This window comes from Phascolarctos cinereus, unplaced genomic scaffold, assembly GCF_003287225.1.
Source record: "Phascolarctos cinereus isolate Bilbo 61053 unplaced genomic scaffold, phaCin_HiC Scaffold_726;HRSCAF=1367, whole genome shotgun sequence".
Lineage (NCBI taxonomy): Eukaryota > Metazoa > Chordata > Mammalia > Diprotodontia > Phascolarctidae > Phascolarctos > Phascolarctos cinereus.
In genome coordinates, this window is record NW_027556098.1 from 278,356,788 (window position 1) to 278,428,876 (window position 72,089).

The window sequence follows — 72,089 nt, forward strand, 5'->3', positions numbered from 1 at the left end:
CAAAGACTACAAGTCAAGGCTTGAATTATTGTTTTGTTGATCATCTAGCTTAATAAAGTAATGGAGAAAACATTAGCAATGCAGATAAAACTTAAAAGTGAGTCCTGTGTACTTTTTTTTCCTTCTTAGAACCAGTTGCTAAACATTTACAAGCACTCTCCTGGGCTTATAGATAGATTGGAGGGTAGTTCAAGAACTTGAATGGGAAAAAAAATCACATCTTTATTTTCATTAACCACTAACAAAAATTTACCATTTTTTTCTGCTTAGTTATCCTGTCCAAAAATATAAATAAATGCACAACTCTGGTTAGCAATTGGGCTTAGATTAGTACCCATATATCTGAATCAAAAATGAAATGATCTTCTGCTCCCTCATAACTGCCTAAGTATTATTCCTTAGCTATCAACAACAACAATAACAAAAGAAAGTTATTTTAGATTCTGAAATCTCCAGATTTCTCCTGGGAGCAATTTGAAACACTGTAAATCTAGGACTAAAATGTCCTCCTCCTCATCTAAGACAGTAAAAAGCTCTTCCTTAGAGAAGCTACTCTGCTATTCGTCACAGTAGGGCTCCAGAAGTGAGTCTTTTCTTGGGGCTTTGATTACTCATGAAGTAGAAGACTGAACTAGCCCATCCCTGAGGTCTCTTCTACTGCTATACTCTATGCTTCCCTTATTCTAAGGTACAAGCTTAGTTCTCTTGTTTAATGGTTCATGAGGTGATCTTCATTAGCATTAATGAAAATCGTGTGACCTATCAATCAATCAATTTTAATCTACTAAACAAAAAAGGATCCTCCTAGGAAGGAGAAGCAATGAATTTTAAAGGTCATTTTGGGGATTGTTTGAAGGGTCTTATGATAAAAAAAGCTCTGTGGTCTACATCTAGTTACCAAATAGAGTATGAAAAGAATGGGAACAGGAGATATTTTGTGGTGTTTAATGGTATAAAGATCACTGGACCATGAGTTGAAGGAAATGGGGAGGACTAAAGGGAGGGAGATTGATGACAGATGATAATCAAGTCAGAAAGCATCAGAATTGCTTCAAATGTGTCTTTGATGCCCCTAGTCAGCCATGACCATGCTCAGATCATTATACTAGAAAAATTAGCCCTCTGCCCTCCTTTTCAGCATAAGTTCTGTTCCCTGCTTACAGTGAAAGATGAATTTTAATTTGAACAAAATTACCTGAGATGTTATTGGAAGTATCATTGTCCTGGGTGCTTTTCCCCTTGGGACTCAAATCTGAAGTGATATGATCCTGGAGGGATTCCTTCTTTAATAATATTCTTGGGATCAAAAGATCTCAAAACAGATAAAACTTCCTCTCACCTAAGCAGCTCAGGATTTATATAGTTGCAATTCTTTCACCTGTCTGGTGTCTTTGGGAAGAATGAAAGGTCCCTTTTTTGGGTTTCTTCTCCTCACAATGTATTATATTTTCATTTAAAAGCACCAGCAATTCCACTCACTAAGCATGATTTGTTAGGATACTGAGCAATGACAATTTGCTGTGGAAACAGCAACATATATTATTCTTATATTACACAGAGACCAAATAATAACTAATATTTACATAGCATTTTAAGGTTTTCAAAGAGCTTTCCAAATATTATCTCATTTTTGTCCTTACAAATTCTTGGGACATAGGTGTTATAATTATTTCCCTTTTTTAGATGAAGAAACTGAGGTAGGCAGAGTTTAAGTGAATTTCTCAAGAGCAGAGGGCTGTTAAGTGCCTATGACTGGATATTAACTCAGGTCTTCCTGACTCCAGGTTCAGAGTTCTATCCATTGTACCACCTAGTTGCTGCCTCATAGTTATGGCAGAAGAGTGATTCCTCTGATCCCAAAAGGACTAAGGTGAGTAACCTAGTTCCCTGTGTCTTTGGGAAATGTTTGGAATAAATGGATTGTGGAGTCTAAGATAGAAAGTCAGCTTCCAGCAGAGCCACCCCTAATGTACAGAGTGTGGTCATAGGCAATTTATCAAGATGAGACTAGAGATACTGCCTATCTATTCTGTTCCCATAAGAAGGTGCTCTAAGGATGAGGAGATAGAATGGGATCTTTTCTACCTTCTGTTCATGGGTTCCATTACTTACAGATTCTCTTCTTACTTTTCTATTCCTGATCTATTTTTTGAGGAAAGATAAAAACTTCATTCAACAATCAATATCTCCTTCACATTCATCACTTCTTACTGACAAGATTTCTGGTATTCCTGCCAAATCCTATTTAACTCAAGCAACAGTCATTGTTAGGCACAAAAGTTTCAGATTTCATTTAATGTCAATTTTTACAAAACTAATTTTACTGCTATAAGCAATTACTGTAACTAAAAGTTCTGCAGAATAGTTTTCACCTATTAAGACAAGTCATCCTTAACTTAAATAAAATGTTAGAAACATTTTTGGTTTTAATATAAATTTCCACATGAGAATAAATGGTCAGGCACTGTATATGTTGAAGTAATGTCACTGAAAGTATATTGGCACAATTATTGCAAAAAATAAGGAGGTTTACTTGAATATCAATGTAGGATTCTACATTATTAGATTTCTTTGGTACAGTATATGTACTGTAGTTGCAATCACATCATTTCTCATTAGCAGTAGCTAAGTGCAGCTTTGTTTTACCCACTCTAATTGCCAAGATTTAAAATTTCAGCAGTTGTTAATTTTGCATACAATAAACTATGGCACAATAATCATTATAACAGACCAATGATGACCAATGCAGATTTTCACTAGAAAATGATATAAAAATAAACTTACATAAAGATTTTTCCATTTTCATAAATCAGTATTAGTAGTACCTAATTTTAAAACTTTTAATTTTTTAAAAGTTAAAAGAGATAAATTGTACAGGTAAAGGGAAACAACTGTAGAAAATGAGTTAAATCCAATATTTGAATTCATAACAGTCTATATATTATATTAACAATGAAGCAGCTTCAAAAAAAGGGAATAAACAGCTTAAAATGAATGAGAAGGAAAATCTATAGCATTTTAAGGGACTAAGAACTGATTTTCAATCAATAATCTATTACAAATATTTATATAAGAAAAAGTTACAATATAAACTAAAAGCAACCCTTATTTTTATATCCAAAAGGCTAGCAAAACCTTGACTTTATAAATAAAACAAAATTCTTAAGACAAGTTATAAAAACGTCTGTACTTCTTTAGTCTAAGAAGCAATAACCATTCAGTCAATTTTGTAAAAAGGCAAATTTTTCATCAAATACAAACAGCTACTCATTAAATATACAGGTACAACACAATCTTAGAATACCTTTAATAAATAGAAAAAATTTATTGTTCCTTGGAAGTAGTCTCTTTTTCAAAGTGAAATATACTAACTATTTTACCCAGTCAAGTTTTAAAGATCCCAAATGAGCTGGCAGTTTAAGAAACTGTAAACAATCTGGCTACTTTTTAATAATCTGACCCCTTAAATAGAGAATGGGGAGAGAGAGAAGAAGTGTAGAAAAAGACCTCAAAATCAGGAATCTATACTGGAGCTCTTGTACCCTTGATCTCTTTTAAATAAGTCACTGTTACTAGCAGAACTCAAACCTAGCTTTTATTTCGAGTCCAGTGTCTAGATGCCATCTTACACTACTGAAAACAGTATATAGGTGAAATATGAAGGAAGGCACATATGGAATTGTCAAAGGCTGTATACAATGCTGCTCTAGATGAATTAAGATCGATGAAAGAATGCAAGTAAGTGGGAATGGGTTAGGAAAAGGTCACAGCAAGAAGATGTTCTTAATTTTTTCTTTAAAGTTATAGCAGTAGAAAGATGCAGTGTAAAGGAAAAAGAACAATCAGCAACTTGACAAATGGTAACGTTGTTTGACGGGGAGCACATGGACTAACATCAGCCCACAGCAAATTTTAATTATTTTGCAAATCTTTTACTACCAAAGTTCCTTGTTCCTTAAAATATATGAATTTTCTTTAAAATGACTGTGTTTCTCCTTTCCACTTTAAACTTACAAGATGGAGCAATCCCTCTTGTTCATAACACCAGAATTCCAGACTCTGAGTCAGTGAGAATCACCATATTGAAGTTTTAGGTAGTGAAACTGATTCTGAGAAAGAAATTATATATTATATATGAACTATATATCCATATATAATATATTTAATATAATATATAATATATGAACTATATATTATTATGTATAATATAAGATATATTAAATATAATACATATTATTATATATTATATATTTTATTGATCCATAACATAGTAGGACAAGACTAACCTACTAGGTGAGGAAAGAAAATTATCAACTACTCCAGAAAATAATGAAGAGAGAGTGATATGATAGAAGGGAGGGGAATAGAAAGATAACAGAGTCCAGTGAGGTTTGTGGAAATACGTGGTTTTCTCAACACAGTTGTCCTCTTTCCAAGGAGTTCTACTATGGTTTTCAATTTATTTTCAGAGTCACACATACTCAGACTATTTTCTGAGTTTAGACAATTTATTTTAATTGAATTCTTAATATTTGTTGTGGTAGAGCTATGTGAAAGGCACTGTGAAATTATACTAAGATTTATAAGACACACTGCCTGACCTCATGAACTTTAAAATCTAGGATTGCAGATATGACATATATAATCATTTAAAATAAATGGTAGAATGTCAAAGTATGATTTAATGATCAAACTTGGTCCTAGAGAAGAGATGAGATACACACACACACACACACACACACACACACACACACACACACATATATGTATATCCCTTTTGTCTTTGCAAAAGGGACTATATGTGTGAAACATTTCACATTTGGTTGCAGTTTTACTGAACTGATTTTTTTTCTTTATTTTTAAATCTTTCGCTATTAGGGTAGCTTAATATGTAAAGGAGGGGTACACGCTATTCTTGGAGATGAAGATGTTATAGAGACAAAATGTATGAATAAAATATTGTAAATATATTTTTAAAAGGAATAATTAATAACTGAGCTTAGAGACATAAAAATGCTTTTCTGATGAAGGATAATCGAAGCCTTCGCGAAGGAGGTGGCTTTTAAGCTGGGCCATAATGTGGTAGGAATTACATATGTACAACTGAGAATGAAAAGCACTCCAGGCACGGCATAGCGTGGGCAAAAACATATATTTTTTTAAATGGAGGAATGCTTGGAGGAACAAAACAATGATTTGTCTAGACAATAGATTATGTGAATACGTAAAGTAGCAGATAAAACTATAAAGGTATATTGAGTGAAATAATGGAGGGTTCTGTATGCCTGATTATTCACTAGCCTCTGGGAAGTCGCTGAAAGTTAGATACAGAATCATTGAATGTCACATCTAGAAAGAATTACTTAGTTTAACTACTTCATTTTGAAATAAAAATGGGAATTTGAGGGAACAAATTGTTTTGCCCCAAGATCACAAATCAATCAATCAATAAAATTCCTTCTATTTGACTGGGTGAAAACAATATGCACATACACAAATTTAACAAAAATATATATATATATATAAATAAATACAAGGTAGTGTTGTTGAAGAGGGACTAGCAGCTAGAGATTTTGCAAAACTTTATGTTGAAGGTGGTGCTCCAGCTGAGATTTGAAGGACACATTGAGTTTAAGGTGTCTACTGGGTATCCAATTCAAGATGTCTACTAGGCAGTTGGAGATGTGAGATAGGAAGTTAGGTGAGAGATAGGGGAAGCATAGGTATATCTGAGAATCATTAGCATACAGAGTATAATTAAACCAGGAGAGCAGATGAGATCACCAAGTGAAGCAGTATAGAGGGAGAAGAGAAAAGGGTCCAGGAAAAAAACCCCGAAGGATACCTATGGATAGAGGGCTTGATCTGAAAGAGGATCCAGGAAAGGAAACAAAGAAGAAGCAGTCAGATACTTAAGAGAGGAAACAGTAGAAAGTGGTGTCATGAAAACCTAGAGAAAGAGAGTATCAAGGAGGAAACAACAATCAAAAGTCTCAAAGGACTCAGTGAGGTCAAAGAGTATAGGGACTGAGAAAAAGTCATTGGATTTGGCAAGTAAGAGATTTGTAACTTTGGAGAGAGCAGTTTCGGTGGAATGATAAGGTCAGAACGCAGGTTATAAGGGCTCAAGAAGAGAGTGAGAGAAGAGAATGTGGAGGTATCTACCTACTGCAGAGAGCCTTTTTGAGTTTATCTATGAAGAACAAAAGATATACAGGATGATAGAGGAGATGGGAGGATCAAGTGAGGGCTTTTTTTCAGGATGAGAGAGACATGGAAATGTATGTAGGCAATAGGAAATGAACCAGTTGGGAGGAAGAGATTGAAAATAAATGAAAGAGTGGTGATAACAGAGGGGGGCAATCTGTTGGAGGAGACAAGGTGGAATAGGATGGCTTGAATAAGTAGAGAGGTTAGCCTTGGTAAAAAGTAAGGCCACTTCATTATAGAAATAGGTGAAGGAGAAAGCACCTGAAAGTCATAGGAAGCACCTGAGTTATAGCAGATGAGGAAATAGGGAACACAGAATTCACAGTGAATGGCTTCATTTTTTTTTCTGAAATATATGAGTTAAGATTCTCAGCTGAGAGAGTGGGTGGGGGGATAAACATAGGAAGTCTGAGAAGGAATGAAATGGTTTGGAAGAGCCAATGGAAGAATGGGATAATGAAGTGATAAGTAGGATTGACTGGCAGCTGTCAGGGCCCAGTTAAGGTTATATATAATATAAATTTGTACTGAACTCAGTCAAAATGATTGTGATATTCTCCACCTTTATTCATCACTATGTGTGTAGAACCAAAGGTAACTAAGCAGCATTGAGGGCCCAAATGAGGTTATATAAAATAAATTTGTAGTGGACTTAGTTAGAATGGTTGTGTGATTTCCTCCACCATTATTCAGCAGTATGTGTGTAAAAGCAAAGGTGACAAATTGGGGGGTGGTGATCTAACGCTGTGGCTTGGCTGGCTGTAATGATTATTTGACCATGTGGTTATATGATAAAGGGTGGGTAAGGATTCAAGAAAGAAAAGTATAAAGTTGAATTGGTTTACCAAGAAGTGGGGAGAAGAATAGAAAGTAAGGGAGATGGACTGGGAGAAAATTGAGAGGTCAAGGGATTGGAGGTCACAGTACAGATGAAAAGTAGGATTTTGTAAGAGAAGGCAGAGTGTGAGGTGAAAACCTAATAGACTATGGTCAGATAAGAGGATTTCCAAATTTTTTATCATAGAGGTGGCACATTTGTGAGTGATGGCAAGATCAAAGGAATGACTATCTTTTGTGTGGTTGAGATGAATTGGAGGAGTAGGTCAAGTGAAGTGAGTACATTGAAGAATTGAGTGGTTAGGGTATTTGAGGGAAAATTAATATGTATGTTGAAGACTGATAGTATGAGGGCAGGAATTTGGGAGGAGAGAAAAATTGTGAGTAAAGTATTGAGTGAATTGAGGAAGGAAGGGTGGTGACCAGGGGTCTGTAGACAACAGGTACCAATATTTTGATTGGATGAAAGATATTAATAGCATGAGCCTTGGAGGAAAAGAGTTTACTGAATGATGGAGGAAGAAGAAAATCTTGAATTTAGCAATGGGAAGCATTGTACACTACTCTTTGCACAGCATAAGACAAAATTATGAGTAGAGAGAATATTTCAGTAATACAGAAGAGCGGCCTTGAACAATGTGGTGACAATAGAGAAAAAGACAATAGGTTAATTGTAAGAAATATTGTAGGGAAAGTTTAATAGAAGTAAATGCTGGACTCTAATTGGGGAAGGAGAGTGAGAAGTCAATGACGTGTCTGAGGTTTCCAGTCTGGGGGGAACATAGGAGCCTTAACAGAAATTAAAAAAAAAATCAAGAGGAGCACATCTTTAAGGAAGAGTGAGTTGAGTTAGAGACTTTGCGTTTGCAGTGTTCGACAACTATAAATATTCTTTAAAACTGTGAGAGAGGCTAGGTAGGAGATACTGTTTGGGAATAAATCTAAATAGAAATTATAATTGAACTCTTCAGATTGATGATGGGGCAGACAGGTTACATAGTGGGAAAAATGCTGGTCTTGGAGTTGAGAGTAAAGGAGTTCAAATCTTGCCTCAAACCTTTCCTGGTTTTATGACCCTGGCTGTAATGTAACAACTCAGCCTCAATTTCCTCATTTTTAAATTGGGGATAAGAGCACACACTTCACAGGGCTCCTATGATGACCAAATGAGATGAACTATGTAGAGTGCCTTACAATGTTAGTTATTATTAGTATTTTAATTGAATTTTTATTTCTTTTATTAAATATTTCCAAATTACATTTAAAAAATTTTAACATCAGTTTTTTTTAAATTGTGAGTTCTAAATTCTCTCCCTGCTTTCCTAAGCCTCCCCTACCCATGGAGAAGGCAAGCAATATTATATCAATTATAGATGTGAAATCATGTAAAACATATTTCCATATTAGCCATATTGAAAAAAATCCCATAAAACAAAAGAAGGTGGGAAAAAGTATGTTTCAATCTGTACTGAGTTCATCATTTCTCTCTCTCTCTCTGGAGGTGGATAAGTACTTTTCATCTTAGGTTCTTTGGAATTGTCTTGGATCATTGTCTTGATCAGAGTAGCTAAATCTTTCACAGTTGATCATAGTACAATATTGTTGTTACTTTCTACAATGTCCCCCTTGTTCTGTTCACTTCACTTTGCATGTGTTCATATAAGTCTTCCCAGTTTTCCTGAAACCATCCTGCTTGTCATTTCTTATAGCACAATAGTATTCCATTACAATCATGTACCACAACTTGTTTAGCCATTCGCCAATTGATGGGTATCCCCTCGATTTCCAATTCTTCGCCACCACAAAAAGAGCTGCTATGTGTATTTTTTTTTTACAAATACTTCATTTTTCCCCTTTCTTTGATCTCCTTTGGTTGACAGACATAGTGGTATTATTGCTGAGTCAAAGGCCATGCACACTTTTATAGACCTTTTGACTTAGTTTCAAGTTGTTCTCCAGCGTGGTTGGACCAATTCATGATTCAACCATTAATGTACTTATTGTTCCATATATCCTCCAGCATTTATCGTTTTAGTCACAATTTGTGTTGGGGAAACTACAAAGAAGAAAATTTTAGAGGATGAAACAAAGGATTTAGATCAGAAATCCTGGGAAACATTTTGTCCGTTGTTCAGTTACTTTAGTATGTCCAACTGTTTGTGATCTTATTTGGGGTTTTCTTGGCAAAGATACTGGAGCAATTTGCCATTTCCTTCCCCAACTCATTTTACAGGTGAGGAACTGTGGCAAACACGGTTAAATGACTTAATCAGAGTCACACTGCTCGTTAAGTGTCAGAAGCCAGATTTGAATTCCAGAAGATTGAGTCTTCCTGCTTCAGTCTTGGCATTCTATCCACTGCACCACCTAGCTCCCCAAGAGTTTCACCTGCTTTTTGACTTGCAAAGAAATTACCACAGTCATGTTGTCCTTCCAGTAAAATGGACCTCACAGTAACTGAATTTGTCTTGGAAAGATTAACAAATAAGTGAGATGACTAGGTCTCTCTCTCTTTTTCCTATTATTAAGCATCTGTGTTTGTCTTTCAATATATTTGAAACATTAACATTTCAAGAAGAGTTAAAGAGGGAAGTAAAAGTTATAAAGAAGTCTCTCGTTGATATAGCACGAGAATACGGGTAATGATTCACTTTGTATGTAAGCCCTCTGGCTAAAGATACAAAGAAAATCAAAAGATATTACCTGCTCTTGAGTTGCTCGCAGTATAACGATGCCTAAAATACTGGACTCCCAGGTTTTATTGTGAAGCTCATATGAGATGATGTATATAAAGTGTGCTGTAAATTTTAGACAACTATCTACCATTTCCAAGTAACTATTTCTTTCCTCTACAACCACAAACACAAGAATGTCAAAGAACAGTAAATGATATTTTGTCTTTGATGTGTCTTCTTTTCTCCACAGTGTTACTTCTCTGGTACCCTACAAAGCAATGGCTCCATTAAATCAATCTACAGTAATCACGTTTATCTTTCACGTTTATCTTAGAGGGATTAACAGACCGGTCAGAGCTCCAACCGCTCCTCTTTATCCTCTTCCTGGGCATCTACATTGTCACTGTGGTGGGAAATTTGGGCATGATCCTACTAATTGCTATCAGCCCTCAGCTGCAATCTCCAATGTACTATTTCCTCAGCAACTTGTCCTTTGTGGATCTCTGCTACTCCTCTGCCATTACTCCCAAACTTCTGATGAATTTCATAGGGGACAAAAATATCATATCCTACAATGGGTGTATGACACAGCTTTTTTTCTTCTTTTTTTTATTGTTTCTGAACGTTACATGCTGACAGCCATGGCCTATGACCGTTATGTTGCCATCTGCAGTCCCCTGCTCTATAATGTCATCATGTCTCCAAGGGTCTTCTCCTTTTTGGTGACAGGGGTGTATACTATGGGTACCTTTGCCACTCTGGTTAACATAAGTTGCATGGCCAGATTGTCTTTTTGTGGTCCTAATGTTATTAAACATTACTTCTGTGACATTAACCCCCGTCTGAAGCTCTCCTGCTCTAGCACCTACCTCAATGAGCTTCTGTTGACGGTTATTGGTACATTCCATGTATTTTCAACCACTGCTGCCATCTTCATCTCTTATGCTTCCATCCTCACTAGCATCCTTCGCATCCAGTCTGCTGAAGGGAGGTCTAAAGCCTTCAGTACCTGCAGCTCCCACTTGGCAGCTGTTGCTATCTTTTATGCACCATTATTTTCATGTATCTTAAGCCACCATCAAGCAGTAGCATGACTCAGGAGAAGGCGGCCTCGGTATTTTATACTACAGCTATCTCCATGCTGAATCCCCTAATCTACAGCCTGAGGAATAAGGATGCCAAGGATGTACTAAAGAAAATCATGAGGGGTACAATATTTTCCAAGTCCATGTAGCACCAAACAAAATTAAAGACAGCAATGATCTTGATTTTTCTTTCTACTTTGTCTAAAAAAGGAACCAATTTCCCATGAAATGAGGATTAACTTTGGAAAACATTGTGAAGCAAATGAAATTGTAACTTTAGAGACTGTAGTTTTTATTCATCCATTTATTAATTCATTCAACAAGTATTAATTAAGCAGCAACTTCAAGAAACACACCTTGTTAGGTACCAGAGATATAAGGAAAAAATACAACAATTCCTGAACTTAGTTTGCTTTCTCCAATGGAGTTACAACACATACACCCTCTCATTGTCCACTCCTTTTCATTCCTTCTTCTCACCAAAGCATCCAAAAATCAGTTCAGTATCCGCAAATTAGCCTTGGTTCCTAAAAGCCTCCTCACCTATCCCATTCATTTACACCTGGCCTTCTATAATCCTTTTCCTTCAGCAAAACTTCCCTTTTTAATATCCCACTGCCCTATGGCTTTACTACCAGGTAGGCTGGCCATCCCCCTCAAATTCCAATTTAAGGAGGCAATTCTGAGAGAACTTCGAGGGGTGCTATTTTCTTTTTTTTTCTTTTTTTTTAATTTTTTATTTATTTTTTTTCATATGCTTTTGAGTTGAAAATTTTTTCTCCCTTTTTCTCCCCCCCCCCCAGGACAGCGCACAATCTGACATAGGCTTTACATTTACATACCCATTAAACATATTTTCACATTAGTGAAGTTGTAAGTAAAAATTAAAACCAATAGGAGGAACCATCAGAAAGATGAAACAAAATCAACAAGGTAAAAATAAGTGAGCAATTCGACTTCCATAGTTCTTTCTTTGGATGTGGACAGCATTTTCCATCCTGAGGCCTCTGGAGATGTCTTAGATCCTGTAATGCTGAGAAGGTTCAGTTTAACATTCTTAGTCATTGCATAACTGGCTGTTGTATACAAAGTCCTCTTGGTTCTGCTCACTTCACTCAGCATCAGACCATATAAGTCTTCCAGGTTTTTCTGAAGTCAGCCTGTTCATCATTTCTTATAGAAATAGTATTCCATTACATTCATATACCACAACTTGCTCAGCCATTCCCCAATTGATGGGCATCTCTCAATTTCCAATTCTTTGCCACCACAAAAGAGCTGCTATGAATATTTTTGTACATGTGGGTCCTTTTCCCATTTGTTTGATCTCTTTCAGATATAGCTCTAGAAGTGCTATTTCTGGATCAAAGGCTATGCACATTTTTGTAGCCCTTTGGGCATAGTTCCAAATTGTTCTCCAAAATGGTTGGATCATTTCACAACTCCACCAACAATGTATTAGTTCCAATTTTCCCACATCCTTCCAACATTTATCATTTTCCTGTTTTGTCATGTTGGCCAATCTGATAGGTGTGATGTGGTACCTCAGAGTTGTTTTGATTTGCATTTCTCTAATCAATAATGATTTAGAGCATTTTTTCATATGACTATAGATGGCTTTAATTTCTTCATCTGAGAACTGTCTGTTCATATCCTTTGACCATTTATCAATTGGGGAATGGCTTGTGTTCTTATAAATTTGTCTTAATTCTCTATATATTTTAGAAATGAGGCCTTTATCAGAGAGACTGGTTGTAAAAATTCTTTCCAATTTTCTACCTTCCTTCTAATCTTAGTTGCATTGGCTTTGTTTGTGCAAAAACTTTTCAATTTAATGTAATCAAAATTATCCATTTTGCTTTTCATAATGTTCTCTATCTCCTGTTTGGTCATGAATTCTGTTCTCCATAGATCTGATAGGTAAACTATTCCTTGTTCTCCCAGTTTACTTATGGTATCAGCCTTTATATCTAAGTCATGAACCCATTTTGACTTTATTTTGGTATATGGTGTGAGATTTGGGTCTATGCCTAGTTTCTGCCATACTCTTTTCCAGTTTTCCCAGCAGTTTTTTTCAAAGAGTGGGTTCTTATCCCAGAAGCTGGGGTCTTTGGGTTTATCAAATAATAGATTACTATAGTCATTGACTACTGTGTCTTGCATATTTAACCTATTCCACTGATCCACCTCCCTATTTCTTAGCCAGTACCAAGCAGTTTTGATGATTGCTGCTTATAATACAATTTAAGATCTGGAATTGCTAGGCCACCTTCCCCTGCATTTCTTTTCATGAGTTCCTTTGATATTCTGGGCCTTTTGTTTTTCCAAATGAATCTTGTTATTATTTTTTCTAACTCTATAAAATAATTTTTTTGGTAATTTGATTGGTATGGCACTGAATAAGTAAATTAGCTTAGGTAAGATTGTCATTTTTATTATATTAGCTCGGCCTACCCATGAGCAACTGATGTTTTTCCAAGTATTTAGATCTGATTTTATTTGTGTGAAAAGTGTTTTGTAATTGTGTTCATAGAGTTCCTGGGTTTGTTTCAGGAGGTAGACTCCTAAATATTTTATAATGTCTACAGTAAGTTTAAATGGGATTTCTCTTTCTATCTCTTGCTGTTGGGCTTTGTTGGTAATATATAGAAATGCTGATTATTTATGTGGGTTTATTTTATAGCTTGCAACTCTGCTAAAGTTGTTTATTATTTCAAGTAGTTTTTTATTTGATTCTCTAGCATTCTCTAAGTATATCATCATGTCATCTGCAAAAAGTGATAGCTTTATTTCTTCTTTGCCTATTCTAACGCCTTCAATTTCTTTTTCTTCTCTTATTGCTAAAGCTAACGTTTCCAGTACAATATTGAATAACAGTGGTGATAATGGACATCCTTGTTTCAAAGGGGTGCTATTTTCTATGAAATTACAGCATATCTACCATTCTTTTTCAAGTTACTCATCACTACTATTTGTGATTTTTGATATTGAATTCTACAAATTGCACATAGTGTTGCTTGGGGAAAAGAGGACCAAGCTACCCCCTAGAATGCATGTATTACATCCATGAAAACATCTCCTTCCCACTATAATAAATTACTTTTCTTTTTAAAATCAGAACTGAAGGCTGACTTGAGTAACACTACACATCTTCAAACTGAGAGTATAATCATTTACTTAACTTGGCTGATCCAACGTTCAGATTGGCATTGAACACACTCCTCAACCTTTGCTTTTCTTGTAATGACCCACCTGGTTGTTTAATTCAATGGAGAACATGTATCTCTGATGGGTGATAACATGCCCCAAAAACAGTTAGATGCAGTGGAAGACCTTGAAAAAATTGTTCCACTGGTTCAGAACACAAAGGAGAAGATTTTTGATTATTTGGTCCTATGTTCTCCCGGGTAGAGCCCACTAAGGCAGCCACAATAGGGTCAATATAACCAATTAGAACTTATTGTGAAATTCAATTCTATGCTTCTTAGTGTTTATTATATAAATGATAGTGAATAGAGACCTGGTCTTGGAATAAGGAATATTTGATTCAGATCTTTTCTTTAGGGCTATACTAAGAGATTTGGGGGAATTTCCCTTTTAGGTGAGATCTGGAAGTCTCTCTTGATTAAGCTGCATTACCTTTCTCCCAATGGAAGAGCTCCTTCAATTTATATTAGCTGGTATACATTCTCATATGTATATTCCTCTAATATCTGTTTTGCTAATGACTTCCATAAATGGATTTCTTTGCTATTTGATATGTGTGTTCATTATGAAACTGGTATGTGGAGGGAAGGGAGTCAAGCACAGATGTAAGACTTCAGAGGGGAGCTGTCTTCTTTTCCTCATTAAGAAATAGCAATCAGTTTAACTTAAATTGAAAACTACAACTCCTAGACTAATAGTATTTAAGGGAGTAGATAGATATAATTCAAGCCTTGTACCCTCTCATTCTGAGGTAAGACTGAGCAGTCAACCCCAGCCCTGACCTCCTACTTTCTTTCTTTGCAGAAACCCAGGAGTCTCTCTTCAACATCTCCCAACTGCACCTGTCCTTTGAGGGTATAGGAGTGTTGCCCTCCACTCAATCATGAGCATTCTGCCACCTGGTCATACCCTTAACATCCCAGTGACTCTGAACTCCTACAGATTGACATACAAAACCCATTGTATACCACCTAACACTGAATTTCTTGCTCCCAATTTTTTCAAAGTCTTTTCCTACGTACACCCAGACTTTCAACTGTGACCTCTGGAATGCCTTTTCCATAGACAACAAACTAACCTTCATCTTAAATCATTCCTCTCTTACTCCTTCCATCTTCTAGCTCTTACTGAAACCTGGCTTCCTCTGGTTGACCCGGCCTACTTGTACACCCTTTCTCATACTGCCTGTACTTTCACACATTTTCCTCAGCTCACTAGTTGAGAATGTGGGTATTGGAATATTCCTTGTTCCCCACTGCAACTTTCAGGTTCCCCACCTTCCTCTATCACTCAATGACTTCTCTTCCTTTGAGGTTCATACCAATCATATCTACCACTCAATGAAAATCCAGATAGTTGTTATCTATAAACCCCCAGGTCACTCCCCTTCCTTCTTCAATGAATTTGATAGCTGGTTCAAATTTTTTTCTCCTCTCCAACTTCTGCCCTCATACTAAGAGACTGACATACATATTGATTATCCCTCAAAAACCCTTTCTCAGACTTAATCCATTTATTTCCCATGAACTACTACTCCATCCCACCTCAGTCACACACAAAGACAGTTATACCTATGATCTTTCCATCACCCACAAATGTGTCACCTCTATAATCAAAAATTCTAAAATTTCCTTATCTGACCAAAATCTATTAGCTTTTCACTTCTCCCTCTGCCTTCCCTTACAAAATCCTACTCTTCATTTGCACTGTGATCTCCAATCCCCTGACCCCTCATTTCTCTCCAAGGCCATCTCCCATGTATTGGCCACTCTTTAGTCTTCTCTCCATCTTTATCTCTTGGTAAACCAATTCAACTCTATGCTTTTCTTTCTTGAATCCCTATCCAACCCTTATCATATCACCAGTTACACCCAGCCATACCTCAGCTTTGGATCATTCCCCACATTTGTTACCTTTGCTTTTACACACATACCGCTGAGCAAGAATAGAGAAAATCACACAACCATGCTGATTAAATCCACCACAAATTCATTTTATATAACCTCAACTGGGTCCTTACTGCTGCTTGGCAATCCGACTATATCACCCTTATCAACTCACTATCCCAATCTCCACTTTGACTCTTCCAGACCTTTTCATCCCTCCTCAGACTACCTGTGACTCCCCCTCCATCCACTCTTTCAGCTGAGAACCTTACCTCATATATTTCAAAAAACAGTGATGTCATTCACTGTGAATTCTCTTTTCCCCACTTTCTCATCTACTATGACTCAGGTGCTTTCTATGACTTTCAGGTACTTCTTTTACCCTTGTCTCACATGATGAAGTGGCCTTACTCCTTAACAAGGCTAATCTGTCTACTTATTCAAGGGATCATATTCCATCCTGTCTCCTCCAACAGATTGCCCCTTCTGTCATCCCTAATCTTTCACTTATTTTCAATTTCTCCCTCTCAACTGGCTCATTTCCTATTTCCTCCATGAATGCCTATGTCTTACCCATTTAAAAAAAAATGCCCTCACTTGATCCTTCTATCCTCCTAACATCCTTTCTGCCCTTCATAGCTAAACTTCTCAAAAAGTCCATTGTAGAATAAGTGCTCCAACTTTCTCTTCTCTCACTCTTTCTTAAGCCCTTATAAAATGATTGGATGTAGTTTATTGTCTAGGTCTAATTTGTTAATCAGGCCATTTTACAGTTTTGTAGATTTCACCCATTTCATTTAAGTTTCCAATTTTTGTTGGGAAAATACTGACAATTTTCTTTCTTCTTTCATTATCTATCACGATTTCTCCTTTTTGATTTTCACGTAAAAATTTTTCATCCTCTTTGATCAAATTAGCTAGTAGTTTGTTGATTTTGTTATTTCTTTTAAAAAGCCACTTCCTGGTTTTATTTTTCAACTCAAAGATTTTTGCTTTGTTTCTAATTTTATCTCTTCTTTGATTGTCAAAATTTCTATTTTGGAGTTCTTTTTTCCAATTAGCTACTTTTCTAATTTTTTTTAGTTGTATACCCTGTTAATGCATCTGAATTTTCTGTCTTTGTTATGTGGGTGAAAATGCTTAGAAATGTAAAATTTCTTTTGAAGACTGTTTTGACTATATCACAAAAATGTTGATGTTTTTTAATTATTGTCATTTTCTTTGATAAAATTTTTTGTTGTTCCTTCTTTGACATATTCATTCATTAGGATTATTTTATTGAGTCCACTTATATTTGAATAGTTTCTTCTAATTCTCCTTATTGATTACAATTTTAATTATTATCTGGTCAGAAAGAAATGTATTTAATATTTTTGTTTAACAGTATTTTGTGACCTACTGCCTATTTTTTTGTGACTATGTTATGCAAATTTCAAAACACATGTAATCCTTATCATTCCTACTTAATAATTGCCAGAGGGCTATCATAGCTAACTTTTCTAAAATTCCAGTTAGGTGTGTAATTTCTTTCTTTTTTAGCTTTTTGTTTAATTTGTCTACATTTAAAAGCAACAAATTAAAGTTCCCACTAATTTTTTTTTAATATCTACTCTTCCTTATATTTGATTTTAGTGTTAGTGCTTTCTGGGTTTTTATTATTATTATTATTATCTGCAGGTCCTTTAAGCACTCTGTAATTTCTTTGCTTGCCTCTTTTAACTATGTCCATGATTACTACTTCCTGCTCTGAGATCATGATTGCCATACCTGCTTTTTTTTTTTTTTGGATTCACCTGAGACAAAATATGTCTTACTTTAGCCTCTGATTTTAATTCTGTGAATATTTATATTGTTAATGTGTTTTTGTGAACAAAATATTATTGGATTCTATTTTCTCATGCATTCTGTTACCTCTATCTTTGTTGGTGACATCAATCCATTGTCATTCAGTTATATTTTTAGATATATTTGTCCCTCCATCATATCCTGTCATACTTTTTCCTCTCCTTGTGATTTATCTTCTTCTTTACAAAGACAAAGAGGTTGAGGGGAAAAAAAAGGAATGAGATCAACACTAGTAATGTGTTTTTAGAATCATCTGATCCTACTTTTTTCTCTCCTTTTCTTCACTCAACCCACACCCAGGTTAGTAGATATTATCATTTTCCTCTCTCCCTTCAATTTCTCCTTTTTTCTCAGCCCTCCATGGTCTAATCAAGTCAGCAAGTATAAATTAAACATTTTCTCTGTCTCAAGAACTGTGTTACTCCCTGGGGACAAAAATATAAGCAAAAAGAAAGATAGTTTCTGGCCTACTCATTTCTGGTTTTCTCATACTCAGGTCCTCTAAGTCAAAATCAAGTGCTCTTCCTACTACACTATATTCTGTAGAAGCTCCAAATGGAAAGACAGAAGTCATCAAGTTCATCACTGAGGTCAGGAGTGAAAGGAGCAGTGGCAGCTGGCTGAGAACTGCTAAGATGTTCTTTAAGCTTGGCTTCAGTCATCAATCAACCAAAATCTATCAAGATGCCTCTATCAAGAAGTTCCTCTGTGCCAAGCACTATGATGAGTACTGGGAATACAAAGACAAAAGTAAAAGAATTTTCTCTGAAAGAGCTTCCATTTTACTGAGAGAGAAAATAAGGATGATATAGGGTGATTGGATTAGATATAGGATGATTGGATTAGATACAGGGTATTGGGGAAGCAGTCTAGTAGTCTGGGGAATCAGGAAAGGCTTCATGTACAAAGTGGCACTTGAGTTGAGTCTTGAAGAAAATTAGAGGAGAGTGCATTCTAAAGAAGGGAAGAGCCAGTCCAAAGTCTTGCATTTGGGGAATGGACTTCCATATGTGACAAATAGTAAGAGGGCCAGGTTGACTGGACCATACATTATATTAAGGAGAATGTCTGTAAACAAGAGGCAACTAGGTCATGCTGTGAATAGAGTGCTGGGGCAGGAATCAGGAAGACTCATCTTCATGAATTCAAATCTAGCCTCTGACACTTACTAGCTATGTGACTCTGGGCAAGTCACCTAACCCTGTTTGCCTTAGTTCCTCTTCTGTAAAATGAGCTGGAGAAGGAAATAGCAAATCACTCTCATATCTTTGCCAAGAAAACCCCAAATGAGATCCTGAAGTGTCAGACATGCCTGAAAAACAACAGAACAACAACTCTGTATATGTAGGTTGAGGCAGTGTCATGGAGAGCTTTAAAAGTCAAACAAAAAAGGCATAGCTCAAAGAATCCAACAAATATTGAGACCATTCGAGCATTTAACATATGTCAACCACTATGTTAAGTGCTAGAAATAAAAAAATTTATAATATAGATATTAAAAAATGAATAAGTACCTGCCCTCAAAAACCTTACATTTTAATTGAAGAGATAACATGTACATACAAAATACATACAATATAGTTCTGTCTTTGAAATCTAAATCTTTCCATTTTAGAAACTGTTATCACCAATTATATCTTTTTTCTTCCCTAATGTAACTGTAAACTACGTAAGTTTTATGAAAACTTTATCTAGGGCTCAGTGGTTATTTAGAACACTGAGTTTATGGTCTGGTGCTATATAATAAGGACCAATTCTTTTAAAAGTCTCTGTCACTTGATAAGATGATTGACAACAGTACTTATCAATGAAGCCTTGGATATTTCCATATGAAACCAACATGATATCACTCAGAAGATATAAAGGGTGTTCTAGAGCTAGCTCCAACCTTCACCCACAGCCAATTTTAAAATTTTCAATATTAGTCTTTATGTCTCAGATATCAACAAACACTACAAGTCAAGGCTAGATTTATTGTTTTGTTGATTATCTAGACTTAAGAAAGTAGTTGAGCTGATTCATATGCTGTGACTTTTCTAAAATTATTGTTTTAACTAACTTTTTAGTTAAGTCTTTGGGATTTCCAAGTATATCATCATATGTTCTGCAAAAAGAGATAGTTTTATTATGCTATTTCCTCTTCTGAATCCTTCTATTTCTTTTTCTTCTCTTATTGTTATTTCTAGGACTTCCAATATAATATTGAATAATACTGGTGACAGTGGACAGCCTTGTTTCACACATAATCTTACTCGGAAGGCTTCTAGCTTAGCTCCATTATAAATAATGCTTCCTGATGGCTTTTAGATAAATGTTTTTTTTAAAAAATCAATTTAAAAATGCATTTCTACCAATACTTTAAAGTGTTTTTAATAGAAATGAGTGATTGTACTTTGTCAAATGCTTTTTTCTGCCTCTATTAATAGAATAATTTTTTAAACTTTCATTATTGATATAATCAATCATGTTAATAGTTTCCTCTTATGTTAAATCATCCCTGCATTCTTGGTAAAAGTCTCATTTGATCATAATGTATAATCTTTGTAATATGTTGTCGTAATATTTACCTAGTATTTTACTTAGGATTTTTTCATCCATATTCATTAATGAAATTGGTCTATAATTTTCTATCTCTGTTTTTACTCTTTCTGGTTCATGGATAGTATCATATTTGTTACATAAAAGGAGTTTGGAGTATCCTTCCATTGCCTATTATTCCAAATAATTTATTTAATATCCAGATTATTTGATCTTTAAATGTTTCATAGAATTCACTTGTAAATCCATCTGGTCCTGGTGCTTTTCTCTTAGTAAGCTCATTTATAGCCTGTTCAATTTCATTTTCTAAAATACTTCCATTTAGATATTGTATTTCCTCTTCTATTAACCTAGGCAATTTATATATTTTAAAAATATTCTTCCATTTCCTTTAAACTGTTACATTTATTGGCAAAGAACAGGGCAAAATGATTCTTTACAATTGTTTTGATTTCATCTCTGTTATAGGTTTATTTACCTTTTTTATTTTGATACTAGTGATATGGTTACATTCCTTTTTAATTGAATTAACCAATTGTTTATTTTTGTTTTTCATAAAACCAACTTCTAGTTTTATTGATTGATTTAATGGGTGTTTAAACTCAATTTTATTAATCTCATCTTTAAGTTTTAGGATTTCCAGTTTAATGTTTAATTGGATATTTTTTGTTTGTTCTTTTTCAAGTTTTTTTAATTGCATACTCAATTCATTAGACTTCTCTTTCTCTATTTTATTGATATAAGCATTTAGAGATGCAAATTTTCCTCTGATTACTGCTTTTGCTGTATCCCATAAGTGTTGATATTCTCATTATTTTGATATTCTCATTATTCTTATTCTCTTTAATGAAACTACTGATTGTTTCAATGATTTGTTCTTTAACCCACTCATTCTTTAAGATTAGGTTGTTTAATTTCCAATTAGTTTTTAATCTATATTTCTGTTGTCCTTTATTAAATATAATTTTATTACATTGTGATGTGAAAAGGATACTTCAAATATTTCTGCTCTTCTGCTTTTTACTATAAACATTTTTTTGTACTAATATGGGGTCACGCTTTGTAAAGATACCATGTGCTGCTGAGAAAATGTGTATTCCTTTCTATTTCCATTCAGTTCTCTCTGGATATCTCTCATATCTAGCTTATCTAAAACTCTATTCACTTCCTTCACTTCTTTCTTATTTATTTGTTGGTCAGATTTATCTAGTTCTTTTCTTACTTAGCATTAATCACTGAATGGGTGTTGCCTCAGAAAAACTGAAACTTCAAGAAGACCTTGGCTTATAAAAGACCAAAATCTCCCACTACATCTAGGGGCATCTCTGTTTATCCTGATCTATGTCTTAACACTGAATCAGATGGCTCTGGAGCAGAGAGTGAGGCATAGACTTGCCTCACTTAAGTCCAATTCACTTGCAAGTCAAGATATCGCCTTCCTGATGTTGTTGATCCTCTTTTAGAATGAAGTATGAAACAACTTACTTACTTCAAAAAATAGAAGCAACTCTAGTTAGTAATTGGACTGAGATTAGACCCACACAACCAAACTCAAAAATAAAATGATCTTTCTTTTACAACACAACTGCCTAAACATTATTCCTTACCTAACAGCAACAATAACAAAAGAAAGTTACTTTGGATTTTGAAAGCTCCAGATTTGTCCTGGTAGCAACTTGAAACACTTTACACATCTAGAAGCAAAATGTCCCACTACTCATCTGAGACATGGGCTCATGATTTAGATATAAAGGCTGATACCATAAGTAAACTTGGAGAACAAGGAATAGTTTACCTATCAGATCTATGGAGAACAGAAGAATTCAGGACCAAACAGGAGATAGAGAACATTATGAAAATCAAATGGATAATTTTGATTACATTACATTGAAAAGTTTTCGCACAAACAAAGCCAATGCAACTAAGATTAGAAGGAAGGTAGAAAATTGGGAAAGATTTTTTTACAACTAGTCTGTCTGATAAGGGCCTCATTTCTAAAATATGTAGAGAATTAAGGCAAATTTATAACACTGCAAGCCATTCCCCAACTGATAAATGGTCAAAAGATATGAACAGACAGTTCTCAGATGAAGAAATTAAAGCCATCTATAGTCACATGAAAAAATGTTCTAAATCATTACTTGTTAAAGAAATGCAAATCAAAACAACTCTGAGGTGCCACATCACACCTATCAGATTGGCCAACATGACAAAACAGGAAAATGATAAATGTTGGAGAAGATGTGGGAAAATTGGAACACTAATGCATTCTTAGTGAAGTTGTGAAATGATCCAAGCATTTTGGAGAACAATTTGGAACTATGCCCAAAGGGCTACAAAAATGTGCATACCCTTTGACCCAGCAATAGCACTTCTAGGGCTATATCTGAAAGAGATCAAACAAATGGGAAAAGGACCCACATGTACAAAAATATTCATAGCAGCTCTTTTTGTGGTGGCAAAGAATTGGAAATTGAGAGGATGCCCCTCAATTGGGAATGGTTGAGCAAGTTTTAGTATATGAATATAATGGAATACTATTGTGCTATATGAAATGATGAGCAGGCAGACTTCAGAAAAACCTAGAAAGGGTTGTATGGACTGATGCTGAGTAAAGTGAGCAGAAACAGGAATAGGTTGTTAACAGTAACAGCAATGTTGTGCGATGACTAACTTTGATAGACTTAGCCCTTCTCAGCAATGCACAGATCTAAGACACCTCCAAAGGCCTAGTGATAGAAAATGCTATCCACATCCATAGCAAGAATTATGGAGTTTGAATGCAGACCAAAGCATATTATTTGCTTTTTTTCCCTTCTATTATGTTTTATTTTCTCTTTCTTGTGGTTTTTCCTATTGGTTGTAATTCTTCCTTCCAACATGACTAATGTGAAAATATGTTTAATAGGAATGTATATGTAGAACCTATATCAGATTGCACACCATCTTGGAGAGAGAGGTGGCCAAAGAAGGGGAGAAATTTGAAAAATTACAATGGAAGAGAATGAAGCTGTTCCCAATCCCTGAAATCACACCCTATTCATAAGACCAGGAAGATTTTTCAGACATTCAAGAAGGGGTGGTCTAGAAAATGATTACAAGAAAATAATGAAATCTTAAGAGTCATAGATTTAGACCTGGCAGGAACTTTAAAGATGATGTCATACAATCCCTTCAGTTTTAGAGTTAAAATAATTGGGTCTCAAAAAAGTGGGAGTGACTTGCTTATGTGCACACATCTAAATTAGTAGAAAACACAGGATTTGAACCAATGCCCTCTGAATCTAAACCTGTTTCTTTCTATAGTATCATATTCCCTACTGATTTAAATGCTTTTAAAGATCCCTTCATTATTTCTTTCTCTAATATATTTGTCCCTGAGGTCGAGAGATTCTGGAGGGATTCGTACATTACTGCTTTTCTAATCAGGTCCCTGAGCTCTAAGATTGTAAAATGAAAACACCTATGTCATAGTACCTCCCCATTCCCAGGGAACATTAAAGGTAAATTACCTGATTCTATCTTCTAACCCTAGGAGCTTATAAGACCATATCCACATGGATTTTTCTTAAGGACAGCAAACAGCTCACACCAATGATTTTGGAGAATTAGAAAGTGATAGGGCAGACCCTCCTTATGTGTGAAGTATAGGCAGAGACTTCACCAATCACCTCTTTAGAGGAAGCAGGGTAGGTGTCTAGATTCCTCTTTTACTATATTATCATAAAGGATTCAGTCTTGGGCTTTAGACTTTGTAGATTTTGATCAACTTTCAGCGGTGTCAGTTCCTTCTCAGGACAGAGCAAGAAGATTTTTCCTTGGGCATTTGGGCTTTAATATTTCACCCTGACTATTAATGACTATATGAGGCACCACACTTCCTGACTTTCCTTGTTTACAGAGTTTGCTTGACACTTTAAAATCCAAGATTGACTAGGCTAGATGCCTAATTAGCTCCCTTTTCCTTCTGTCACTTCCATTGTTATTCTATGCTTATTTTACTCCTCTGAACCATGCTCTAGGAGTGGGTGTTTTGATATTTACTTACTAAAAAGAGTAATTCTCTATTTTGTATATCATGTACTTTGACATATTTTAACATAACTACAGATTTAGAAACTATACGTCAGAAGAAGACAATTAAAAACACAAATAATGGAAAATTATCTAATCCCAAACTAGAATACTTGCTAATCTAGTCTACCTAGGTGCCATTTCCTGGATCTTGTTTAGATCATTATCTCTTGAGCAAAGGAACCCCATGGCATAGTGACTATTCAACCAAAGGCCTTGAAATAGCATTATGCTAATTTTGGCGTTGATATGCCTCAACCTTCTAGACTGAGTTGACTAGTTCAATCGAAAATTCAAGATTTACTCTGAACCAACCAGGAAAATCCCTTTTTTAATATTTGCTTTCTAACTTCTACTTCCTTCCATACTCCTCACCATAAAGAAAACAACAACAACAACATAAAACTGGTGGAAATTGTTTTGTTATTGTTTGTGGTTCAATCATTTCAACCATGTCTGACTGTTTGTGGCCCAATTTGAAGTTTTCTTGGCAAAGATACAGAAGTGGTTAGCCATTTACTTCTCCAGCTCATTTTACAGATAAGGAACTGGGGCAAACAGGGTTGTGTGACTTGTTCAGAGTCACACAGATAGTAAGTGTCTGAGGTCAGAATTGAAGTCAGGAAGACTCATCTTCCTGACTTTAGTCCTGCTACTCTATCCACTGTGCCACCTATCCAGAAAATGCTTTGCCAATACATAAAAAAAAAAATAATTCAACCAGACATACATTGTGCTTGCGCTCTCTCTCTCTCTCTCTCTCTCTCTCTCTCTCTCTCTCTCTCTCTCTCTCTCTCCCTCTCTCTCTCTCTCCCCCCCATAGTCTCTTTATCTTGATATATTAAGTATCAAGTTATTTTTTCAGAGAAAAGTGAGAAAGATCATTATTAAGCAAATTAATTTTCTCTTTGATATTCTTACCCAATGATAGAGTTCTTGCCTTTGTGTGACCTATTGGCTTATGCTGTCCCCTAATTATCCAGGGTCAACCCAGCTTTATTCTCCCCTGGAAGCAAACCCCAAGATTAAAAAAAAATAGGATCTTAGTTTTAACTGTGGAAGGTAACTCAGAATCCATATAATCCAACCATTCATTTTGTTCTTCTCCTTTACTCTTACCTTTACTCTAGCATTGTATCCAAGAATTAAAATAATGGAAAACCATCACTGTAAAGGAACTTAAAAATAATTTATACTAAACCACTAATTTCAAAGATAATGAAAATGAATCCCAAAGAATATAAGTGGCCTACCCAAGGCTACATGGTCTGTTAGTGGTAGGCCAAGAACTGAAAACCATTTTTCCTAACTTTTAGTCTATGGATTCTATCATAAGATCATACTTATCTTATGATCTTTGACCTCAAGAGCTTCTCTTATGTGAAATGAAAGTTTAATCACATAAAATAATCTATGTTAATATTGGCTTATGAATTGTTCCCACAGTCTCACCCTAGGTAACTTAATGCCTTAACCTATACGATATGTATAAGATCACCAAGGATAAATTTTAATAACTGAAATTTCAGGATTTATATTAAGACAATGGGGGAGATATTATTGAGATGTTTGGCCTTTGATTCCTTTCAGATCACAGACTCCCCATGGTACCTAAGACAGTAGTTTGCACAGAGTAGATGTTCAAAACATGTTTTGGATTGACTTTCTGTTAATTCAATGACTATCATGTCACAAGGCCAACGACCCTTATGACCTTCTAACAGTGTGTCATCTAGCCTAGATGCCACTTCTAGTTATTTCCTTCCCTTTATGTTAAAACGTTCTCTCACTTTTATTTCTTTTTCCTTGAGTGAATGGAAGGGCCTGTTGAAGAAATAATTCATCTATTTTCTAATTAGCTACTTGGTCCAGGCATATTTCTTTATTGTCTCCTAAGACAACTACAAGGAAGAGATTCATTATAGCCTTAAGAAGTACAGATACTGTTATGATAGAAATTCTGAGAGACAAAGTTCCAATCATGGGCCATTTATCAGAATGGCTAGCAATTGTCAATAAATGGTATCAATGTACTCTCAGTGACCAAAGACCCCCTGAGTTAGGAATGATAGGCTCTTTTATATGATTAATAAGATGACCCAAGCAAAACTTTGAGAAACATAGGTGTGTTTTCTTCTGATTGGCTAGATGTTTCAATGAGGATGTGGGATAAGTGTAATCTCACCTTCTTCCTATTATATCATTGGGAGATGAGATCAGTTCTCAGGTAATAGGAGTAGTTCTTAGGTTATGGGATTAGTCTGTAGGCATGGAAGCTGCTATAACAAGTTTTAAAATTGATTAGATTGACCTTTGTGTTAATCAAGTTCTTCTGGAAAGTGGGTGATGGGTGAAGTTATGGGAGGGGTGGGGGTACAAGTCACAATGTAAGGGAGGAGTTACAAGTCACAGCAGTAGAATTGTGACCCAAGTGACCTGAGGTTACTTGAGTAAACTTTCAAGAGTGAGGAATTTAGGCACATACAGCAAAGGAAAATATTAAAGCTATGCTATCTTGATTAAATCTTAATAAAATAGAATTAAAAATCAATTTTCAATCATAATACTATGCACAAACTTTCTCTGATTTGGCTGATCAAGGCAAAATATTTTTACAGTCTTGGGGAAGCAAAATCCTCCAAAGGGAAATAGTGCAAGATAGACATAGATGAATCTACAAAAGAAATTAAAATATTAATTAATGTAGATAATATCAATGTAAATATTCCAGCTGAACTACAGGGGCTTAGAAGCCCTGTAAGGTTCATTGGGATATTCAGAGAAAAAGTAAATTATTAATGTTAATTACAGCAAGTTGCACAAGCAAGCCACAGAATCCTGCCTCAAGGCTGCAAGCTATTCCATAGTCCTTTAAGACCAGATGTCAAATTTTTCTATAGTCCTTTTTTTAATGATACCAAGTTTTCTAGACACATAACAAAATATGGCAGACCTAGAGCCTAGTGCCACAAGCCCTTACTTTATGCCTCATCATACTGTTTATCTTTGTCAGGTTCTTATTCATCATCAGTGATGCCAACATTTCCAATTCAATTAAATTTAGTTCAACAAGTTTCTCTCAAGTGACTGCTCTATGCAAGACCATGGTAGGCACTAGGAGTAATATAGTGAAAAAAATGAGAACAACTTTCTCAAGGACTTCATAGACTACTTGGGGAAAAAAACCAGTATGTCAGTAAGTCAAAAGAAGCAAAACAAAAACAAACCAGTTACTTTTGTGGAGGAAATACAAACAACAGGGAGAATAAAGATGTCTTACAGAGGGGATGGCATTTGATTGAAACCTTAAAGGGAGAGGGAGAAAGGGAGTTAAAGACACACAGACACATAGACAGACATAGAGAGACAGAGGGAAAATAAAAGGGAAAACTTCTAGAGACAGGAGAGGATGGGAACAAGGATGCAAATAGAAAGATTGGCCTTGGCAGCGATAAGGATCACCTCTCTCTCAAAATGATGAGAGAACGGTAGGTAATGGCAGATAATTTGAAGCATAAAATTAGAGGGAGAAAGGACCTTACGACGGATGGCCACTATTTTCTCACTAAGTTACATGGTAAAGTTCTCAGTTGAGATGTGGGGAAGAGGAGGTAACAAAAGTGGCCAGGAGAAAACTGAAATTTTGAAATAAGCCATCTGAAAAATGTAATAGAAGCTCAATCAGAGAAGAATGGGAGGAAGGATTAGTACGAAGCAGTGAGGGCCTCCCAAAAATTAGATTACATAAATTTATAGTGGACTTGGCTATCAGTTACAATGACATCCTCTAATGACATTCAGCAGCAAGCAAATAAAATTAGAACAGGTAAGTTTAGGGGTAAACCAGGTTCTATGTTTCCAAAATGATGGGTGGTTTTAAGAAAAGGTGAAATTGGATCTGAGGATAATGTACAGCATAAAGTTGAACTAGTAAACTTTTGGGGCAATATTGGGAAAGGAGTAAGTAAAGCCAGAGCAGGAATAATGAATTGAAAAAACAGAAAGTGATGAACTGTAGGTAAAAATGAAAACAATACTATTGAGGCAAGGGAGAGATGAAAGGACAAAAGATTATGATTTGGGATAAGAATTTCATAGTTTTAGACCATGGAAGTGGAACTTATATAGCTAATAATGAAGTCAAGTGTGTCACCATTTGTGACACACTTGTGTGAAGGTACAATCATGGGAGCTGAGAAGGCTGATGAAATAGAAGACCATAGTGTTTGAAGAGATGTGAATATACATGGTGAAGCTCCAAAGTCTGAATATCAAGGTAGGGGCAGAAGTAAAGATTGTAAATCTTCCTTGAATTCCTTAAAAAAGAAAAATTATCTTGGGGTAAGCAGATAGTGGTAAAAAGGATCTTGATCTGGGTGATATCAGTGACAATACGGTGTCAAAGGAGGAGAGATACCTAAGTTTCAGTGAAAGAAAAAAGATTTGGAAGAGCAAGGAGTTTGCCTTCTCCATTTTTTGTCCAGATGTGTTGACAGAGCACAATAAATTTTATTCAATACTAAAGAAGGTAGTCAGTTTGCAGCAATATCCTCTTGTCCAAAACAGATTTCTGTTAAGTTCAGATACATCTTTTGAAGTGGCTATGCTGAGTAGTGCCTCATAGTAGTGACTGGATAGTGAAATTCTGCCAGCTGATACTAAAAATTACCTTAGGCTTTTCTGTAATTACTCCACCACTACTTTTCCTGAACCCCAACCTTATCATAAATAAGAACAAGGAAGTAATACTCCCTTTCCTTTCTTTCCACATACCCTGACACTCTTCTTATAGGAACATATTCCAAACTTTTGTATTCATTATCTTCCATTGTCTGCCCTTGCTTCTTTTTTGTACATGTTTTAAAAATCTATATTGGTTGCAGAGGCTCCTGTATAATCACATCAGTCTCTCTACAGAATTCAGTTTTCTCCCTTTCTTCATCACAACTCTTTCTTAGTAGCCTTAGAATTTAAATATAGAGAACTTACCATTATCGCTGAATTATTGTTAACCTTAGAATTTTAGGTCATTCTATGTGTCCTTTTTGTGAAACTTTTAAAAAATCTATTCTCTCAAATCTAGGATACTTGTTTAACTGTAGGACTTTTCTCTCTTCTACTATCATTATGAAGGAATAGTCATTTCCTTAGAGAATTCCTGTAATTTCCACACCTCCAACCAGTTTCTACCTGTTAAAAAGAATTGTATCAGAATAGAATTTCCCCTTGCTGATTCCATCACTAAGATTCTGTGATTCTATGAACTCTGAACTTGTTAAGCATTTTATTTTCATAGGTGTCAGAGTAAAATAGGGGGCCATGATTCATAAACACATAAAGAATTAAATAATTTAACTGAACCAGGGAAGTGAGACAGCACTTTGAATAACTAAGTTTTTTCTTTCAGTATTGCATCCTTTATCTCAAGTCTTCCATGGTATCTTAGACATACAGAGACACTCCTTGACCTGGGGAAAAACAACATCAAGAGAATCCTACATCGTATTTTGCCTGTATACTTTTCCTGTGGGCAAGGTGAGATCAGATCATTTCTAATGTGACTCTTCTCTCTCATCCCTACAGATCTCTCTAGAGGAGAATGACTACAGGAAATTACTCCACTGAGATTGAGTTTGTTCTTGTGGGGTTAACAAATCAGCCAATGCTCCAGTTTCCTTTCTTCTTCCTATTCCTGTGTACCTATGTCATCACTGTTGTGGGGAATGTGGGCATGATGCTATTAATTGTTGCCAGTCCTCCACTTCATACACCCATGTACTATTTCCTCGGCACTTTGTCCTTTGTAGATTTCTGCTATTCATCTACCATTACCCCTAAAATGTTGGTGAATTTCTTAGGGAAGAAGAATACTATCCCATATTTTAAATGTATGGCCCAGCTCTTTTTCTTTGTGGTCTTTGTTGTTGCAGAAGGATACCTTCTTACAGTGATGGCTTATGATCGCTATGTTGCTATTTGTAACCCACTGCTTTATAATGTGATCATGTCCTCTCAGGTCTGCTCATTGATGGTGGCAGCTGCCTTCACATTGGGCTTTATCTCAGCCCTGACCCACACAAGCTTCATGATGAAACTCTCTTTCTGCAAATCCCACATCATCAGCCATTACTTTTGTGATGTACTTCCCCTACTCAATCTCTCCTGCTCAAGCACCCAAATCAATGAGTTACTGCTTCATGTCATTGCTGGATTGAATACCTTAGTGCCCACCTTGGCAGTTCTCATTTCTTATGTTTTCATCCTTGCCAGCATTCTCCGCATCCGCTCTACAGAAGGCAGATCTAAAGCCTTTGGCACTTGTAGCTCCCACCTCATGGCTGTGATTCTCTTTTTTGGGTCAATCACATTCATGTATTTCAAACCACCTTCTAGTAAGTCTATGGAACAAGAAAAGGTATCTTCAGTATTCTATACAACTGTGATTCCTCTGCTGAATCCCTTGATCTACAGTCTGAGGAATAAGGATGTAAAGAAAGCATTGAGGAAAGCTCTTAGAGGAAGGGAGTTTTGAGAAGTGGTATTTACTATTAGAGAGAATAAGTGAATGGAAAAGTGGACTCTCTGACTTCGTATTTCCTTCTTGTCCTATAATAATGATGTCTCTTGATAATACTTGTGTTTTCTCAAATGCTTTCCAATCCATTATCTCATTTTAGCTTTACAGCATACTTAACTGCAAGAATTATTATTCCTATTTCTTAAAATAAGTAAAGTGAGGCTCTCAAAGTTATGTAACTGTTGAAGGTCACATAGTAAAATAATAAGAGTTAAGCTAGAATTCACTTTTCCATGACATCATCATCATCATCATTACCATCATCAACACCAATTTTATCATCAACAACATGTTGTTATCAAGCCAATACAATATATAAAGTACCTAGGTGTTGATGGGAAGAGAAAATCCAAAGAAAAATAAAACAGAATCCTACCTATAATTTATTCAGGGAGTCAAGGTGTAACTAAGAAAAAAATTAAATACATTGTTAAATAAGATTTTATATGGGTATCTTAAACATTAGGAAAGCAAATTTCAAAAGGCTCCTTGAGAATCACAGGATCTCTAAGTTGGAAGGGACCACAGAGCCCACATATCCAATACAGAATTGAAAAAAAAAATCCCCCTTTATACCATATTCAGCAAGCTGGTCATCTAACCTTTCCTTAAATACATCCAGTGAGGAGTAACTCACAAAATATTTAGGGAACCTCTTCCTCTTCTGTATTGCTGTAATTATTAGAAATATTTTTCCTGTATCAAGCCTAAATTTGCCACTTCATAACTTTTACCTATGTCTCCTAGTTCCTCTCTATGGACAAATAGAGCAACACATGAGAGCCCTTTACATTTGAAGATTGCTATGGTCTCCTTTGAATTCTTTTCTTCTCCAGGCTAGACGTTCTGAGTTTCTTAAATGTGTCCTCATACTTTATTAAATAGGAGGGGGTATAGACAATATAGCAGAGTGGAGTAAGCTATTTTCCTGAGAATTCTGAACATAGTCCTCTAAGCAACTTAAAAAAACACATTTAAATGAATTCTGAAAAAAGATAACCAACAAAAAATTCATTATTAGTCATTTTTTTCTAGCTAAAGGCAGTTCAGGAGAATGCAAGATAGGTCCACCAACACTCGGTTGGGGCTGCCTTGGTGAAAGCAGCATGGCTGAGGGCCTTGGAGTCAGTGACAGCAGTTGTGGCAGGAACAAGGAGGGCCTAGCACCAAGGGACAGTAAGGGCCTCAACAGCTGATCAGAAAGAAATTACAGGAGACCCCTGTGCTAATACTGGGTGCTGTATCAGGTACCATTTGACAACTCCATTTTCTGTTACCCATTTCCAGGGTGGAGAGGAAAGTTTCTAGTCTCAAGAGAGTAGAGGCCCTGGGTAAGAACCCAAGTTCAGACCAGGGTAGTAGTGACCAGAAGTCTCCCCAGAACATACCTCCTTGGAAGCACTGAAAAATTACAGGTCTCTAGACATAGTTGTGAAAGCAGACGTATATAAAAGTCAGATTGAGCCAGATAGCTCCCACTCCCAGCCACTAAAGGTGAACAAAACCCAACTCTAAAATAAGGCCCAAAGTCAAGAAATAGACTGGGAAAATGAGCAAACAACAAAAAAAGAACCTGACTATATAAAGCTACTAAGGTGATGAGGAAGCTCAGGACACAAACTCAGAAGACAATGAAAAATGAAAATTTTTGTGGATGAAAAATCTCTGTGAGCTAAGCCTCAAAGAAAATGCAGATTGGTCACAAACTAAATAAGAATTCCTAAAAGAGCTTTCCAAAGAGCAAAAACTGTTTCAAAAATTTTTTAAATGGTAGAAGAAAAATTGGAGGGGAAGTGAGAGTAAACAAGACATTATGAAGAGAATTAACTTCATAAAAGGGGCACAGAAATACTGAAGAAAGATTCCTTAGAAATCAAAATTGGGTAAATATAAGAGAGGGCATACACTACGAAATGCAAGTTTTTCTTCTGATGCCTCATCATATTGTGAAAGTAATGAGAAGACATTATACTTTGGACAGGAATATTTCAATGGAATATATCCCTACAGTTCTCAGTTTATATAATCTGTCATTCTTCTTATATTTAAGGACATTCCAGATATATAGGACTCTCCAGAGCTTGTGACCCACTGGCATATTTCTCAAGCACCCAAAGTTAGTTTCAAAGAGTAATGGAGTACCCACGGAAGTAGAACTTTAGTACAGGGTTTGGAAAAAAATGAGATTCTGACTATAAGCAAGAAGGACATTAAGCATGAATAAAGATTTATACCTACCTTTCCCTAATCACATTCCTTTTATAGAAGTCACAGAAAGACTCTTGAGATTGTGATGGCTCCCTGTCTTGGATAGTGTAAGATAACTTTTGAAGAGAGACAAAAGCCCCTATAATTTTTTTAAATGAATGAGTTAATAGATTGAGGTATGATTAAGAAAAAGTAGAGTACTTTTGACAGCAGGAGATGTACTGTGAAGTATGATGATTGCATAATTATAGTATGAAGGAGAAACCCAAAACACAGTCCTTAAATGACCACGCAGATGGTCATTTATATACTTGGAACTGAGAAGGGCTACAGGCAGAGGGAAGTAGATGATAAAATATCACTTGATGATAGAAAGAAGTAGATGATAAAATACCATTTAGGATCACATGCTCCTAAATAAAATATAAGTACTGAAGACTATTATAGCCAGAAATTTTACATAGTGCCTCTATGTAAATGTCTGAGGTTATATAGTTGTCTGGGGGGAAATTGTTCACTGGTAGATATTTTATCTTTATGGACTCTAATATTGGCTTTATTTGTTTTCATTTATATGTAAGTTGACCTTTTCCTTTGACATTAGTAGCCTTTGAGGTAGAGTGTCCAGAATGAGGGATGTGAAAACTCTGCAGCCTTATTTGTGTATCAGGACACATTCAGAAGATATCGCTCAGGACAACAGAGACAACAAATACCTGACCATGTGAAAACTGATGGAAGGAATTAAGTATGTTACAGAAAAGGAGATTTGGGGGGAGGAGGGGAGGAAAAGGGAATGCAATCAACATTACAGCTATCCTCAAGTATATGGGAAAAGCTGATACATGGGAGAAGAGTTGGTTGCCTTCAGACAACAGAAATAGAAGCAATCAGTGAAATTGCAAAAATTAAAAAAAAGAGATTTAAACTCAAGATAAAAGAAAATTCACTAATAATTCAAGACATCCTAAAATGTAATGGACTACCTCAGGAAGTCAGGCTGCCCATCAATGGAAGTCTTTAAGAGGAAGCTGAGTGTCAAATTCTTTGGGTTGTTGTAGAGATCACATGACCTCTAGGGTCTATTCCAACTCTGAGAGTCTGTGATTCTATGAAGTAGCAAATGTTCCATTACTTTGTTATTCACATGTTCTGTTCAACTTTCACTATTAAATTTTTATTCCTGTGTATTTTTTTTCTTTTGGACATCTGCTGTTAGTGGTTTACATCTTTACCTGCTTTTATCCTTTTTTATCCTCAAAAAAAAAATATTTGGATGATAAAGAATGTGATATATATAGATATATAGATATATAGATAGATAGATAGATAGACAGATATATGTGTGTGTATGTGTGTGTCTGTGTGTGTGTATGTGTGTGTGTATTCTCAAATTAAAAATTAGGTGGGTAGAAAGCTGTATTTCTTTTGGCACTCTATCTGGCAAACACTAGACAAATTGTGTTTTATAGATTTTATTTTGTGGAAAAGGAGGGAGGGAGAAAATGAGGGAGAAAGAGAAGAGTTAAAGAATGAAGAGGAAAGGGAAGGAAAAAGGCATTAATTAGGAAGGCAAGAAATGTGATCTGAATTATATGTGTGAAGTCATGCAAAACATTTCTGTATTAGCCATGCATAAATGGATTTCTTTACTATTTCATATGTGTGTTCATTGTGAAGTTGATATGTGGAGGGAAGGGAGTCAAGCATTGGATATAAGGCTTGAGGGTCTTCTTTTCCTCATTATGAAATAGCAATCAGAAATTTAACTTAAATCTGAAAACTACATCTCCTAGACTAATAATATTCAAGGGAGTATATAGATAAAATTCTAGCCACGTATGCTGTCTTTCTGAAAGACTGAGCAGTTGACCCCGGCCCTGACCTCTTGTTTTCTTTCTTGGCAGAAAACCAGGAGTCTCTGTTCAACTTCTCCCAACTGCACCCGTCCTTTGAGGGTATAGGAGTGTTGCCCTTCACTCAATCATGAGCATTCTGCCACCTGATCATACTCTTAATATCCCAGTGACTCTGAACTCCTATGGATTGTCATACAAAACCCATTCTACACCACCCAACACTGAATTTCTTGCTCCCAACCTTTTCAAATACCCCCCTCAAAGTCTCTTCCTAACTCCACCCAGACTTTCCACTGTGACTTCTGGAATGCCTCGTCCACAGACAACAAACTACCCTTCATCTTAAATCTGTTCCTCTCTTACTCCTTCCATCTTCTAGCTCTTACTGAAACTTGGCTTCCTCTGTTGACACAGCCAACTTGAACACCCTTTCTCATACTGCCTGTACTTTCACACATTTTCCTCAGCTCACTAGTTGAGAATGGGGGTATGGAATATTCCTTGTTCCCCACTGCAACTTCCAGGTTCACCACCTTCCTCTATCACACAATAACATTTCTTCCTTTGAGGTTCACATCACTCATATCTACCACTCAATAAAAATCCAGATAGTTGTTGTTTATAAACCCAGAGTCACTCCCCTTCCTTCTTCAATGAATTTGATAGCTAGTTCAAATTATTTTCTTCTCTCCAACTTCTGCCCTCATATTAAGACACTGACATACATACTGATTATCCCTCAAAAACCCTTTCCCAGACTTAATCTATTTATTTCCCATGAACTACTACTCCATCCCACCTCAGTCACACACAAGGACAGTTATACCTACAATCTTTCCATCACCCACAAATGTACCACCTCTATAATCAAGAATTTTAAAATTTCCTTATCTGACCAAAATCTATTAGCTTTTCACTTCTCCCTCTGCCTTCCCTTACAAAATCCTACTTTTCATCTGCACCGTGAGCTACAATCCCCTGACCCCTCTTTTCTCTCCAAGGCCATCTCCCATCATTGGCCACTCTCTATATTTCTCTCCATCTTTACCTGTTGGTAAACCAATTCCACTTTTTACTTTTTTTTTCTTGAATCCCTGCCCACTCCATGTCATATCACCAATTACACCCAGCCACACCTCAGCTTTGGATCATTCCCAACATTTGTCACCTTTGCTTTTACACATATACTGCTGAACAAGAGTGAAGAAAATTACACAATCATTCTGACTGAATCCTCTAAAAATTTATTTTATATAACCTCAACAGGGTCCTTACTGCTGCTTGGCAATACTACTATATCATCCTTATCAATTCATTATCCCAGTCTCCACTTTGGCTCTTCCAGACTTTTTCATCCCTCCTCAGACTACCTGTGACTCCCCCTCTATCCACTCTTTCAGCTGAGAATCTTACCTCATATATTTCAAAAAACAGTGATGTCATTCACTTTGAATTTTCTTTTCCCTGCTTCCTCATCTACTATGACTCAGGTGCCTACTATGACTTTCAGGTACTTCAGTCTCACGTGATAAAGTGGCCTTACTCCTTACCAAGGCTAACCCCTCTACTTATTCAAGTAATCATATTCCATCCTGTCTCCTCCAACAGATTACTCTTTCTGTCATCCCCAGTCTTTTACTTATTTTCAATTTCTTCCTCTCAACTGTCTCATTTCCTGTTTCCTACATGCATGCCTATGTCTCTCTCATCCTGAAAAAAAGCTCTCATTTGATCCTTCTATCCCCACTATGGTGCCATCTCTTCTGCCCTTCATAGCTAAACTTCTCAAAAAGGCCATTGTAGAATAGGTGCTTCCACCGTCTCTTCTCTTACTCTTTTTTAAGCCCTTATAACCTGCATTCTGACCTTATCATTCCACTGAAACTGCTCTCTCCAAAGGTACTAATGATGTCTTATTGACAAATGCAATGACTTTTTCTCAGTTCCCATATTCTTTGACCTCTTTGAGGCCTTTGAGAGTTTTAATTGCTCTCTTCCTTGACACTCTCTTTTCTCCAGGTTTTTACAACACCACTCTCTACTGGTTCTCCTCTTAAGCATCTGATTGCTTCTTTGTCTCATTTTCTGGATCCTCTTCCAGATCAACCTCTACCCACAGGATTTTCTTCAGAGGTTTTTTTCTGGACCTTCTTCTCTTCTCCTTCTGCACTACTTCATTTGATGATCTCATTAGGTCCTATGAATTTAATTACAGTCTCTATGTTGATGATTCTCAATCTGCCTTTCCTGTTCCAGTCTCTCTGCTGACCTCCAATCTTGCATCTCCAACTGCATTTCAGGCATCTTGAACTGGATATCCAGTAAAAATATTGAACTCAATATGTTCAAATCGGACCTCATTATCTTTCCCTCCAAACCTTCCTATTCACCATTCCCCCATCCAGACCTTCCCTGTTATTGTAGAGGAAAACACTATCCTCCAAGTCCTTCAGGCTTGCAACCTTGGAGTCATCTTGGATTTCTCCCCCCCACACACACACACAGAGACACCATGTCCAAGCCTTTGCCAAAGCCTACTGATTTCGCCTTTGAAATATCTCTTGAATACATCTTCTTCTCTCCTTTCACACTGCTACCACTCTGGTGCAGGCCCTCATCACCTCATATCTTGATTAATGCAATAGCCTGCTCATGAGTCTATAGGCTTCAAGTGTCTTTCCACTCTGATCCATCCTCCATGCAATAACTAAAATAATTTTTCTAAAGTGCTGATCTGATCATATCACATACCACCACATACCCTCCCCAAGTCAATAAAGTCCAGTGGCTTCCTATTGCCTTCAGGAGCAAATATGAAATCCAGTTTTGCCTTCAGTGCCCTTCATAACCTGGCCGCCTCCTACCTTTCCAGTTTTCCAACACCTTACTCCCTAATATGTACTGTGTGATCCACTGACACTGGCTTCCTGGCTATTCCATGAACAAGACACTGCATCTCTTGACTCTAGAAATTTTTTCTGGTTGTCCTGCATGCCTGGAACATCCATTGTCTACTGTGAGTACTGACCTCCTTGGCTTTGTTCCCCAAATAAAACCCCACCTGCTAAGGAAATGCTTCCCTTACTCCTCTTAATTCCAGTGCCTTCACTCTTTTAATTTATTATTTATTTGTTATAGATATGTAAATGTACGTATATGTATACATGTGTGTGTGTGTGTGTGTGTGTGTGTGTATACACACATATATTTCATTTGGGTATTTGTATGTTGTCTCCACCATTATATTGTAAACTTCTTCAGGGCAGGGATGGTCTTTCACCTCTTTCTTTATCCCCAACACTCAGTACTGCCTGGCATACCATATACACTTATTAAATGTTTATGAATTGATTGATTGAGGAGACCTTAAAGATATGTCTACTCAGACATCCCCTTGAGCCACACATGACACCTATTATTGCTACATGTAGGGGACAGTCTCAATATACATACATAAATCATATTACTTACAGATTATTCAATATCTTCTCTGATAACAGGTTGTTTATATTTCTAGGTTTAATTTGTTAATCAAGCTATTTTACGGTTTTGTAGATTTCATCCATTTCATTTAAGTTTTCAATTTTTTTGGCAAAACACTGACAATTTTCTTTCTTCTTTCATTATCTAGTGTGATTTCTCCTTTTTGATTTTTCATGTGAAAATTTTTCATCCTCTTTGATCAAATTAGCTAGTTATTTGTCAATTTTGTTAACTATTTTCTAAAAGCCAGATCCTGGTTCTATTTTTCAATTCAATGATTTTTGCTTTGGTTCCAATTTTATCTCTTCTTTGATTGTCAAAATTTCTATTTTGGGGTTCTTTTTTTCCAATTAGCTGATTTTCTAGTTGTTGTTTTTTTAAGTTGTATACCCTATTCATGCATCTGCATTTTCTGTCTTTTGTTGTGTTGGTGAAAAATGTAAAGTTAGAAATATAAAATTTTCTTTAAAGACTGGTTTGTCTACATCACAAAAATGTCAATGTTTTACAATTATTGTCATTTTCTTTGATGAAATTCTTTGTTGTTTCTTCTTTGACATGTTCATTCATTAGGATTATTTTATTGAGTACACTTACATCTGAATAGCTTCTTCTAATTCTCCTTATTGATTATACTTTTAATTATGATCTGGTCAGAAAGAAATATGTTTAATATTTTTCCTGTACTTGTTTAACAGTTTTTTGTGACCTAATGACTACTATTGTTTTGTGAATATGCCATGCAAAGTTCAAAGCACATGTAATCCTTATGATTCCTGCTTAATAACTGCCAGAGGTCTATCATAGCTCTAACTTTTCTAAAATTAAAGTCAGGTTCTTAATTTTTTCTTTTTTAGCTTTTTGTTTAACTTGTCTATATCTAAAAGCAACCAATTAAAGTTCCCACTAATTTTTTTTTACTATCTACTCGTCCCTTTGATCTTAGTGTTAATGGTTTTTATTTTTATTATTACCTGTAGGTCCTTTAAGCATGCTGTAATTTCCTTGCTTGTCTCAATTATGTCCATGATTACTACTTCCTCCTCTGAGATCATGATTGCCACACCTGCTTTTTTTATTCACCTGAGATAAAATGTGTCTTACTTTAGCCTCTCCTTTTAACTCTGTGAATATTTATATTGTTAATAGGTTTCTTATAAACAAAATATTGTTAGATTCTACTTTCTAATATATTGTCACCTTTGCCTTTCTTGGCAACATCAACCCATTATCATTCAGTTATATTTTTAGATATGTTTGTCCCTCCATCATATCCTATTATACTTTTTACTCTGCTTGTGATTCACATTCCTCTTTACAAAGACAAAGAAGTTGAGGGGAAAAAAAGGAATGAGATTAACACTAGTAATGTGTTTTTGGAATGATCTGATTCTACTTCTTTTCCTCTCCCTTTCTTCACTCACCCAGACCTACGTTACTAGGTATTATCATTTTCCTCTCTCCCTTCAATTTCTCCTTTTTCATCAGGCCTCCATAGTCTAGTCAAGTCAGCAAGTATAAATTAAGCATTTTCTCTTTCTCAAGAACTGTGTTATTCCCTGGGGACAAAAATACAAGCAAAAAGAAAGATAGTTCCCGGCCTTAAAGAGTTCACAATTTAATGGGGGAAGACAACACATGAGTGTCCTGAAAAAAAGCTACTAAGGAAAAGATCGAGGAGAGAATTCTAGAGAGTCAGGAGCATAGTGTAATGAGGGCTGCTGGCCTGGACACTTTCTTGAAAAGGAGATTCCAGGAAAAGCTTGCAGATTAAAAGAAGGGACCACAGGAGCAAAGGAATCACCCCGAATAAGAAGACCTCATGGGAGAAGGCCTCTTTCAGTTGAGAAAGCTGCTGAGGCATGATGCCAAAGCCTAGAGCACATTCAGGAGCACATTCAGGTAAGTAGCCATAGATGAAGTTTGTCTGGCTTGTGATTTTTTCTTTCCTTAATTTTTCTCCTTTTTTCTTAAATCTCACTCTCTTTATCCTCACTCTCATACCTATTTCCTTATTAACTATTATGTATTTCTATCTCTAAACTCATTGTGTATATATGTGTTCAACACATTCCTATGTTTCGATCAGAGTGGACTTCATGAGCTTCCTGCTCTCCCTGGTTCCCCCTGCCTACATACTTTTTTGTATTCTTCCTCTGGCATGCCCCAATTATGAGAAATATTGAATTCTTACTTTCTCATTTCTTCCATAGTGCTCTCCTATTTTTCTCCTTTTTCTTTCTTCAAACAAAATAGAAAACACATATATTCAAACCTTCAATTTGTCTTTGTTCTCTATTTTATGTTTCCGACAGTAAGAGTCTGAAGGAGCAATGATCTACTCCACCCACCCCTACTTCCATTAAAAGGTAAGTTCTGGATCCTAATTTAGATTCCTCAAATTGATCAAATATATTTAGATTTTGAGGACTTTCTTGTCCCCTGTGTTTACATTTCAAAGATTCTACCCGTTTCTGGTTTTCTCATACTCAGGTCTCTAAGTCAAAATCAAGAGCTCTTTCTACTGCACTATATTTTATAGAAGCTCCAAATGGAAAAATAGGAGTCATCAAGTTCATCACTGAGGTCGGGAGTGAAAGGAGCAGTGGCAGCTAGCTGAGAACTGCTAAGATGTTCTTTAAGCTTGGCTTCAGTCATCAGTCAATCAAAATCTATCAAGATGCATCTATCAAGAACTTCCTCTGTACCAAGCACTATGATAAGTACTGGGAATACAAAGACAAAAGTAAAAGAATTTTCTCTGAAAGAGCTTCCATTTTACTGAGAGAGAAAATATAGATGATATAGGCATATACACATTACATACAGGGTAACTGAGGAAACAGTCTAGCAGTCTGGGGAATCAGGAAAGGCTTCATGTACAAAGTGGCACTTGAGCTGAGTCTTGAAGAAAATTAAGGGGAGAGTGCATTCTAAAGAAGGTGAAGAGTCAGTCCAAAGTCTTGTATTTGGGTAATGGACTTCCATATGTGACAAATAGTAGGAGGGCCAGATTGACTGGACCATACATTATATTAAGGAGAATGGTATGTAAACAACAGGGAGCTAGGTGGTGCAGTGGATAGAGTACTGGGGTTGTAATCAGGAAGACTCATCTTCATGAGTTCAAATCCAGCCTCTGACACTTACTAGCTGTGTGACACTGGGTAAGTCACTTAACCCTGTTTGCCTTAGTTCCTCTTCTGTAAAATGAACTGGAGAAGGAAATCGCAAATTATTCTCATATCTTTGCCAAGAAAACCCCAAATGAGATCCTGAAGAATCAGACATGACTTAAAAACAACAGAACAACAACAGCTCTGGATATGTAGGTTGGGGCCATGTCATGGAGAGCTTTAAAAGTCAAACAAAAAAGGCATAGCTCAAAGAATCCAACAAATATTGAGACCATTCAAGAATTTAATATCCCCAGCACTATGCTAACTGCTAGAGATAAAAAATACAAAAGTGAAAAAGTACCTGTCCTCAAAAAGCTCATAGTTTAATTAAAGAGATAACATGTACATACAGAATACATACAATGTAGTTCTAGGTATCCTCAAAGCAGAAGCTGCCATTGACCAGGGGGCAAAGTCAGACCTGGTGCAAAAGGTGATGAATTAGCTGACAGGGCTGGCCTCTTGAGTAGCAGTAGTACTAAACAGCTTAGATATATAGATGGCCAGATATGAGACACACTGTTAAGTTCTCTGACCACAAACTTCTTCACTGCTTGAAATAACACCATTATGGATTACGTGCTTCCTTTCTTTCTTTTATTATTTTTCCCATTTCAGGAGTCTCCTGTCAATATGCAAACACTTCTGGAAGGAAGAACTAGAGAGGTTGTTGTGATATTAAGAAGGAAAAGTGGGACCCTAAAAGGAGAAAAAAGGAAGTTATCAAAGACAGATGTGGTTTACTTTATCAACCGACCGGAATCCGGCCTCTAACCTGTGGGTGGCTGGAGCCAAACAGAGCAGGCTAGAGACAGGAGAATCAGGAATGAAACAGAAGTTCAATTTCAAAGTAAGGTAAACACCTGCAAGCAGAAGTCCTGAGAAAGAGGGCTTGCTCACTTGTGGCAGGCGTATGGTTTTTAAGCATGAAAACCACAATGAGGTAGGACCCAATACAATCATTTTTAGGTTTCGAATAAGCAGTCCCATTGTAGGCCCATATGTGCAGGGAATTTTAGGAACAATACAGGCATTCTTGGATCTTGTGGGAACAGCCTCCAAGTTATTAGAATCATTGAACCTTGTGATTGTCTTAAGGATCATTGAGCCTTGTGGCCATTCAGCAGGGTATAAAACCAGAGTTAGCATGACAGGAACACGAGTGCAACACCTGGTTCAGTTCATTTAACAGTTACAAGCTCGGGGATTGCTCAGAATTTGAGGAGGGTTGATTGATCACTTTCTGCTGCAGCACATTGGCTGAAGCCCCAGCTCTCAGGCCAGGAACTCCTGGCAAATAGGGAAATCATAAGTCCCAATTCTGAGATTTTGCCATGCCTGAGATCATCGAAAGGTTGAGTGCAAAGGACTGTTGCTATGCCAAGCCCAGGGCATGACCCGGTTGCTGTGCCTCAGCTCTGGAAAACAGAGTGTCTCCTAATAGCTAGACGTTTTTCCCTTTTGGCTAAAGGGAGAGGGTCTGAAAGAACCACTACCCTTATGGCCAATAAAGGAGAGGTAAGTATAAGCCAAGGGGCCTAAGAGGCCAGTGAGCCAGGGAAGATGTTGCCGAAGGAGTTAGTTTCTTGAGGGGGCCTATAGAGGAAGTGTGTCCTATGTATCATTGTTAGCCATTGTTTACTTGCAAACAGAAAAGAGAAGGGGGCCAAAAAAATGCCAACACACACTTGAATCAGGTGGTTGGGTACATAATAAAAGGGAAGAATAAAAAAAAAAACTAGGACACTATACTCAGCCCTTATCCAGAATCTTGGGACAGCTGTCTCATCTGGGTGTTGACTGCTCCTGGGTCCATAGTACATGAAACTTGAGATCCCTAAATAGTTTCTCCATCCACTCAGGAACTTTCTTCAGATGGTCCAAGAGTACACGCCCACAAGTTTGACAGCTGTGGGAGTAGTCAGAACTACCTGGTAGGGGACCTTAGAGAAAACTCCTTGCATCAATCATTGAATTTCAGTTTCTGGTCAACATAACATAACCCTTAGTTAAAGAGTCTTTAAACTGCACATAGATCCAGTTTCCCAGCCACACAGGGCCAGGTTGAAACAATGCAATCAAGTTTTTCTCACAATTCCCATAATTGCATAATTGCAGAGCAAACTACTTAGAGGGCTCACAATGGACTAGTTCTGAGAAGGGAGATTTATATGTTACCAAGGTAACTAAGAAAACTTAAACATAAACATCTTGAAATACAAGACCAAAGCAATACAATAGCTATCACCAATATTAACTAACAACAAGTCTCCTTGTATTCTAGCAACCCATTCTCAATGTCCATTTAACTAGCACATTTTGAGTCCTGGATGTCTCATGTAGTAATCTGGTCCCCGGATATTTTTTCTTGGACAATATGCTTATTCGCAGGACAACTCTCTGCTTCTCTGTTTCCAAATCTAGAGGTTCCTAGATTTGCTATTTCTATCTTTACTTAAATAACGTACCTGATATAAGAATTATTTTTTCAAAAAGAATTTTGAGCTAATTTCCTATGTTTTAGCCAGCTCTAATTTTAATAATTACTGCCTTATAATATAGTTTAAGATCTGATACTACTAAACCTTCTTCCTTTACATTTGTATTGGTTCCTTTGCTACCCTTGACTTTTTGTTCTTCATTTTTATTGTATTGGTCCTGCCTATCCATGAATAATTTGTATTTCTCCAATTATTTATATCTGATATAGTTCCTAGATTTGTTTTGGCAAATGTACTTCCACATGTTTTATACCCCTGAGTTATTTTAATTATGGCATCTCTTAGTATCTCTTCTTGCAGCATTTTGTTTATGATATATTATCTATAAAAAGAGATGGTTTTATTACTAATTCCCTATTTTGATTTCTTTATTTATTTTTCTTCTCTTATTATTATTGCTAGTATTTCCAATATGATATTGAATAATATTGGTGATGGTAGGAATCCTTGTTTTACACCTTATCTTACTAGAAAGGCTTCTAGCTTATCCCCATTACAAATATTGCTTGCTGATGATTTTAGAGTAACATGCTTTTTATCAATTTAAGGAAAAACCCATTTATACCTATAAAAACAATTATGTTAATAGTTTTCCTTATGTTAAACTATCCCTGCATTACTGGTATAAAGCCCATTTGGTCATAATGTATAATCTTTGTAATATATTATTGTATGTTTTAGATAGTGTTTTATCTAGGCTTTTGTATCCATATTCATTAATGAAATTAGTGTATAATTTTCTTTTCTCTGTTTTTACTCCTCCTGGTTTTAGGTATCAGTATTATATTTGTTTCATAAAAGGAGTTTGGTAGGATCCCTTCTTTGCCTATTATTCCAAGTAATTTATTTAATATCAGAATTAGTTGATCTTTACATACCTGATAGAATTTACTGGTAAATTGGTCTGGTCATAGTGCTTTTTTTTTTTTTGGCTAGGCAATGGGGTTAAGTGACTTGCCAAGGGTCACATAGCTAGCAAGTGGTATATGTCAGGGGCCAGATTTGAACTCAGGTCCTCCTGAATTCAGGGCCGGTGCTCTATCCACTGTGCCACCTACCTGCCCCCATAGTGATTTTTCTTAAGAAGCTCCTTTATGCCCTGTTTTGCCTTTTAAAATTATCAGACAGATGCTAACATCCTTAATCCTTACTTAATAAATCCTTAATCTAATTTTGAGAACTTATTACTAAACATAATTAAAACTTGAATTTCCATGATAGATAAATTTTCGAAGCCAATCACATACTTCCTTATATAGTTCTTAGAGAACACAGTCTAATCCCATTGCTCTTCTCAAGATTTACTATTCCATCTAATTAGAAAACTTTCACATTACATCTTTGTCTGATTACTTTGTCTAATCATTTTCCCTTAAGAGGAAATAATCCCTATATTATAACTTTACCACAAATACAGGTTAAATTTGTAAGATGTTCACATTTGCCTCCTATTATAATAATTTAGAGATGTTCCACTCTCAATCTATTATTTAATAGATTTAGTATTATACTTACAAAACTTCTTGATTATAAAATTTTGCTATAAAAAGAAAAAGAGGGATATAGTTATAGCACAGGAGGAAAATCTCCCTTAGCTCTGTTTGATTCCAGGCCTAAGTCATATCTGACAGCCAATTACGTAATCAGGGTGTCCAAAGCAAGGCTCAGGATTAACCAGGCAGGAAATTTACTTTTCAGAAAGTAAATAGCACAATGGGGAAATAAAATCAGGAGGATCCTACCTAGACTGTGCCCAGGTCCTCCCCAAAACTTTTTCCAGGCATACACATCCACCTTTAACAGTTTCCAGATTGCAGCACATGCCATTTTCTACTATTGGCTTCATGACTATTCAGACAACTATCCCTATAATCAAAGCTCAAAATAATAGTAAGCTACAGTTCCACGAATTTTTATCTTAAATAGCAAAAATTTCACTAACCATGACTTAGGGCTTGAATATTTTTCCTGATGTTTCCCTAACAGTTAATATCTCATTTATCCTTTACTTATAAATTAAAACTAACCACACTCTGGGGCCTCAGACCTACAGCAAATACCTAATAGTTGATTCATCATTAATATGTTGAAGCTGTATCTTTAAATAACACTTTCATAATAGCCAGGAATTTCAAATGAAAATTCACTATTATAGTAAAATTATTATTAGTAGTAGTAGTATCTGTTTTATAACAAAATATATCCCATTAAATATTTAACAATTTTCAAATATCTATTTCCATCACATTTTAAAAAATCTCAATTCATGTAAAAAGTTGTTTTGACAAACAGCATTTCTGTTACGATCTCTCAAATTTCACAATATAAGGGAATTTAGAAATTCAATAGTAACATAAACAATATCATGTATTTAAAACATGAAACAAAATTTCAGATGACATCAGTCGCATGTCCAAATTATCACATAAAAGTAATTGATCTTATTACCTTTGACATTTTAAAAGCACTTTAGAGTTATCAGGTCAATTAAAGAAACAATAATAATGTAGTGCATAGCATATGCCAGTCACTGTGTTAGGCACTTTATAAGTGTTATATTATTTGGATCCTCACAATAACCCTGAGAGGTGGGTACCATTATTATTTTTCTCTTTACAGATCCAGAAACTAGGGCAAACACAGATAAGACAATTTGCCTAAGATTACACAGCTAATAAGTTTCTGCAACCAGAACACAGAAGGGTGGACTCACCAAGGAACAAGGCTGGCTACCCCCCACAACCTCATATTGCCATGCTGGGTGCTGACAGAAACACTGGGACCTTCCAGGAAGAGCTGGATAGAGCCTGTCAAGGGGTAGGCCTGCACTGGAGGCACTGACTAGGCTTTGGAGGTTGTAGCAGAGGGCACTGGCTGCAGAATGGGAATCCCAGGGGCCGGGGTGGCTAGTGCCAGGGCCTTCCCCTTGGTGGTCGTTCCTGGTGTCAGGACAAAGCAGATGCTGGCCATCAGGCCTGACCCACTTGACAGCTAAAGCTTTGAGGCCAGGCACTGTTGGGGCTAGGGTCACTTGCAGCTGCTGGGACAGAGTGGTCAGGATGTACTGTACCTAGGTGATGCCCTCAGGCCTAACTAGAGGGGTGGGCTGCAGGATGCCAGGGGCACAAGGCTAGTGGGGCCACTGCCAGTGGGTGGCCCCCACTGTAGCTGTTCCTCCAACAGGTGGGCCCTGCATGGCTGGAGGGGCAGAAAATAATTCAAATTTCCCTACATTTTTCTAGTATATTTTTTTAACACCTGTATTTGGGAATCTTGATCCGTGGGGGACCCTCATATCTGATGCTGCACTGAGGGGGTGGGGTAGAGAGTGGCTGGCACTTCTGGAAGCTGTAGGATCTGGTAGCTTACCTGGTGTTGAGCCAGGGTCCTAGTGCTGGCATCTGCGATGTGCTGAAGCCAGTGGGGTGCCTATGCATTTCCCTAGGGCTACACTGAAGCAAGCAGAAATCTGGATGCTGGTAGTTGCCTGTTTGCCCTGGGCTATGCTGAAGCATGTGGTAGTTCTTGGAGCTGGAGTCTGTCCATTTTCCTGGTTATGCTGAAGCTTGTGGAGGTGGGGTGGCAGTTCTTGGTGATGGTATTTGCCGGCTCTACTGAACGGGGGTCAGGATCTCCCACTGGTTTACAGAAATGGAGCTTGCTGCTGGCTTGTTGGGATGTTTCTTGTCCTGAACTGCATTCCTCTTTTGCCCAAGTGATAAAGACTTTTCTTGGCAATCTTCCAAGTTTCTTGGCCTAAACATTGTTTCACCCTGTCTTTTTTGCTGATTTTGTTCCAGGATTTGATTGGGGGTGCTATTTAGAGTTGTTTGGAGGTGCATATGGGAGAGTTATGGCAAGTTACTGCTTACTTTGCCATCTTGGCTCCCGGAAGTGCTCTATCCACAATACATCTTTAATAAAATATTGGTATGAAAAGATGGGCTTCTTTTTCTGGTAGAAAGTCTGGGCCATCTAAAGAATGCTGCAGCTTCCTGAAAACAAATTTCCTGCTCTGCTTCTAGTGTTATAATTCTAATTCTTTGTCCATCAGTACCGTCTATTTCAAATACCCAAATATTTATACAGGGTCTATAGGTTATCCATCCAACTGCATATCAGATGTGGAAAACAGAAATTCTTTGCAATATGCTTCCTAATAGCTTTGCTATACATTATTCCTCTTCACACACTCTAGTCTAACAAACTAGTTATCTCACTGTTCTCACACAGCATTCTATTGCCCTTCTCTGTGCCATTCATCTGTGGAAAGCACTGCTTACTTGTCTCTGACTCTTAAAATTTTTAGTTTCCTTTAAAATCAAATGTAACTTTGTACATGAGATCTTTCTTGATTCTCTCAAAAATTATGTTAGATTTATTTTGTGTGTGTTTAATATGAATGTAAATATTTTCATTTCCTTCCAATAAAACATGAGTTCATTAAGGAGAGAGACATTTTATTTTCTACCTTTGTATAACAAATTCCTAGTCAATGCCTCACATATAGTAGGACCTTGATAAGTGCTTATTGATTGATTGCTTGATTTTTCATCCGTATTTTTGTCTTGTTTAGATGGGCAGCCCAAACTATTTGAATGGCCACAGTTCGTTCCTTGAGATACTGCAGTGTTTGGGGGCTTGCTGCAACCTGTCATTTCAGAGTTTTTAATTTCCTTTCTATTTAGCTCCAAAATTCTATTTGTAAGGAAATTCTACAAGTTTATCTTTGAAATCTAAATCTTTCCCTTTTAGAAACTGTAATTACCAATTATATCTTTTTTTCTTCCATGATGTAACTGGAAACTACAGAAGTTTTATGAAAACTTTATCTAGGGCTCAGTGGTCATTTGGAAGACTGAGTTTATGGTCTGATGATATATAATAAAGACCAATTCTTAAAAATGTCTCTGTCACTTGATAAGCCTGATTGGCAACAGTACCTATCAGTGAATCCTTGAATGCTTCCATACAAAACCAATATGATGTCACACAGAAAAAGTATTATCTAGAGCAGGAGTTCTTAACCTAGGCTTAAAGGAGTGTGCTAGTGCCAGCTCCAACCTGCACCTGAAGCCAATTTTTAAATTTTCAATACTAGGCTTTATGCCTCAGATATTAGCAAAGACTACAAGGCAGGACTAATTTGTTGTTTTGTTGATTATCTAGACTTAAAAAAGTAATGGAGCTGATATATGTGGATTTACTTTATATCCTGTGACTTTGCTAAAATTATTGTTTCAACTAACTTTTTAGTTCTTTGGGATTTCCCAAATATATAATCATATGGTCTGCAAAAAGAGATAGTTTTATTACCTCATTCCCTCTTCTGAGTCCTTCTATTTCTTTTTCTTCTCTTATTGCTATTGCTAGGATTTCCAACACAATATTGAATAATACTGGTGACAGTGGACATCCTTGTTTCATACCTGATCTTACTTGGAAGGCTTCTAGCTTAGCCCCATTATAAATAATGCTTCCTAATGGCTTTTAGATAAATGCTTTTTTTAAAAATCAATCTAAGGAAAAATCCATTTATACCAATACTTTCAAGTGTTTTTTTTTTAATAGAAATGAATATGGTACCTTATCAAATGCTTTTTCTGTCTCTATTGGTACAATCATATGATTTTTTTTTACTTTTATTATTGATATAATCAATTGTGTTAATACTTTCCCCTTATGTTGAACCATCATGTTATACCATTCCTGGTATAAATCTCATTTGATCATAATGTATAATCTTTGTAATATGTTGTTGTAATATTTTACCTAGTATTTTATTTAGGATTTTTGCATCAAATAGGTCTATAATTTTCTTTCTCTGTTTTTACTCTTCCTGGTTCATGTGTCAGTATCATATTTGTTCCATAAAAGAGCTTGGCAGGATCCCTTCTTTGCCTATTATTCCAAATAATTTATTTAATACTCAAATAAGTTATCTTTAAATGTTTGATAGAATTCACTTGTAAATCCATCTGGTCCTGGTGCTTTTTTTCTTAGGAAGCTCACTGATAGCCTGTTCAACTTCATTTTCTAAAATAGGTCTATTTAGGTATTGCATTTCCTCTTCTATTAACCTAGGCAATTTATATATTTTAAAAATATTCTTCCATTTCATTTAAACTGTTACATTTATTGTCAAAGAATAGGGCAAAATGACTCCTTATAATTGTTTTGATCTCATATTTGTTACAGGTTTATTCACCCTTTTTATTTTTGATACTAGCTATTTTGTTTTATTCCTTTTTTAATTAAATTAACTAATTATTTATTTTTGTTTTTTTTTTCATAAAACCAACTTCAATTTTATTTATTAATTCTCAAACTTAAATTTGTCCTGGTGTAAAAAGCCAATTGTTAGCGATTATTTCTATATACTTGCAAATTCTCAGCAAGAGAAAGCCCAAACAAAGTTTCTGGCAAGTTTACACATCAAAACAATAACTAACAATAGCCGAAGTATTTTAGCAGTAACCAAATTATGAAAAGTTGCTTGACATAACTGATACAAAAAGTTCACCAACTTGAAACTTGAAACAAACCCATTACCAATCAGGTGACTTCAATTTTGTTAAATGCATTTCCAAATTACTTTACACAGAGAATCAATGTCTCATCATTAATGGTTAAAACTACAATTAAAAGATCATGCTTACCCAAGTTCAGAGGACAGCTTCTTTACCTTGAGCAGAATATGCTGAACCTGGGTGAGGCTTCCAGGTAAAGGTTGCCCTAGGGCCCAAAGCCATGCCAGTGGGGCCCATGTTGTAGCTATTGCCCCTCTCCCCTCCTTCCTTTCCCCAGGTTGGGGATGGCGAAATCAAAGGTCAGAGGGAAAGGGTGAAACTCTTTTCTTCTATGAGAGGGGTTAACATATACCCTCTTGACTCAAAGGAAGGGAGTGACTAGGTTGCATAGAATTTAGAAACACTCCTTAATGATAGATCACAAAACCTCCAGAATCTGCTAAGATGGTTTTTACCTGTTCTAACTTTTCCCTGTAACCTCTATGAAGGAGAATTTAGGGGTATAGAGGAAAGGGAGTAAGTAAGCCTCAGGGAACCAAAAAGCAACTGCAGTTTTCCCAATTCCCTAGCACCAAGAGAATTGACAGAATTGGGCATATGCTTCCAGATAGGGTGTCCATACTTGTTCTCTATGCTGCAGAAGGTATACCTAGGTCCACGGCCTTGAACCAAACCAGTGGACCAAGAATCTAAGAGCATTAAGCCAGTGTGAGATAGCCTCATAATGTCTGCCTGAAAAGTACCTCCAAGCCTTCCTAGGTGGTTGGAGAGTGACCAACTGCAGACCTTCCAGTCTCAGCTGGAGAAAAATATAGGGTTAGGCAGTTTCCCCATTTAGGGGTTAAGGGGTGCTGGGACCCCAAAATCACAACATGTGAGTCCTACCTGAAAGAATTTGACCCAGTCCTCCTTTCAGCCAAAGACAGGATTTATTATAACATCCATTATATTGGACAGAATGTTAAGGAGTCTGAACATTACTGAGCTATTGGCTAGATTATAAGAATCTGAGCAGTGGCTAGATTATAAGAATGTGAGTTCTAGTTCATTTCTTACTTAGCCTTTATCACTGAAAGGGTGTTGCCTCAGAAAAACTGAGACTTTGGAAAAACCTTAGCTTAAAAAGGTTAAAATCTCCTACTACATCTGGGGCCATCTCTGGTCAATCTGATCTATGTCTTACCACTAGACCTAGATGGCTCTGGAGGAGAGAGTGAGGCTGGTGACTTCGTATAGACCTGCCTCACTTAAATCCAACTCACTTGCAAGTCAGGACATCACCTTCCTGATGTCGTTGATCCTCTTTCAGAGTGAAGTATAAAACAACTTAGTTATATCAAAAAAAGAGAAGCAACTCTTCAGACTCAGAATAAAATTATTTTTCTTTTGCATCATAACTGCCTTAATATTATTCCTTAGCTATCAACAACAATAACAAAAGAAAGTTACTTTGGATTTTGAAAGCTCCAGATTTCTCCTGGGAGCAAATTGAAACACTTTACATATCTAGGACTAAAATTTCCCCCTAATCATCTGAGACATTAACCAGCTCTTCACCAGAGAGGCTTCTTTTATCCCTGACAGCAAGGCTAAAGAAGTGAGTCTTTGCTTGGGACTTTGATTACTCATTAAGTAGAAGGCTGAAGTAACCCAGCTCTGAAGTCCTTCTAGTGTAACATTCTATGTTTCCCTGACTCTAAGGTATGAGTTTGGCTCTCTTGTTTAATGGGACATGTGCATTTCGTGTGGGACATAAGATGAAAAGCTCTTCAATTATCAATCAATCTTAATCTTAATCCACTAAACAAAAAAGATCCTTCTAGGAAAGAGAAACAATGAATTGTAAAGGTCATTGTGAGAATTGTTTAAAGACTTTTATAATAAAAAAAAAGTTCTACTTTTTGCATCTAGTTAACTAATAAAAGATGAAAGGAATAAGAACAGGAGACATTTTGTTATGTTTTAAGGATATAAAGATCACTGGACCATGAGGTGAAGGAAGGGGAGGAGTATGGGTGAGGAAGAGTGATGGCAGAAAACAATGGATTCAGAGAACATGAGAATTGCTTCAGAGGTGTCTTTACTGCCCCAAGTCAGCCATGACCATACTTAAACCATTGCACTAGGAGAGTTAGCCCTCCTCCCTCCTTTCTAGCATGATTTATGTTTCCTGTTTTCAGTGAAAGATGAGTTTCATTTTGAACAAAATTACCTGAGATATCAATAGAAGTATCATCCTGGGTTTATTTCCCCTTGAGATTTCAATCTGAAGTTAATGAGATCCCAGGGGGATTCTTTCTTTAATAATGTTCTTGGGACCAAAAGATCTCACAACAACAAATAAGTGAAAACTCTGTCTCACCTTGACTAGGAAGCTCGATTTTGTATAGTTACAAATCTTGCCCCTACCTTTGGAGAGAATGAAAGGTCACTTTTTTGGGACTCTTATTTCATTTAAAAGCATCAGCAATTCCATTCTCTAAGTGGATTTTTGGGATGCTGATCAGTGACAATGTGCTATAGAAACAGCCACACATACTATTCTTATATTACAAAAACCCAAATATTATCTCATTTTTATCTTCACAAAAATCTTGAGACATAAGTTTTATTATTATCCTTATTTTATAGATGAAGAAACTGAGGCTGACAATGTTTAAGTGACTTTCCCAAGAGTACAGGGCTGTTAAGTGCCTGTGGGGGATATCAACTCAGGTCTTCCTGACTCCAGGTTCAGAGTTCTATCCATTGTACCACCTAGTTGCTGCCTCATAATTATGTCAGAAGAGTGATTCCTCTAATCCTGAAAGGACTAAGGTGAGTAACCTAGTTCCCCTGTATCTTCAGGAAATGTTTGGAATAAATCAGATTGTGGAGTCTGAGGTAGAAAGTCAGCTTCCAACAGAGCTACTCCAAATGTACACAGAGTGTGGTCATAGGCAGTTTATCAAGATGAGATTAGAGATACTTCCTGTCTATTCTGTTCCCATAGAAATATGCTCCAAGGATGAGGAGATAGAATGGGATCTTTTCTACCTTCTATTCAGCAGTTCTATTCTTATGGATTCTCTTCTTACTTTTCTATTCCTGATCTCTATCTACTAAAGATGAAAGAAAAAAAAAACCCAACAACTTTCCTTTCACCCATTTCTAATGATTAAGCAATTCCTAAGGTGTTGGGCGTGTGAAGCATCTTAACTATATTTAGTTCTGAAAGTCCAGTATCGTCTTCCTCCACTCCTTAACTTATTTTTACTTAACTGTGAAATGAAGATCTTGGACGAGATAATATCCAAACGATCTTCCAGTTATAAATCCCAAAAGCTTACATTCTATAAGCAACCAAACAGGATGATGTGAACATGACTAATACTAGCATAACCATGAAAGTTGAGTGGATTTTTAGCTTCATTTCAATTATTTGGTGTATACTCAAGGTTCCAATAATGATGAAAATAATAATAATAACCAACAATTAAATGTGTCTTCAAAGTTTGTAGAAGACTTCACATGTATATTCTCATTTGAACCTCAAAACAACCCTACGAGTTAGATACTTTGGGTATAATTATCCTGACTTCACAGATGAGAAAACAGATGGAGAGAAAACAAGTTAGTTAGTGATGGATCACAAATGAATTAGTCAGTATTGCTGGAAGAACTCAAACCTAGCTTTTATTTCAATTCCAGTGATCTATGTGCCTTCTTATACTGCTGAAGACAGGGAAATATGAAGGAAGACGTACGGAAATGTCAAAAGCTCTATGTGATGCTGCTCTAGGTAAATTAAGATCTGTAGAAGAATGCAAATAAGTGGACATGTGTTAGGAAAAGAAGGTTACAGCAAGAAGATGATCTTAATCTAAAAAAAAATTATAGGGAGTAGGAAGATACAGTATAAAGGAAAGAGAACAGGAAGTATCTTGACAAATGGTAGTATTTTTTTGACTGGTAGCACATGGATTAACATCAGCCTATAGCAAATTTTAATTGTTTTGCAAATCTTTTACTACCAAAATTCCTTGTTCCTTAAAAACTATGATTAAAAAAAAACTAGTCCTCTTTTCCTTTCCCCTTCATCTTAGCTCCACTAATTGCAAGATGGAACAATCTCTCTTGCTGCTAACATCAAGATTTCTGGGCTCTGAGTCAGTGAGAATCACCATATTGAAGTTTTGGATTGTGGAACTGATTTTGAAAAAGAAATTTATATATATATATATATATATATATATATATTTCATTGATCCACGTATAATTTAGTAGGAAAGGACTGACCTACTAGTTAAAGAAAGAAATGTCAACTACTTCAGAAAAGAATAAAAAGAGAATGATATGATAGAAGGGAAGGGAACAGAAAAATAACAAAGGCTCAAATATGTGATTTTCTAAATAGAGTTGTCCTCTTTTCAGTAAGTTCTGCTATGGTTTTAATTTAGTTTCAGGCTCACGCATAAGATATTATGTGAGTTTGGACCAGGGGTGGGGAACCTGCAACTTTAAGGCCACATGTGTCCCTCTAGATCCTCAAGTGCAGCCCTTTGACTGAATCCAAACTTCACAGAACAAACCCCCTTAATAAAAGGATTTGTCCTATAAAACTTGGACTTGGTCAAAAGGCCACTCTCAAGGACCTAGAAGGCCACAGGATCCCTATCCTTGATTTAGACAATTTATTTTAATTGAACTCAATTAATATTGTTGAGATAGAACTATGTGCCAGGCACTGTGAAAGCATACTAAGATTCATAAAACACACTCCCTGCCCTTGTGAACTTTAAAATTTTTGATGAAAAATATGAAATATATAAATAAGGTATAATGTTAGTGTGACATGACCAAGCTTGATCCCAGAGAAAAGATGAGAAAATATATATCTGTTTTGTCTTTGAAAAGGTAAGAGACCATGAGTGTGAACAGTTCACATTTGGTTGACATGTTTGCTAGCTTTACTGAACTGCTTTTTTTCCCCTTTCTTTTAAATTCTTGCCTATCAGAGATAGGTTAATGTGTGTGGAAGGGATAAAGGCTATATTTGGAAATGATATTAAAGAGACAAAATATGTCAATAAAATATTTTAAGTATGATTTTTAAAATAGTAATTAATGATTGAGATCAGAGACATAAAATTGCCTTTCTGATAAAAGATAATTGAAGCCTTCATGAAGGAGGTAGCTTTTAAACTGGATCATAAATGGTCAGAGTTACATCCATATAATTGAGAATGAAAAGCATTTTAGGCACAGCATAACATGGGCAAAAGCACAGAATTTTTTAAAACTGAAGAATTTTTGTGGGAACTAAAATATATTTTGCTAGACAATAGATTATGTGAATGTGCATAGTAGCAGATAAGGCTATAAAGGTATATTGAGTGAAATAATGGAGAATTTTGCATATCTGGTTATTCAGTAGACTCTGGCAAGTCACTGATGGTTAGTCACAGAATCAAAGGATGTGACATCTGGAAGGAATTGCTTAATTTAATTACTTCATTTTGAAATAAGAAAACTGTGAATTTGAGGGTATACCTTGTTTTATTCAAGATCATTAGTTAATCAATCAATCAATAAAAGTCACTATATTTTACTAGGTAAGAACAACATACACATATATAAATTTTAAAAAATATAAATAAATACAAGATAGTTTTGTGTAGCAGCTGGAGATTTTGCAAAAATTTATGTTGAAGGTGATGCTTGAGCTGATATTTGAAGGAAACTAGGAATTTGAACAGGCAGAGGTAAGGAGGGTGGCCCTTCTCCTTGCCAAGACCAACCTAAAAGTACATTTGCACTTGATACCATCTTCTCTCATATTCCCCTGCCAATTGTATTCTCAATCAATCCTCCCCCTTCCTCTCAAATCTTCAAACTTTCATATCAACCTTTTTTTTTATTATTACCTTTAAGCAGGCCTCTAAACTCCAGCCTTAAATATTTTCACTAGATTCTACTGCCTCCTTAAGATATTGTCCTATATCTCTCCTCCTTTCACAGCAAAACTCCTTGGAAAAAATGGTTTATACACACTGATTCCAATTCCTCCCACTCATTCACATCTTTATCTTTTACAGTCTAACTTCTAGCCATCATTCAGGTGGAACTGCTCTCTGCAATGTTACCAATGATCTCTTTGCTAAATTTTTGATGATCTCTTTTTTTCAATCCTGATCCTTCTTGAGCTAATCTGCTGCATTTGATATTAACTACTTTTTCCTCCTGGACACTATCTTCTCTCTGAGTTTTTATTACACACTCTCTCCTGGTTCAGTTCCTACCTGTGTGGCCACTCTCAACTTTTTTTTTGATGGCTTATCATCTATATGACATATCCTAACTATGGGATTTCCCCAGGATCTGATTCTGTCTTCTTCTCTTCTCCCTCCATACTCACTCTCCCCAAAACCACATGATTTCCATGTGTTTAACTATCATCTTTGTGCATAAGACTTCTAAATTTCTAGCTCTAGTCTCTCCCATAAGTTTAAGTCTCATATCATTAATTATCTACTCTATGTTTCAAACTAGATGTCCTGAAGACATTTTAAACTCAACATGTTTAAATGGAGCTCATGGTATTTCCCTCTAAGCTATTACTTTTCCAAACTTCCCATTTTCTTTTGAAGGACCACTATCTTGGCAAGGCCTCAAGTTCATAATTTTGGCATTCTCCTAGACTTGTCACTCTTCCTCACTCAACATATCCAATAACCTGTGAAACCTTGTCATCTCCTCCTTTACAACATCCCTCAAATATAATCACTGCTCTACATTCAAGCTCTCATCATCCATCACATAAATCATTGAAACAACTTTCTAATTAGTTCTTCCTCCCTCAAGCCTTTTACCCCTTTAGTTTATCCTACACACTGCAGCTAAAGTAATACTCCTTAGTCACAAATACATCCATGTGACTCCTCTACTCAATCCACTCCAGTGGCTTTCTATTGCCTCTAGGATAAAAAAAAATAAACTCCTGTGTTTACCTTTTAAATGCTTACACAACCTAGTTCCAATCTACCTTTTCTGTTTCATTCAATCAATCAATCAATCAATAAACATTTATTAAGCACCTACTATGTGACAGACACTGAACTAAAGTCTGAGTAAACAAAAACGGGCAAAAAAAAAGTCCCTTCCCTCAAAGAGCTTACAGTCTAATGGACATATAGTTATAGATATATGTTATTTACATGTATTTCTATATATCAGATGGATAGTCATATATAGGTTAAATAGGAAACAATTACCATAAAGAAGGTACTGGAAATCAAGAAGGGTTGGGATGGGGCAGCTAGGTGGCACAGTGGATAGAGCACTGGCCCTGGAGTCAGGAGGACCTGAGTCCAAATCAGGCCTCAGACACATAACGCTTACTAGCTGTGTGACCCTGGGCAAGTCACTTAACCCCATTGCCTAGCCGAAACAAGAAAAAAAAAGGTTGGGAAAGGCTTCTACGAAAAGATGGAAGTTTACTTGGGAATTAAAGGAAGCCAGGGGAGTTAACAGTTAAAGCAGAGGAAGGAGAGCATTTCAGGCATGGGAGACAGCCAGAGAAAACACTGAAGCTGAGAGATGAAGTGTCTGGCTTGTGAGAGCCAGGAAGCCAGATTGAAAAGTACATGTCAGGGAATAAAGTATGAAAATATTATGATCAGAAACATACTTTAGGAAAATCACTGGTTGTTGAATAGAGGATGGATGGGAGTAGAAAGGGACTTGAAGCAGGTAGACGAAGAAGCTATTGCAATACTAGGCATGAGGTGATGAGGGTTTGAATTAGAGTGGTGGCAATGTTACAGGAGAGAATAGGACGTATTTGAGAGATGTTACAAAGATGAAATCAACAGCCTTAGCAATAGCTTGAATATGGGGGCGAGAGATAGTAAGGAATCCATGATGAATGCTAGGTAGCAAGCCTGATGGGCTAAGAGGATGGTGTTGCCCTTTATACTAATAAGGAAAGTAGGATGGGTGGAGGCTTTAGGGGGAAAATAATAAATTTTATTTAGGACATATTGAATTTAAGATGTCTACTAGATATCCATTTTGAGATATCTGAAAGGCAACTAGAGATAAGAGATTGGGGGTTAGGAGACAAATTGGGAAAGCATGAATATACTTGAGAATCATTAGCATTGAGATTGTAATTAAACCCATGGGAGCAGATAAGATCATCTAGTGAAGCAGTGTAGAGGGAAAAGAGAAGAGGGCACAGGAAAAAAACAAAACCCTGAAGGACACCTATGGCTAGAGGGTTTGATGTGGAAGAGGATCTAGAAACAGAGACAGAGAAGTACTCAGATACTTAAGAGGAGAAACAGTATAGAATGGTGCTCTGAAAACCTAGAGAAAAAAGAGTATCAGGGAGGAGAGAGGAATCAACAGACTCAAAGGTTGCAGAGAAGTCAAAGAGAATGAGAATTGAGAAGAGGCCATCGAATCTGACAACTGAGAAATCATTAGTAACTTTAGAGAGAGCAGTTTCAATGGAATGATAAGGTAGAAGCAAGATTATAAGGGGTTAAGAAAGAAGTGAGAGGAAAGTGGAAGCACCTATTGTAAATAGACTTTTCGAGGAATTTAGCTACAAAGGGCAGAAGAGACTCAGAATGATGGTGGGGTTGGAAGGATCAAGTGAGAGCTTTTTTCAGGATGGGTGTAGACTTGTTTAGACATGGATAGGCATGTTGTAGGCAACAATAAATGATACAGAATATAAGGGAAACTTTGAAAATAAGTGAAAGAGTGGGCATGACAGATGGGGCAATCTGTTGGAGGAGAAAGGATGGAATAGGATCACTTGAATGAGTGGAGGGGTTAACCTTGGCAAGGAGTAAGCCTATTTCATCACGTGAGACAGGGATGAAAGAAGAGAAATTCATAGAAAGCACCTGAGCCACAGGAGATGAGGAAGTGAGGACAAGACAATTCACAATAAATGGTCTCATTTTTTAAAAGAAGGTATGAAGTAAGTTTCTCAGCTGAGAGAGTGGTTGGAAGGGTAACCATAGGAGAGTTGAGGAGGTATGAAAAGGTTTGAAAGGGCCAATGTAGAGAATAGGATAGTGAGTTAGTAAGGAAGAGATAGTAAGATTGCCTAGCAGCAGTGAGGGCCCAGTTGAGGTTATATAATATAAATGTGTCGTGGGCCAAATTAGAATAGTTGTATGATTTTCTCTACTTTCATTCAGAAGTATGTGTGTAGGAGCAAAGGTGACAAATGGTGGGAGTGATCCAAGGCTCTGGCTTGACTGGGTGTATTTGGTGATATGATAATGGGGGCAGAGATTCAAGAAAGAAGAATGTAGAGTCAAATTGATTTACTAATAGGTAAAGATGAGGAGAAGAGAGAGTAACAAGTGCAAGGGAACTGGCCTGGGAGAAAATTGAGAAGTCAAAGGATTGGAGGTCTCAGTGCAGATGAAAAGTAGGATTTTGTAAGGGAAGGGAAGGGAGAGATGAAAAGCTAATAGAGAAGGGGATTTCAGAATTCTTGATCATAAAGGTGGGTGATTTGTGGGTGATAGCAAGATCAAGAGAATGACTATCTTTATATGGTTGAGGTGGGTTGGAGGAGTAGTGCAGGGAAAGTGAGTACCTTAAGGAATTGAGTTGTTAGGGTATTTGGTGGAAAATCAATACGTATGTCGAAGTCTCTTAGTATAAGGCCAGGAGTTGAGGAAGAGAGAAAAATTGGGGGCCAGTTATTGAATGCATTGAGGAAGGAAGGAGAATGACTTGGGAGTCTGTAGACTACCAGTATTTTGATTGTATGAAATATATTAATAGCATAAATTTCAAAGGAAGAGAGTTTACCAAGTGATGGAGGAAAAGGAAAAACCTGGAAGTGGCAATGGGAACATTGTACATTACTTTTCCTCTTGCACTTTTTAATACAGCCAGAATGGCTTCCCTCATGGCCCCCCATCTCCTGCCTTCATGCCTTTGGCCTGGCCACCTCTCATGCCTGGAATGTTTACTCTTCTTACCTCTGAATCATAGAGTCCCTCTTTTAAAAAAAAAATATGCAACTCAAGCATTATCTTCAGCATGAAGTCTTTCCCATTCCCTCTCAACTGCTTGTACCCTCCTCCAAACTATTTTGTATTTAGCTAATTTGTTCATATTCATATTTTGACTTTATGTTCACATATTTATAGATATGCAAAAATATGTATGTATTTATATATGCTTGTCTCCACCACTAAAATGTAAACTTACGGTGAGTGGTTATTGTTTTATTCTTTGTACTTATATACCCAGTGCCTAGTTATAGTGCTGAAAACATAATGCTTATAAATACTGATTGATTGATTAATTGATTCCAGAAGTGGAGGGGAATCTGGACAAAATCATGGAGAAAGGAGATGGAATGACACATCTAAGGGTACACTGGTTTATATCAACCGTTGGATGTCATAGAGGGAGCATTACATATTAAGCTAGACAATACATTTGGCACCAATTATAAAGTTAATTATTGATAGAGACCAACTGGGAGCTTACTTGTACTGACATTCAATCCAAGTTCCTTCCACTACATCACACTGATTCCTGAGGGAGAGAAATATGATAACCAGAGTTGTAAAGTAAATATATTAGGCTAGCCACAAGAAGGTAGGAAAGATTGGATTTGGAAGAGACATAAATCAGAGATATCAGTTAAGAGAATATTTTGACAATCCAAATGAAAGTGCCTGAACAAGTATAGTGACAGTAGATAAAAAGACAATAGGTTCAGTGTAAGAAATATTACAGGGAAAGCATAGTTGGAGTAAATGATGAACTCTAGTTAGGGAACTGTGAGAAGTCAAAGATGTGTGTGAGGTTTCCAGTCTGAAAGAATCATAGTACCCTTAAGAGAAGTTTTTAAAAAATCAAGAGGAGCACACTTTTAAGGGAGGATGAGGTGAGCTGGAGAAATATTGAATTTGCAATATTGAACAGACAAATATAAATATTCTTTAAAACTGTGGGAGAGACTAGGTTAGAGGTACTAACTGGGCATAAATCCAAATAGAAGTTATAATGGAATGCTTGAGATTGATGATGGGGCAAATAGGTTATATAGTGGGAAAGTGTTGGTCTTAGAGTTGAGAGTACATGAGTTCAAATCTTCCCTCAAACTCTTACAGGTTGTGTGACCCTGGCTGTGACTTAACAACTCAGCCTCAATTTCCTCATTTTTAAATTGGGGATAATAGCACCAACTTCATAGGGTTGCTATGATGATCAAATGAGATGAACTATGTAAAGTGCTTTACAATGTTAGTTACTATTAGTGTTTTCAATTAAATTTTTATTTATTAAATATTTCCAATTATATATATTTTTAATTTTAACATTCATTTTTTAAAAATTATGAGTTTCAAATTCTCTCCCTCCATTCCTGACCCTGATGTATCTGCTGAGAAGGCAAGAAATATATCAGTTATATATGTGAAGTCATGCAAAATATATTTCCACATTAGCCATGTTGCCAAAAAAAAGAAAAAAGAATAAGAAAGTGGAAAAAAAAGAATGCTTCGATCTATACTCAGAGTTCATCAGTTCTCTCTCTGAAGGTGGATAGCATTTTTTACCATAGGTCCTTTAGAACTGTCTTGATCAGAGCAGCCAAATCTTTCACAGTTGGTCATAGTACAATATTGCTGTTATAATGTTCTCCTGGTTCTGTTCACTTCACTTTACATCAGTTTATATAAGTCTTCTCGGTTTTTCTGAAACCATCCTACTCATCATTTCTTATAGTTCAGTAGGTTCCATCACAATTACATATCATAGCTTGGTTATCTACTCCCCAATTGGTAGGCATTCCCTCAATTTCCAATTCTTTACCACCACAAGAGCTGCCATAAATATTTTCTTAAAAATAGGTCCTTTTCCCCTTTTCTTTGATCTGTTTTGTTTACAGACCTAGTGGGAGTACTGCTGGGTCAAAGCATGTGCACAGATTTACAGCCCTTTGGGCACAGTTCCAAGTTGTTCTCCAGAATGGTTGAATCAGTTCACAACTAAACCAATAGTGTATCAGTGTATTTATTTTTACACATCCCCTCCAACATTTGTCCTTTTAATTGCTATTACTGTTGGTGAAATTTCAAAGGAGAAAATTTTAGAGGATAAAAGGAAATTTTTTGTCTGTTGTTTAGTTATTTCAGTCATGTCTGACTCTTCATGACCCCATTTGGGGTTTTCTTGGCAAAGATACTGGAGTGGTTTGCCATTTCCTTCTCCAGCTCATTTTAGAGAAGAGGAACTGAGGTAAACAAGGATAAGTGACCTGCCCGGGGTCACACAGCTAGAAAGTGTCTGAAGCCAGAATTGAATTCAGGAAGATGAGTCTTCCTGACTCCAGTCCTGGTACACTATTCACAGCACCACCTGGTGGCCCAATGGTTTCCCTTTTTTTTTTTTTTACCATGCAAAGAAATGACCGCAGTCATGTGACCTTACAGTAATATGGACCTTATAGTATCTGAATTGTATTGGGGATATTAATAAATAAGTAAGAAGGCTATCTCCCTCTCTTTTTCCTATTTACAAGCATATATGTTTGTCTTGCAGCATCCTTAAGATATTAATATGTCAAGAAGAATTAAGGAGGAAATAAAATATATAAAGAAACCATTGTTTGTGTTTGTGTTGTAGATGGAAATTATAGAAAATAATTCATTTTGTGTGTAAGCCCTCTGGCTAAAGATACAAACAAAATCAAAAGATTGTCAAAATCAAAAACTCTCAAGTTGCTTACAGTCTAATGATACCTACAATACCAGCACTCAGGTTTTATTGTGATGCTGAAGGAATGTATATAAAGTTCACCATAGGGGCAGCTAGGTGGCGCAGTGGATAGAGCACTGGCCCTGGATTCAGGAGGACCTGAGTTCAAATCCGATCTCAGACACATAACACTTACTAGCTGTGTGACCCTGGGCAAGTCACATTGCCTAGCCAAAAATAAATAAATAAAGTGCACCATAAATCTTAAAGTAATACCATTTTATAATAATATATTCCTTTATTCTATTACCACAAACACAAGAATTTCAAACAATGATAAATAATATTGTGTCTTTGATGTGTCTTCTTTTCTCCACAGTGTTGCCTCTGGTACCCTACAAAGCAATGGCTCCATTAAATCAATCTACAGTAATCACGTTTATCTTAGAGGGATTAACAGACCGGTCAGAGCTCCAACCGCTCCTCTTTATCCTCTTCCTGGGCATCTACGTTGTCACTGTGGTGGGAAATTTGGGCATGATCCTACTAATTGCTATCAGCCCTCAGCTGCAATCTCCAATGTACTATTTCCTCAGCAACTTGTCCTTTGTGGATCTCTGCTATTCCTCTGCCATTACTCCCAAACTTCTGGTGAATTTCACAGGGGACAAAACATCATATCCTACATTGAGTGTATGACACAGCTTTTTTTCTTCTGTTTTTTTGTTGTTTCTGAAAGTTTCATGCTGACAGCCATGGCCTATGACCGTTATGTTGCCATCTGCAGTCCCCTGCTCTATAATGTCATCATGTCTCCAAGGGTCTGCTCCTTTTTGGTGACAGGGGTGTATACTATGGGTATCTCTGTCGCTCTGGTTCACACAAGTTGCATGGCCAGATTGTCTTTTTGTGGTCCTAATGTCATTAAACATTACTTCTGTGACATTATCCCCCTTCTGAAGCTCTCCTGCTCCAGCACCTACCTCAATGAGCTTCTGGTGTTGGTCATTGCTACATTCAATGTATTTTCAACCACTGCTGCCATCTTCATCTCTTATGCTTTCATTCTCACTAGCATCCTTTGCATCCAGTCTGCTGAAGGGAGGTCTAAAGCCTTCAGTACCTGCAGCTCCCACTTGGCAGCTGTTGCTATCTTTTATGGCACCATTATTTTCATGTATCTTAAGCCACCATCAAGCAGTAGCATGACTCAGGAGAAGGTGGCCTCGGTATTTTATACCACAGTTATCCCCATGCTGAATCCTCTAATCTACAGCCTGAGGAATAAGGATGTCAAGGATGTACTAAAGAAAATCATGAGGGGTACCATATTTTTCAGGTCCATGTAGCACCAAACAAAATTAAAGATAACAATGATCTTGATTTTTCTTTCTACTTTGTCTAAAAAAGGAACCAATTTCCCATGAAATGAGGATTAACTTTGGAAAACATTGTGAAGCAGCTGAAACCATAACTTCAGAGCCTTTAATTTTCATTCATTCATTCAACAAGTATTAATTAAACACCAACTTCAAGAAATACAGCTGTTCTTGTTAGGTATTAGAGATATAAAGAAAAAAATAAAACAATTCCTGACCCTACGAGTTTACTTTCTATCATGGAGTTGCAACACATACACCCTCTCAGTGTCCACTCCATTTCATTCCTTCTTTTCACCCAAACGCCCAAAATTCAGTTCAGTGTCTCCAAATTAGCCTAGTTTCCTAAAGCCTCCTTACCTACCCCATTCACCTAGAGCTGGCCTTCCATAACCTCTTTCCTTCAGCAAAACTTATCTTTTTAATATCCCACTGCTCCAGGGCTTTGCTGCCAGGCAAGTTAGCCAACCCCTCAAATTCCAATTAAAGGAAGCAGGATTACAGAAATGAAACTGAGAGAGCTTCAAGACATGCTATCCTCTAGTAAATTACAACACGCCACCCATGCTTTTTAAAGTTACCCATCACTGTTTTCTTTGATTTTAGATATTGAAGTCTACAAGTGGGGCATAGTGTTGCTTGGGGAAAAGAGGGACAAGCCGCTCCCTAGAATTCATGTACTACATCCACGTAAACTTCTCCTTGCCTCTATAATAAATCTCTTTTCTTTTTAAAATCAGAACTGAAGGTTGCCTTGAGTAACACAACACATTTTCAAATACAGAGTATAATCTCTAACTCAACTCTATTCATTGCTACCTTTTTGTGATTATTTCATGGATATACTTCCATTAATTATATGTTGGTCCTCATCTCCCCTATGAGACAGTATCCAAGTCTTTCTCTTTACTCCAAATGCATAGCTTACTCTCAGGGACCTTGTGGACCATCACAAATTATTATTAGGGACATTTAGAGAAAAGAACACTTAACGTGTATATAATCTAGCTGTGGCTCTGCTCCTAAAACTGTCTGTGTAACCTTATGCAAGTCACTTCCTTATATAGAAATGCTTTTTTTTTTCAAAATCTGTAAATGAAAGTACCTATATGTACAAAAATATTTATAGCAGACCTTTCTGCAGTAGCAACAAAAATGGAAATTGAGGGGATGCCCATCAATTGGGGAATGGCTGAACAAGTCATGGTATATGATTGTGATGGAATACTACTGTGCTATAACAAATAACAAGCAGTAGGGGGCAGCTAGGTGGCACAGTGAATAGAGTACCGGCCCTGAAGTCAGGAGAACCTGAGTTCAAATCTGGCCTCAGACCAAACACTTGACATTTACTGGCTGTGTTACCCTGGGTAAGTCACTTAATCCCATTTGCCTAAAATTAAAAAACAATAACAAGCAGGATGGTTTCAGAAACACCTGTAAAGATTTACATAAACTCATCCAAAATGAAGTAAGCAGAACCAGTAACAGCAATATTGTAACAATGATCAATTGTGAATGACAATTATTCTTAGCAATATCATGACCCAAGACAATTGTAAAGGACTTATGATGAAAAATATTTCACCTCCAGAGGAAAATAAAAAACTGATGGAATCTGAATGCAGATCAAAGTATACTTTTTTTAAACTTTCTTTGTTTTTCTTGCAGTTTTTTGGTCTGTTTTTTGTAGCATGGCTAACATAGAAATATGTTTTGTATGACTGCACATGTATCGTCTACATCAAATTGCTTGCCTTCTTTTTTATTCACTTATTTTAAACTTAAATACACAGTAAGAAAAGAAAAATAAGATGTTGCCATGTGCACAGCAGAATGTAAGAGAGGATTCAAAATATACAGCAACAAACTTCCATTTCAAGAAAGCCTATATAATAAATACTACACATTTTGTTTAGAACTGTCCATCTTTTTTTTTGTTTCCTTGTAAGTTTTCTTTTGTTGTCTGCTGGCCACTTTTTACTTTGTTCTTTTTACCCTTTCCTTCCCCCCACCCCAGAAGATCATCCTGAAGTGTTTGGAACCCTTTTGCCATCACACTCAAAGCCATTATACTGGGGAAACATCATTTCTAAGGAGTTTGACTTTGATTCTAATCACCACATGGAAAAAGAAGAAAAAAAAACATGTAGAGAAAAAAGTCTGAAATCTTAGGCTTTTCCTTCCCACTTCAAGAAGAGTCTTACATCTGATAATCTGATCCGTATGGTGAGTGATAGCCAATATCTATAGTTCACAGTGGGTCTCAATGCATATTGGTTATGATGAACAGGAGCAGAATAACCTTGACATCTACAGCACAATCAACAATTCTTCATGCGTCAAGGTTATCTGCAGTAGAGATCATAACCTTTTTGCACGTAGCTAGTCCTAAGAGCTAAGTGCAGACTAAGGTTTCTGTACACTTCCACTCACTCAATTTATCCAGCCTTACCCACAATAATCTCCCTGGGAGTTATATTGTATCAGGAAGGAAGGAAAAAAGAAAGTACTGGGTAAGTGCCTACTATGTGCCAGGCATAATAGTAACAACGCTGGGTGGTAGATGACTTCCTGACTCCAAGCCCAGGAATCTTATCTACTATGCCACCTATCTTCATCATTAGGGGGATGATACCAAATCTTTGGCTCCTTAGAGGCCTCTACAGAAAGGCCACACCCTTCTTCCATGGTGGGGTAAATAAAGACTATTCCTCACCTTTATCTTGAATTATCATCAAGTTAATTCAAGGATCCCTTTCCTTCCAAGCAAATATACATTAATCATGGTTATCTAAGTGATATAGGGCATGGTTACATAGGACAATTGGTCCCCATGCTGTTAAAAAACCAAGGCACCTCCCAATAATACAACCTCTTGGGCCTTCAAAACCTTCTGGGAAGGAATTATCTGAACCATCCTGGAAGATAAAGTGAATGCGGATACAGCTATTGACTACCTGGAGTAAATATCTTGTGTGGAGAAGGGGCAAAAAAACCCCAACATTTTTCCAGTTGAGGACAAGCTGAGGACCATTGGGTTAGATGGATGTTCTTACTAGCACAAGTAATATAGTTGGTCAAGAATAGCTACCACATCCTTATTGAGGGACCATATAGTCCAGAAAAATATGGCATTACCAATCCAATGTTCAGATTGGTATTGAACCCACATGCATAACCTTTGCTGTTATTGTAACTACTTCTACCTAATTATTTAATTCAATGAAGAGCATGCATCTCTGCTTGGTGATGACATGTCCCACAAACTATTAGACACAGTGGGAGGCATTGGTAAATTTGTTCCATTGGTTCAGAACCCAAAGGTGAGGGCTTTTTTTTCCAGGGTCTAGGCCACTTAAGCAGCCACATGGCCATCATGAAGTCATATAACCAGTTAGAGCTAATTGTGAAATTAAATTCTATGCTTTTTCATGTTGATTATATAAACAATAGTGAATAGAGATCTGGTCTTGGAATGAGGAATACTTGATTCAGATCCTGTCTTTTGGGCCATACTAAGAGACTTTGGGGAATTTCTCTTTTAGGTAAGATCTGAAACTCTCTCTTGATTGAGCTGCACTACCTCACTTTCAATGGAAGAACTCTTTTAATTTGTATTGTCTAGTATACATTCTCATATGTATTTTCCTCTGATATCTGTTTCACTAATGACTTGGATAAATGGATTCCTTTGTTATTTGATATGTGTATTCATTGTGAAACCAGTATGTGGAGGGAAGGGAGTCAGGCACTGGATATAAAGTTGAAAGTCTTCTTTTCCTCATTAAGAAATAGTAATCAAGAGTTTAACTTAAATCTGAAAACTATATCTCCTAGACTAATAATATTTAAGGAAGTAGATAGATATAATTCTAGCCTTGTACCCTGTCTTTCCGAGGAAAATAGAGTGGCAGTAGACCCCAGCCCTAACCTCTTGCTTTCTTTCTTGGCAGAAAACCAGGAGTCTACTTTCAACTTCTCCCAACTGCACCTGTTCTTTGAGGGCATAGGAGTGTTGCCCTTCACTCAGTCATGAGCATTCTCATACCTGGTCATACCCTTAACATCATCCAAACCCCATTCCACATATCCTAAACACCAGATTTCCCACTCCCAACCTCTTCAACCATCCCAACCCGAAGTCTAATCCTAATTTCACCCTGCCATTTTACCATGCCCTCTGAAACCATTGTCCACAAGCAACAAACTTCCCTTAATCTTAAATTTATTTCTCTCCCGCTCCTTCCATCTACTAGCTCTTATTGAAACTTGGCTTCCCCCTGTTGACACAGCCTACTTGGACACCTTTCTAGTACTGGCTGCACCTTAACACATTTTCCTCAGCTCACTACTTGAGATGAGGGTCTGGGGGGCAGTGTTGGAATATTCATTGTTCCCTGTTGCAACTTCCAGGTCCTCCACTTTCTTTTGTTAATTTAATTTCATTTTTTATTCTGAACTTAAGAAACAAAACAAGCATTTACCTAACATAACAGAATAAACAGGATTGACATAAAACTGCAGATTTATTATGTATAACTTGCTTTTCATTTAAAATATATAATAAAGTTACCATATAACTTTCTTTTTTCTCCTCCCTCCCAGCCCCACATTAGAGATAGCTATCATTAGAAACCAATGCATGTATATTTATTTCTATCTATCCATCTGTCAAACCATACCATACATACTTCTATTAATCAGTTTATTCTTGCGATACAGATAATATCTTCCTTCATAGATCCTTGCTGTTTATTTTGGATGTTTACAAAAGTCAAAATAACTACTCACTTAAAGTTGTTTTTAAAACAATATTCTAGTTACTGTATACAACCGTCTCTTGGTTCTGCTCAATTTCCTCTTCATTATTTCATGCAAGTCTTTCCATGTTATTTTTCTAAAATCATCAAACTCTTCATTTCTTATAGTATACTAGTATTTTATCACAATCATATACCAAAACTTATTCCATTCCCCAACTGGTTAGCATCCTCTCAATTTTCAGTTCTTCGCCACCACAAAGAGAGCTACTATAAATATTTTGAGACATGTAGGTCCTTTTTTCCCTAATCATCTTGGAAAATAGAACTAATAGTGATATTTCTGGGTCAAAGGGTATAGGCAGTTTAATAACTCTTTGGGCATAATTCCAGACTGTTCTCCATTTTCCTCCATCACTCAATAACTTATTTTCCTTTGAGCTTTATGCCACTCATATCTACCACCCATCAAAATCCAGGTAGCTGTTGGCTGTATATCCCCACATCACTACCCTTCCTTCCTCAACGAGTTAAATACCAGGCTCACAATTTTTCTCTCCACTCCAATTTCTGCCCTTATCCTAAGAGACTTCAACATATATATATATGGATTCTCCCTCAGTTACTTAATCTATTGGCCTCCCAAGAGCTACTCCTCCATCCCACCTCAGCCACACACAAAGACAGTCATACCTGTGATCTTTCTACCACCCACAAATGTATCACCTCTATAATCAAGAATTCTGAAATCCCTTTATTGACCAAACTCTATTATAAACTTTTCACCTCTCCATCTACTGTACCTTACAAAATCCTATTCTTCATCTGCACTGTGAACTCCAAACCTTTGACCCCTCAATTCTTTCCCAGGCTATCTCCCTTGCATTGGCACTCTCTATTCTTCTCTCCATCTTTACCTCTTGGTAAACCAATTCAATTCTATGCTTTTCTTTGTCGAATCCCTACCCACCCCATATCATATCACCAATTACACCCAGCTAAACCTCAGCTTTGGGTCGCTTCCAACATTTGTCACCTTTGCTTTTCTACACATATGTGCTGAACAAGAGTGGAGAAAATCATACAACCATTCTGACTGAATCCACTACAATTTTATATAACCTCAACTAGGCCCTTGCTGCTGCTTGGCATCCTTCTATATCATCCTTATCAACTCACTATCCCAGTCTCCACATTGGCTCTTCCAAACCTTTTCAGCCCTCATCAGACTACCTATGGCTCCCCTTGCACCCAATCTTTCAGCTGAGAACCTTACCTCAATATCCCTCACATAATTTCTCTCTCTCTCTTTCTCTCTCTCTCTCTCTCTCTCTCTCTCTCTCTCTCTCTCTCTCTCTCTCTCACACACACACACACACACACACACACATACACACACACACCCCAAAGCTGTTGACAAGGGCTGCTAATTTCATCTTTGAAATCTTTGAAATATTTATTGAATACATCCTCTTCTCTCCCTCCTCCAACACTGCTACCACTCTGGTGCAGGACCTCATAATCTCACATCTTGATTATTGCTATAGCTTGCTGATGAGTTTAGGGGTCTCAAGTTTCTCCCTACTCTGATCCATCCTCCATGAGATAACTAAACTGATTTTCCAAAAATGCAGATCTGATCTTATCACATACCACCACGCCCTCCCTCTCTGTAAAGTCCAGTGCCTTTCTATTGGCTTCAGGAGCAAATACAAAATGCTCTGTTTGGCATTCAGTACCCTTCACAACACGGTCTCCTCCTACCTTTCCAGTCTTCTTATACCTTACTCCCTAATATGTACTGCTTGATCCAGAGACACTGGCTTCCTGGCTATTCCATGAGCAAGATGCTGCATCTCTTGGCTCTAGACATTTTCTTTGGTTTTCCCCCATGTCTGGAATATTCCCCTCCTCTGCTACGAGTATTGATCCCTTTGACTTCCTTTATGTCCCAACTAAAATCCTACCTGCTACAGGAAACTTTCTCCAACTCTTCTTAATTTCAGTGCCTTCCCTCTTTTAATTATTTCTTATTTAGCATATATTTTATCACACATAGACCTCACTTTGTATATATTTGTTTGTATGCTGTTTCCTTTATTAGCTCCTTGACAGCAGGGGCCATCTTTTGCTTTTTTTTTTTAATCCCCAATACTTAGTGCATTACCTGGCATACCATATGCACTTAATAAATGTTTACATAGATAAATATGTTTAAATAAATAAAAGAAAATATAAAATAAAAATGTTTAAATAAATAAATGTTTACCAATTGATTGGTTGAGGAGTCCCTAGAGATATGTTTATTATTACAACATGTAGGGGACAGTCTCATTACAAAGATGTAGAGCATATTATTTACAGATTATTCAACATTTTCTCTAATGCCAGGTTGTTTAAGTCTTATTTGTTAATTAGGCCACTATACAGTTTTGTAAATTTCATACATTTCATTTAAGTTTTCAGTTTTTGTTGGCAAAATACTTACAATGTCTTCCTTCTTCATCTATTGCGATTTTTCCTT

At 36.6% G+C, this 72,089-nt stretch overlaps 2 protein-coding genes and 1 pseudogene across 2 annotated transcripts; all 3 read left to right on the forward strand.

The window, feature by feature from the left end:
• Positions 1–10,000: 10,000 nt before the first annotated feature.
• LOC110218065 (olfactory receptor 8D1-like) lies at positions 10,001–10,956 on the forward strand (annotated as a pseudogene).
• A 19,000-nt stretch (positions 10,957–29,956) lies between these two features.
• LOC110218160 (olfactory receptor 8D1-like) lies at positions 29,957–30,889 on the forward strand. Its single transcript, XM_021000718.1, has one exon. The coding sequence runs from the start codon at positions 29,957–29,959 to the stop codon at positions 30,887–30,889; it is 933 nt and encodes a 310-aa protein (XP_020856377.1).
• A 32,939-nt stretch (positions 30,890–63,828) lies between these two features.
• LOC110218064 (olfactory receptor 8D1-like) lies at positions 63,829–64,772 on the forward strand. The gene is given in 2 exon segments (XM_021000618.2): positions 63,829–64,090; positions 64,093–64,772. Coding segments are annotated over 2 exon segments (942 nt in total).
• The last annotated feature ends 7,317 nt before the right edge of the window (positions 64,773–72,089 follow it).

Coding starts and splice junctions, on each gene's coding strand:
- LOC110218160 (XM_021000718.1), top strand. CDS start 29,957: ATGACTACAGGAAATTACTCCACTGAGATTGAGTTTGTTCTTGTGGGG.